Here is a 71,274-nt window from a genome sequence, read left to right as displayed (position 1 = left end):
ATGGAGGAATATTGACACGTTTTTTGTGGACTTTTATGGACCTTTCTGCCTCGGGCGCCATAGACCTCCATTATTTGAATGTCAGCAGACAGCAAGAAGCCTCCCAGATCTCCAGATGCATTTGAGATATCAAAAAAGTACTCCAGAGTGTTGTTCAGCATGGGGGTGAGTAGAAAATGAAGGCTAATCATGTTTTGGGTGTACTATTCCTTTAAGTCTAACAGCTAATTCTTGGCATTAGTGCTCTGTAGCACCAACCTGAAGGTAAAAGTCTGAAAAGCGTCTGAGCAGGATGTGTACAGAAATGTTGGTTGCACTTTCTTCTGTTCTATGTTTGTACAGGTTATGGATAGAGAAAGGTCAGCCTAGATGATCCTCTAATTGTTTGTTGTAGCCTTTCAACCTGTCATGTTTTGCAGATGAGCCACAGAACACAGAGCTGCATGTGAAGAAAACAAGTGATGCTTGTGCAAGAGCTTGTGTTTCCTGCAACTTGAGAAATGAAACTTGTTTCAGGAATCCATTGTCCTTCATCCATGTCTCTCGCTGGCCATTAGAGAACCAAAGAGATTAGAAGAAAGATCAGGGATGCAGACTTAACCTCCATCTGTGTGGATCTAATTTTGATATTACCTGATTTTAAAGGGGAAGTTTGTATCTATGTTTTTGTCTTTGACACTTTTAATTAAAATTTGTTTTATGATGCTTCTGTCAAATCCCAGATACTTCTTCTTGTAACAGTTGTAATATAGCTCTATTCTGTTCTATTCTCTATCTCTATCAACTACATCAGTTCTTTCTAAAAAGGTGGAGTTACAGGAAGTAATCCGTTTCACATAGTTTCTAATGAGACACACCTTGTTATTTAGAAGTAACATTTGCAGTTAGGTAACCAAGATGCAGCCAGAAAGTCCACATTATCTCGTTCTGTTTACACGATCATGTCTGCAGGAGTCAGGTTATGTGCAGCCAACATTGTTTTTAAATCACAGGAGCAGGAAAACACTTGCAGTGGCAATCAGGAAGGACAGCTATCTGCCTCTATTTGGGAAACCGTGAGAGAGGAACATTTACACAATAACAGACGCAGTATGATGACATTTCTTGTCTGCCTACCCCAAAACATGACAGTAACAAGGGCCAATCGGGGCTCAGGGGACTGTGTTTTTTTCTACTTTCCTCAATTGCACTCATGTGGGTATGATGTGGGGTTAATGCCTTGCTCTGTATAACATAAGGCAGTTTTTGTTTCTTTCCTGTTGTACCCAGGGGGGATTTTAACCTGACTCCGCCAGATGGATTTGCTCCGCATATCCATCTGGAAACCTTCCGTTGAAGTAACTTTGGGAAGGGGCGAAAATACTGGTTAGCTGATTGGCCTATGTTGGTGATAGACGGGCCAAATAAACCAATCAGATCAACGAAGCATATGACGTACTAACAGAGTGATGACGAAGAGGAGCCAATTGATAGATCAAACTCTTGCCGAAACCAGTCGGGAGAAGAGCAAAAACATCTTTTCCTCTGAGAAAAGCCTCCAGAGCAGTGTTTTGCTCTTCTTTCAGTGAAGAAATACTCTGTAATTCCGATAAAACTTGCTCGATAGCCACGCTAACGCTAGTTTCATCGGCTGAAGCCGCCATGTTCTTTAGACTGAACTGTCGCGCTTCTCGTTGCGTCACACCTCAACCCGCCTCAAAGCCAACGCTGATTGGACGTTCGTTTGGTGAACGGCTCCAAATTTTCTTCAACGGAGAGTCTCCAGACTGATTAGTGAGTGAAACCTTGAAAGCTTGTGAGATCAGGATGGTCTCACGAGGCTAGGGGGATTTACCATTAGGCAATACTTGGCAGTTGCCTTGGGTCCCCATATACGGTAACTCTGTTTACACGTATGATTAATACAACTATTCCATCTTTGTGCTCATTAATTAGGTTTTTGATAAAAATCCTTTCGCTAAAACACCATCAGAACGCTTATAATATTAGGTGTGTCTCATCCTCATTCCTTTTTGGAAACACAAGAATGAGAAAAAAATCTTTCATTCCTTTAGAGACAGCATGAAAAGTCAGCTGAGGACAAAACATAGAGAGGAAAACAAGAAGAAAAGGGACAAGAAGAGAGGGACAAAACCTAGAACAGATAATGGATGTCTATTCTATTAACATTTCTATAATGGGTCTGTTTGATGTGTTGTCTTCTCAAGTCAGAGGGCCCCATGCCTGTCTTTGCCTAGGGCCCCAAATTTCCTAAATACACCCCTGATTGTAGTGAGGTCCTTTTTTTTTAACCCTCTGAATAAAGCTAGATTTATTTGTCACCCAGCCTGGAGCAGCAGATGTTTAGGGCCATGCTGGCCTTAAAGGTCATCAGATAACATTTTTGCTACATAGTCAGAATCAAGATCATTAGTAATAGATCTATAAAGTTCTGCAATTGTATGAATCATTTTCAGATGTTAAATTTCATTCCAAATGTGTAGCTAAGCACGTTGGCTTTGAGCAGCAGCAAAAAAGATAGATGCAATCCAAGTCTAGTTTAGGATTCCTGAGTTTCAGTGCCTTTCTGTCAATGTTAGGTTGATCTAGCTGCTGAGGTTACAACAGAGGCAGCTTTGTACCCAACTTCAGTCTTATGACCACATTTGCTAAATAAGCACTATTTACTTCCTGTGTTGAAGTTGACCTCTACTGCTGGAACAGGCTGTGGGTTAGCAACATCAGAGAGGAAGGAACTTGTGTGGGCGGGTACTTGGAGCTGCTAACTGCTCAGAGAGGGATCCACTTTTGTATTTTTACCATCAAAGTAAAGTCCATTTGAGACGGTGAGGTCCGCACATTTTTCACACTGCCATTTGGTTAGCGGTCAGGTTTAGGACTGAGGTGCAATCAAGTTTGGGTTCAGGTTTTACAGTGTTGTGGTATTAGGTCGGTTAGGGTTTGAGATTGGCGAAATAAATAAAAGTTGTATGGAAGTCAAAGCAAAGTCCTCATAAAGATCATAACATGTGGATGTCTGTGTGGCGTGGCCCAATGCAGCAGGCAAAAGGCACAGCCTTCTCAGCCAATGAGGAAGTCAGTGCCCTACCGTCTCAGCCAATCAGAACAGACCTGGAGGTGAGTCAACAAGGGGAAATACCTGAAAGCTTTGACACACACTCAGCTCTCTCCTCGTGACTCAACAGGTCTGAACGAGCACCATGATGTTTATTCATAGGAAAACCAACAGCGCTAATTACACAGAGAGCCTCGAAAGGCTGGATCTTTTCAGCAAAAATCCCTAAAAGACATGATTGCTTTAAAATGGTTTCTTTTTCTCCAGTGTTAAAGAAATGAGTCTGGTAAAGTAGTTCAATGAGAATACAAATAAAATATAATAAAACTTCCTATCAGTAAATCAGGTTAGCGTTTATAAACCTTAAGTATTGAAGGAACGTAGAAAAGGATCAAATTGTGACAATTGAGAAAATGAAAAAGAGAGATCATATCTCGCCTATCCTGGCTTCTCTTCATTGGCTTCCTGTTAAATCCAGAATAGAATTTAAAATCCTCCTTCTCACATATAAAGCCCCAAATGGCCAAGCTCCATCTGATATCAGAGATCTGATTGTTCCTTATGTTCCTAACAGAGCACTTCGCTCTCAATCTGCAGGTTTACTAGTGGTTCCTAGAATTTCTAAAAAATAGAATGGCATAGGGACCCCTTTTCATCATTCTGCTTCATTCTATCTCTATTTTTACACTCTGCAGAATCTGTTAGTTCAATCTCTAACATTCTGCTCTCTCTGCTTTTTCTCATAGTAGCTTCATCTGGTCTGTTCCTGTTTGGCTGTGACTCCATCCTGGAGAGAAATATCAGCTGTGCTGCTGCCATCAACACCTTTGTTTCTAGATGTTGGAGCTTGGCCTGTTTTTCAGTGTAGTCCTGTTTCTCTGACTGTGACTAACTGGATGTGCTCTCTTCATCCTCTGACATGGGAGCTGGCTCGGAGCTCGTCTGCCTGGCTGTGTGTTTCCTGGACAGGGACGCATTTTACAGTTGCCTTTTGTATCTATGCTTCTTTTTCTATGTCTGCTGCTGTCTCCTTGAAACCCAGTCGGCCTCAGCAGATGGCCGCTCACACTGAGCCTGGTTCTGCTGGAGGTTTCTTCCTGTTCAAAGGGAGTTTTTCCTCTCCACTGTCGCTACAAGCATGCTTAGTGTGAGGGATTGCTGAAGAGTCAATGAGTCGATGCAATCAGCTGGTTTCCCTTAGATAGAAAACTTTGGATCAATCTGACTGGATGATCTGGTGAACTGGAAAGTGACTAGAGATGACATGTTGTGAATTGGCGCTATAGAAATAAACTGAATTGAATCGACACAATCAGTAGGCTAGGTGTCCAAACCAAAGTCAAATCAAAAGTTGAAGTTTTTTATTTGTATCTTAAACCCTCTCATGCATGAATTATGATAAACTCAGTCAGGATCCTTTTTACTGGCTTTATACATCCTTAGGAATGTAAAACAAGGTTTTATTCTATAAAGAAATATTTATCTCTCCTCTCATGTGCACTTTATGCATTTTGTACTGTAAAAACTCAATATACTCATAAAGTAGCTGAATAGATACATATAATTTATAGATAATTTAGTTTTACAGTTGTAATGTGGTATTCTGTTGTAATGGTGGTTCCTCTATTTCGGTAGAAACAGAAAAAGTTGAAGTGATTGGTCTTTTTCTTTGTGTGTCAGCCATCTTGATTTCACTTATTTCTTTTTTCCCATTACAATGTTCAATAAAAGAGATTTTTCTGTATGGGATAATGCAATAGATTCCACTACTATATGCATAACTGCCTACAGCTGAAGGAATATACACTCACCGGCCACTTTATTAGGTACCCCATGCTAGTAACGGGTTGGACCCCCTTTTGCCTTCAGAACTGCCTCAATTCTTGGTGGCATAGATTCAACAAGGTGCTGGAAGCATTCCTCAGGGAGTTTGGTCCATATTGACATGATGGCATCACACAGTTGCCGCAGATTTGTCGGCTGCACATCCATGATGCAAATCTCCCGTTCCACCACATCCCAAAGATGCTCTATTGGATTGAGATCTGGTGACTGTGGAGGCCATTTGAGTACAGTGAACTCATTGTCATGTTCAAGAAACCAGTCTGAGATGATTCCAGCTTTATGACATGGCGCATTATCCTGCTGAAAGTAGCCATCAGAAGTTGGGTACATTGTGGTCATAAAGGGATGGACATGGTCAGCAACAATACTCAGGTAGGCTGTGGCGTTGCAACGATGCTCAATTGGTACCAAGGGGCCCAGAGAGTGCCAAGAAAATATTCCCCACACCATGACACCACCACCACCAGCCTGAACCGTTGATACAAGGCAGGATGGATCCATGCTTTCATGTTGTAGACGCCAAATTCTGACCCTACCATCCGAATGTCGCAGCAGAAATCGAGACTCATCAGACCAGGCAACGTTTTTCCAATCTTCTATTGTCCAATTTCCATGAGCTTGTGCAAATTGTAGCCTCAGTTTCCTGTTCTTAGCTGAAAGGAGTGGCACCCGGTGTGGTCTTCTGCTGCTGTAGCCCATCTGCCTCAAAGTTCCACGTACTGTGTGTTCAGAGATGCCCTTCTATCAGCTCGAACCAGTCTGGCCATTCTCCTCTGACCTCTGGCATCAACAAGGCATTTCCGCCCACAGAACTGCCGCTCACTGGATGTTTTTTCTTTTTCGGACCATTCTCTGTAAACCCTAGAGATGGTTGTGCGTGAAAATCCCAGTAGATCAGCAGTTTCTGAAATACTCAGACCAGCCCTTCTGGCACCAACAATCATGCCACGTTCAAAGTCACTCAAATCACCTTTCTTCCCCATACTGATGCTCGGTTTGAACTGCAGGAGATTGTCTTGACCATGTCTACATGCCTAAATGCACTGAGTTGCCGCCATGTGATTGGCTGCTTAGAAATTAAGTGTTAACGAGCAGTTGGACAGGTGTACCTAATAAAGTGGCCGGTGAGTGTATATATAAAACACTTTTAAACAGCTGTACTGTAGTGATGCATTATGAGTAGAAATGTATTTTGGACACAAGTATCAGCTTCCCTGTTTACATCTCAGTCCCGATAAATAAAATAGTAAGACAATAAAAGACAATAAGGGATCGTCAATAAGTGTCTGTTCAGCACCGACCGTTTAAATGGAAAAATGTACTAAACAGTGCAAATCATAATTTCTTGGTGGCAACTTCATCCTTTAAATCAATTTTCTGTCATTAAGAAAATGATTTTCTATGAGTTTCCTCACTCAGTGAATTAAGTTTCCTTATTAAACACCAAATAACCTGAATAATTTAGCGTAGAATGGCCGGGATGTACGACAGGGCTTAGCGAGATTATAACTCGAAAAACTCACAAAGAAGGAGGGAAAATGAAAGACTTTGGTGCTCAGGCCTCGGTGGTTAACATTAACAACGAAATTTATTTTGATTATAATGAGGAGCTGCTAAATGAGAATAGAGATGAAGTCCTGTGTGCCTGAAACTGGTGTTGGAATGAAGATGGACGCCAGATGGAACAAGGTGCACATTCGTATGAATCTCCATGATGAGCAAGCATAGAGCAACAGTGGAGTGAAAAAACTCCCCAAGGGGAAAAAAATCTCTGGCAGAACCAGGCTCAACATGGTGGCTTTCTGCCTGGGGATGAAGCAGTAGGAGTCCAAGGTATTACTTCAACAAGAGCAACCAGCAGCACAGAGGAGGAGCCAGATGGAGCTTCCAAGGATGGTGGAGAATCAGTCCGACATGATCCAACTCAGATGCTTGTTGATGGCAGGTTGTGCTGCTGAGATGACCCAGAGAGGAACCTGTTCCTCTCTGGGTCATTTCAGAACCAGAAACTGTTCCTCTCCTGGTTCTGAACAGACCAAGATAGGAACAGTTTCTGGTTCTGAAATGACCCACAAAGGAACCTTTTCCTCTCTTTTGATTTAAAAGTTTTTTAGGCCGAACTCTGGATGCTGATTGGATGATGAGCAGGTGTGGTCGATAGATAAACAATTACTTCACAAATGAATGTGCCTCTGATTGCATGAGGGTAACCAATCAGTTGATCTTCAACCTAGGCTTCATTTTGATGTGTAGTGTTTTAAACGTAATGAACGCCTCAATCCATCTAAATAATTTCCTTCCCTTTCTGACACACATCCAAAGATCCTTATAGTCTGCAGCCCTCACGTTAAATTTGATTCACTGTTTACTCTGGTAGCTCTCAGACATACTTCAACAGATTGAGCACCAGCAGCTCTCTCGTTGGTTGTGACACCAACCTTTATGGCCTACAGCATCATTAGACCGCAACCGTGTCACTGTTCCTCCAGTGGACCTTTTCTGATAGAGAATGACCTCCGTGGAGCAGGAAAACTCAACAATAGCTGCAGCCCACACCTCTAACCTCTAAATATCCACCTCATTTTGGGAAATTCTGGTCTATTTTGCATATCCAAATCGGAAAGCAAATAACTTAGGAACTGTGAGCCCAAATTACATGTGTGATACATGTGTGAGTATGTATGTTGAAAATAATAGGTATTTTTTGAACAGCAGTTATAAAGACATGCTTGCTTGTTGTGGTACATGTTGACATGCTACTATACTTGTGTTAATTGTGCTTTTGTGCTCACTGTGTTGAATTGTGGAGAATCTAACCTTTCCAGCGATGTCTAACATCTATATTGGTAAACATTTTACAGTGTAATTTTCATGCATTCTTAGTTATTATTTGTAAATGCTTTAAAACGGTTCGCCGGTGGGTTTGATTAGAAAATCTCTTAGTTCTGCCAACATGTCCCACAAACAAACAATAAACAACATGAGGAGAAAAAAAACTTGTAAGTGGTCATGTTATGCTGATTTGCAGTAACAGAGAAAAATGTGTCTAAACTGCACAAATGACTGAAAATGTTTTCTTTCTTGGCTTTTTTTGTTGAAGAATATGTCCATAAATTACTTTTAAAATCCACCATTTTAAAATCTCATATCATATCAGTAATGATCAAGCTAAATAGCTACAACAGTATTTTGTTTAGATCCACTTACTGAATGTGTGGAGTAATCAACTAATCATAAGATATTTGTCCAGATCTGCTCTTTTTTTCTGCTTGTTTTTCAATCTTGGAGTATGAGGCACAGAAAGCAAACTCTCGTCAGAGACCGGCTGTGAGATAAACACTCGACTTATCTGTTGCTCTCAGCCATGCGAGAACGTCAGCAACAGAGTCAGGATCAGACTTGCAAAAAAACAAAAATAATGAAAAACAAGGGTGAGGCCTGCTGACTGTGTGCAGGACTACTGCCAGTTTAATCAAAGCTCAGATTGTTTTAGGACCATTTAAACCACGTTTTTCATGGTTAAAATTGCCGCTGATGGTGTTTGGATGTGTGTCATTGCCCACGTCTGCTATCAGGAACCCACATTTCTGTCTGCTTCTAGAAGTTCTATTAATTTTCAAATCAGTTTTAGCATGTTTAAAGAGCAACTAAACCATGGATAAATGTTATAAACAGACATTGAACCTTAAGAGTGCTGTCTTTATTTGCTCTTCAAATTTTGAATATTTGTCTAAATTCTGTAAATTTGACTCTAAACTCTTGATTTAATCTCTGCAGGTTGAAATGTAGTTACAGCATGTTGGATTTTTTTATAATGGTTATAAATGTACAGTTTGTTAAACGTGTTTGTCATGGATATTCATCAGGAATTTGGTATATTGTATTTGTAGTCACACATCTGGTCTGTTCCTGTTTGGCTGTGACTCCATCCTGGAGAGAAATATCAGCTGTGCTGCTTCCATCAACGCCTGTTTCTAGATGTTGGAGATCGGCCTGTTTTCCAGTGTAGTCCTGTTTCTCTGTGTGACTAACTGGATGTGCTCTCTTTTAGGCTCTGACATGGGAGCTGGCTTGGAGCTCGTCTGCCTGGCTGTGTGTTTCCTGGATGGCGCCGCTTTTGTAGCAGTTGCTTTTTCTCTCTGCTTCTGTCTCCTTGAACCCCAGTGGGCCTCAGCAGATGGCCGCTCACACTGAGCCTGGTTCTGCTGGAGGTTTCTTCCTGTTCAAAGGGAGTTTTTCCTCTCCACTGTCGCTACAAGCATGCTTTATGTGAGGGATTGCTGAAGAGTCAATGAGTCGATGCAATCAACTGGTTTTCCTTAGAAATTATCATCTTGACTGGATGATCTGGTGAACTATAAAGTGCCTTGAGATGACTTGTGTTGTGAATTGGTGCTTATAGAAATAAACTGAATTAAATTGAAACTGAATTCAAGAGATTTAACCTGACATTAATAAGCATATACAAGAGAAAATGTATAGTCTCTACATGCTGGAACAATGGCAGTTTTAAAAAATGATAAACATTTAAAAAGTATACCTTTTTCTTGAGTGAATGTGACCTCATTCCATCTGCTCACGGATGGGAGATGTTTCATGTCATGGAGTATGAATAGGTTTGACAATTTCACATAGGCGTATTTACTGGTAAACATAGAAATCATTTTCCTTGATGTTTATGGTATTCGTGTTATTCTGTAAACTATGGGGTCATGCCTGAAGTGCAGCTTTGACACGCGACAAATGAAGCCTTAGGCTAATTTTCCCTCCATTCGTTCTCACTACTGGGTAACCATGAACATAACTACATTCTAATTATTTTTATTCCTACACCTAAAATAAATTAAGGAAACATTTTTTGCTGCATTATTTCCAAACTGAGTGTGTGTTTGATGTGCTTTTTAAAACTTTAGGATTAAATTTTAGCAAATTGGTGTATACCGTAATTTTCGGACTATAACCGCGACTTTTTCCCCCCATTTTCCAACAATGCAGCTTATCTATAGCTGGACTTTTACAGCTAACGGCCACTAGGGTAATACCTAAATCTACGGATTTTACCATCCACCATGTTGAGGTCACATTTCCTTTAACACACAAGTACAATAGTCGCGTGTGCGGGAATGCGGAGGTCCTCCAGATGCAGACTTCTACCGCGAGTGGTACGAGACAGAACAACAGCTAGAAAGACGGACATTAAACATAAAAAATGTCCGGTGCGGCTTGTATATGTACATATCATGCATTTTAGCTTCTGCGGCTTATATTCAGGTGCAGCTTATAGTCAGAAAATTACGGTAATATCCTTTAAGTTTTCTCAAAATGTCTTTATTCTCTTAGCAGGAAGTTCAGACCTAAATTGTTATGATAAATAATCATGCTGCACAGGAGTGTGTCGTTGACTCACAGCATTGGGAGAAACTAGAATAAGTATTTATTTAGTGATTTTGAACAGCTTAAATAACATCAAAAAGCTCCAATAGTTGCTGGAGAAAGAATAAACACTCGCTTTTTTCCCTTCTCTTTTCTTTATTTATCAAAAAAATTACCCATAGGGTTCCATACAAAAATAACTCATGTACAGACAAGGCATTACAAGTATAAAAAAAACTGATTTTGGGCCCTGAAAGTTCAGAAGTCAAACAAGCAGAGATCAGATGTTACGGTGAAATGCCGTCTTAGATAACTGCACATTAAGGTGCTGAAGAAGAAAGAAATCTGAACATGTTTTTGCTGCTCTGATCACTTTTGGCAACTTTGCAGTGATGAGTGGAAATCAGATATACTTTAACAGAGTGGATTCTTCCCCTGGAAAAATTCCTGCTTTTCATATGAAACAAACACAAACAAGTCAATTCAGCAGTAGTGGTACAAAACAAAGAAAAGTGACTCAAGTTAAGGAATAAATGATACTCTTAAAACACTGGTATCTATGGAAATAAGAACGCCGTTTTAGGTTCTTTTACACCCGGTTAAGATCTGCTCAGTAATGAACAGATCTGTGACCTCCTATGATTTCTATCTAAAACCCAGGATTTGATTGGAATGATTCATGATTAAAGGTGTTTCAGCAGGCTGGGATCAAACACGTCTGATACGTAATCAGAGTCTAAGGGAGGGACAGCCCTCGCAGAAACGTCCTGCGCCGCAGAATCTGCGTACTCAGGTCTGGCATTTCAGCACCAGACGGAAGACTTTGGATCAGCATAGGTGATGAAGCGTTTGAAAGGCTATAATTCTTTTCTTTCTTTACATCTCTGGCTTTACATCCGCCATCCCATCTTCTCCGATGTGAGCACCTCACTCTTTTTTAAGTGCCTTACAAGAAGAGTCCATGAGAGCTTTAATAAAGCTCTAGAATTCCCATAGATGAGCTTCAGCAGACAGGCAGCATGCGTGGATTCCCGTTGCACTCCTCATCCGCCTGGAACAAGAAAGTAAAAACAATCAGAAAGAAGTATTGTTTAAATTTGCTGTAGCTGCATTTAGCCTCAGCAAAGCAACCGAGGCGACCTGTCTGAGACGCCTACCTCGGAATATGCCGGAGGCGACGGGAACTGGAAGGCCGACGAGGTCATGAAGATGGGACTGTCATCGCAGTCGACGTCGTCCAGCAGCGGCGTGAGGGGCTGGTCAAGGCGGCAGTCTTTGGTGATGTCACAGTAGCTGGGAGGCTGAGAGGACATCCTGAGGGACACCCAACTCTGAGACGCGTTGCTGAATGAACCCTCTTGGCTACTAACGCTGCTGCTACGGCTACCGAGACCAGCGGTCCCGATAACCAGAGGCAGCTCCAGGATCAGCTTCTCACTACCAGGAATGTGGACATAAATCTGCCAAATGAACGAGAAATACTCAGATTAGGAAAATTCTCCCCCAAAAACAACAACAAAAAATCTTTAGAGCCATTTAGTCGGATGCAGCAGACCTACCATGAGCGCATACTCCACACGAATGATGTTGCAGCCGAGAATGGATGGTTTGATCTTTGGCACTCTGATGGTCTTTCCCTGCCAGGCATCGCACATGCCTGAGATAATGTGGTTCCCACGCACGGCGGACAGCTTCTGTCGGAAGACTTTGGTGCGGCCGTTGGCCTGGTAGATGTGTTTGGCAATAATGGCAGCCTTGGGTACCACAATCCTGGAGCAAGTGTTCTCAAACTTTGCATTGATACAGATGTCTTCGCCTTCGCAGAATCCACGCCGGTCGATTTTTGCATTCAGCGACACCTGGCCGTCAGGGATGAACATGATGGTGACCTTCTTCTCCTTAGTGCCGCCTGCAGGGGACTGATGACAAACAAAAATAAGCACTACTTGTTATTTTTCATACCTGGCCTAAATTTCAAAGTGCAAGTAAATAAAAGCAGACATCCAGGCTCGTAAAACAGTTGTAAAGAGTTAGAATATGACATAAAACATGTTAACAGCTAGGAGTGTTACGCAATAAGAGGGGTGATGAGTTTTGAGTCTAATTTTACGGGTAAAGACTCTCAGGCTGACCTTACTGTGAACTACAGAAGCCTTCAGGCGTTCACTGGAATAAAAAAACCCTCCTGCTTCCCTAATAATAAATAAATCTAAGCTCTAACAAAAAACAGATTGGATGACTGCTCTACGGAGCTATAATTTCTGCACAAACGGAATCGCGGAAGTGGCAAATTACGCGGAATGTAGTGTAAACGCCGAATTTCTACATTTGAAATGAAATTCTTGTTTTTGAGTTGGAGAAGAACGTACGTCGGGGGGGAAACGCACACCGGGGGGCGCAAATCTGGATGACACAACCCCTCCTGCTCCATCATTTCCGCTCACCCTCCCCCATAAAAACATTGAAAAAATGGCGAAGCGGCTCTCCACAGCTACGCTTTCTGCGAAAATGTTAAGAAACGCAACGCTAAGCCCCGAGTACAGAGCTTACTCGTACTTTTACGTGTCAGGTCAACTATTGTTTTGCAAGTTTTGTCAAAATTCCATTGATTGGAGGCACAAAAATACATACAGAAAACTGAATTTTAAAAAATTTAAACGGAAAAAATTTAATTTGGGAAAAAATAAAACAGATTTTATAGGGCCCTACTGCTCTTCCAAAGTTTATGTGTACAGCTTAACAGAACCATCCTTTCCTAGAATCACAGATTTCCAGAGCCTCAACTGTGGACCTCATAATATACTAGGAAATCAGAAGGTTTAGATGAATATTTATGAGGCACACAGATTAAATCCAGACACATGTTGGTTTATAAAGTGACAAATTATATTTAACAAGACGTGTTCTAATTATTCAGACACATTTCTACCAGACTCTGGCAGAAATTCTACGGTGTGGAACTTAAGTAGCCCAGAAAACACATAAAAAATGTGAAGTTATGAGCTTAAATGATTCTTCTGAATGTACCCAGAACATACAGACATAAGGTTAACAGGATGTGTATAAGTGGACTTTTCTTTTTTAGACCAACTTCCCTTGTCTGGTTAACTAATGGCTAACTAACTAACTGTGAGCTCACCAGCAGGTCAGGTGTGTTGACATCCAGAGGTTCCTCCACCTCGAAGCACTTCTTGCACTCCAGGGTGGGCTGCTGTGGCCTCTCCATCAGGGCCTTCACATAATAGTGAACATAACCGAACTTCCCCTTGTATGAAGACACCAGCTGCCTGTGAGCAGAGACATGAGTGTGAAACCGAAAGTACAGCCTGTGAAATGACTCGTTAGAGACTAGAGGGACAGATTCACACAGATCCAGGTAGAGACTCTCACCCTTGCTGAGGAAGATCAATTCCAAACTTGTACTCGTATTTGTTACCAGGTCGTAAGACAACGGATCCGTCCGAGTCTATAAAGCCAAGTAGAAGAAGTTTAGTTTTATTACCAGGTGTTAATGATTGACAGCATCCCCTCTTATGGAGGGTGGGGCTATGATTCAGGTTAACTCTCTGCATTAAACAGCAGAGCTAAAAAGCCTGGATGTTAATATAAAATGTGATGAATGTGTCCGAACCTGTAGGCTGCTCGGTGAGCTGGAGCAGCTCCTCATGGCGGAGGTACTCCGCCTCCTGGCGGCACCGCTGCTTGCCCTTAGCGTACTCCACCTTAGCGCAGCCCAGCGCCAGCACCTTCATGGCAGACACCCGGGTCACCTCGCTCACCTCCACCTCTATGCGGCCACACAGCCTCTCCCCGCCGCAGTAAAAAGACTTGCCTGAATCCGCAAAAGTAATCTGGAAGGTTTTAACCCTTTTGGCCATGGCTACCATGGCTGCGGTGTGATGCTGTCACGGGCGAACAGTTAACTTGTAGCCGTTAAAATGCTGCGTTCAGAGCAGAACACCCGATAGCAGCACCTTTCACTTCCGTTTACTGTAAACAAAGGCGGCCCGGAGCTTTTATACGGCCCTCCCCAGCTGAGCATGTGCAGCCTGTATGGACGACATGGCTCACCGCGTGATCAGCGCTCCTATTGGTCGAAAATCTTTGTTTGCCTCATTTTTAGCCAATCAGCGCGCGATGCCGACGCGTGGACAGTGCATGCTCGTGAGAACACGGGGCGTGCTCAGCAGATGTCTGGAGAGCACCGAGTAGGAGGAGGAAGACCGAAAGTACATTTGTAGTAAACACCTTAGAGGCTGGAAAACCTTCCGCACTGAGTCACTAGTACCACATCTCTTCCACTTTTACATTTAACTGGTTGAGATGGAAATATTGGTAATTAAAAAAAAGTTTTTTGTTACCAAACCTTTTGGTTAAAAGGTGTATCAGAATGTTAATAATTGACCGTATGTTATTTATACAAATATACTATTAAAAACCATAACAGTATATTTATGAATTATTTCCCTGTGTGTAGTTCTGTTAACCTTCATATTGGGAACTTCTCCAATGTTCTTACCCAGGGGGGGATTTACCATTAGGCAATACCTGGCAGTTGCTTAGGGCCCCAAGTTCCTGGGGGCCCCATAAAACTCTGTTTATATCTGTAGTTAATACAAGTATTCCTTATTTGTGCACATTAATTATGTTTTTAATAAAAATCCTTTCTAAAATGCCATCAGAACGCTGATAATATTAAGTGTGTTGCAGGGTACGGGGGGGTTATTTGCAACAGTGAGGCAGCAAACCTTCCATCTATCCATTTTCCTTCATTCTTATCCCAGTTGGGGTCACGAGGGGTGCTGGTGTCCATCTCCAGCTGTCAGTGGGTGAGAGGCGGGGTCCATCCTGGATAGGTCACCAATCCATCGCAGGGCAGCACAGAGACAAACAGGACAAACAAGTATTCACACACTCACACCTAAGGGGATTTTAGAGAAGCAAATTAACCTAACATTCATGTTTTTGGACTGTGGGAGGAAGCAGGAGTACCCGGAGAGAACCCATGCATGCTCAGGGAGAACATGCCGGGAATTGAACCCTGAAACCTTGCTGCAATGCAGCAGCTCTACCCACTGCCCCACTGAGCAGCCCCTGCAGCAAACCATTTGAAAACAAACCATGCAAAGAGCAGTGTTGCCAACTTAGCGCTTTAGTCGCTATATTTAGCCACTTTTCAGACCCCTCTAGAACTTTGATTTCTAAAAAGCTCCTAGCTCCAAATCTAGCGACTTTTTTCTGCTACTGGAGACTTTGGAGACAACATCTAAAAGCAGCGAACTCTGCTCTCCAGAGCGAGTAGATTGGTAACCCCGCCTCCTGCTCTCCTCTATCTTGTCTGCTGGGTTATTTACTTTGGCCTTTTTGGAAACACAGGAAGGAGCAATCAGCTAAGTGAGCTTAGTGCTTGGAAAAAATCTTTCATTCCTTTAGAGACAGCATGAAAAGTCAGCTGAGTACAAAACATAGAGAGGAAAACAAGAAGAAAAGGGACAAGAAGAGAGGGACACAACCTAGAACAGATAATGGATGTCTATTCTATTAACATTTCTATATCTGTAGAATGGGGCTGTTTTATGAGTTGATTTCCGAATTCAGAGGGCCCCCTGCCTGTCTTTGCCTGGGGCCCCTAATTACCTAAATCTGAGGTGTAATTTGACTTCTTGTCTGGTCTTTATGTAGCCGGTGCTGTATAGTATGGTGCTGCACACTGTTCCTCTTTCCCATATATAGAAGACACTGTGTTAGCCAAACAGGTAATGAGTGTTTACATTTAAAGCAGGCAGATCACTCAGGAGATCAGATACCCGGCGGATGATTCCAGCAGAGGTATGTTTAACATTGAGTATGAGGTGGGTTTAGAATTATTGCTGATTCCTCCTCCTGATTAGAGAGCGACGCTGTTAACTGGTTTCACTTTACAGAAGGTAAAGGCTAGTGATGGGTTAATGAGTGTTTCAACACATTGCCTAACTGTATTGATACTGCGTTGATACTGTCTCGCAGAATACTGACACCTGCTGGACTTTTAAAGCAGGGGCGGAGCTAGATGGTGGGCCAGGAGTGGCCATGGCCACCCATAGCCAATCATTGGCCACCGTGGCCACCCCTACCATTTTTACCCTCTAATACAGATGGTGGCAAGAGTAATACTCTCAAGTGGAATACTCAAAATATTACAAATATTCATATATTATAAATTGCAAAATCACTGTAGTTAATTATGCACATCAATATACTAACATTAAAGATTATAAATACAGAATACATGCTCTTTCCAGAACTAGATTTTGTCTTATAGGGTAAATAAAAAATATGTGTTTCTGCAAGTCCTCTAGGAGTCTTCAGTGAAATCATAGATAACTATTTTAAATAAATAATCAATTGATGTAGATATTAGTACTTGTAAATGTCAATTTTATGCAGAATGATTATTGATAAAAGTGGTTAGATGATGACAATGGAAAAGATGTTTCAAACCTGAAACTATTTTATCCACTAGACCTCTTATATAGAAAGCATGGGTGTTTAAATGTGTACATCTATTTGTTTTGAAAGGCTGTAGGAAAGGATAGTTTGTCTTTATTTGGTAAAATATGGATGTTTTGCTCGTTAATTTTCCTGTTGAAACAGTGTAGATTGACTATGAGGTTCTGGCGCCGATCCACTATCGGCCACCCCTCCGTCTACATTGGTTATTGCCTGGCCATCCTTATAAAAAGGTTCTGGCTACACCTCTGATTTAAAGACATTACAGACAGCTTATTAGACAGACTAACTGAATTGATTTTATAACCTAGTAAACTGATATAACTTAAGTTATTGTAGGTTATATTGTATTATTTCATATCTATGTTTATATAATTCTCATATCTATGAAAGCAGGCAACTATATCATTTTGCTTCATTCTATCTATATCCACTCTGCAGAATCTGTTAGTTTCATCTCTAACGTTTTGCTCTCTCTGCTTTTTCTCATAGAAGCTTCGCCTCATCTGTTCCTGTTTGGCTTTGACACCATCCTGTGAGATGGTGCCATCAACACCTTTGCTTCTAGATGTTGGAGCTTGGCCTGTTTTCCAGTGTAGTCCTGTTTCTCTGACTGTGACTAACTGGATGTGCTCTCTTCATCCTCTGACATGGGAGCTGGCTCGGAGCTCGTCTGCCTGGCTGTGTGTTTCCTGGACGGGGCCGCCTGTGGAGCTGGTTGACAGTTGTCTTTTGTATCTATGCTTCTTTTTCTATGTCTGCTTCTGTCTCCTTGAACCCCAGTGGGCCTCAGCAGATGGCCGCTCACACTGAGCCTGGTTCTGCTGGAGGTTTCTTCCTGTTCAAAGGGAGTTTTTCCTCTCCACTGTCGCTACAAGCATGCTTAGTGTGAGGGATTGCTGAAGAGTCAATGAGTCGATCCAATAAACAGCTTTCCTTAGATAGAAAACTTTGAATCAATGTGATTGTATGATCAGGTGAACTGGAAAGTGAGAGAACATGTGTTGTTAATTGGCGCCATATAAATAAACTGAATTGAAATGAAATGTTTAAATTGAAAATATCCTCAATATTTTTAGATGTAGCCAATAAATAATGCAAACATATTTAGGGGAAAATGTGAATGAGGATGCTTGTGGACTGGGATTTTAAATCGTAATTTTAAAACGTACAGTAAAAACAGTAAATAAACTAAATTTGAAATTAATTTTAATTCAGATAAGTTGAGTGATAACTGAGAGGAAAAATAATGACACAAGGAGAAAATTAAAATAAAAACTTAATTCCTTTTAGGTTGCTCCAAAGTTATTGAAAATTTTAATAATAAATCACAAAAGATGACACATTTTTTTAGCAGATGCATCATGTTGACAGAAACGTTTTTAAACAGAGTTAATGAGTCAGTCGGTCAGAAAAAACTCCTGTATCGGTCACATGACTTTCTGGAAGCAGTGTTTTGCTGTATGGGCTCCATGCATGCACCCATGCATCGGGGTTATTCACTAGTAAAGGCAGTTCCTCATTACCTGGCTGCTGAAGGTGCTCAGCTAACATGATCTCTCTTTTGGGTATAGGTTGGCCTGCTACTGTTTCAGTTTCAGTCCCAGATTTTGTTTTTGTTTAGAATTTCTTTTGTTTGGATAGTTATTAGTGGTCAAAAGCATTTTCTGGATGTTTTTTTTATTTTTATTTTTTAATTCATCCTCCCCAAACAGTCTAACTTAATTGGGGTTTAGCTATGTCTTTCAGCTATAAGGTTTCCAGGACCAGCATAGACTCCTACATTTAATTTTTGTACAGTAAAATAAACTGATGATCCTTGTCCAAAGGAACTTGTGCCTTCAATAAACTATATTTAATTTGCAACAATGCCTCTGATAATTCCTCAAACTTATCAGTAAGAGGATTTAAGGCTCTCCACACATACCAGAAACTATACCCTCAGTCACATTTAATTAAGCTTGTTCATTACAACAGAAGCTCCCCTTGCAATCTTTGGGACAGTTTTGGTTAACTTCACCGTGCATTTATTGTCACAATAGTTTTATGGTGGTTGGTCCACGGAATTAAAGGGGAGGTGTTAATAATATGTTGAAGCACTCTGATTAAAAAGCCAATTTCCATTAAAAATCTTGGGTTTCATTTAACCTAAGAATCCTGGGGAATTTCTCAGCCTTCTGTTCTTTGGAAGTTCCTGAGCAGAGCTGCACTACACATTTCATCCAGCAGGTGGCAGAAATAACATCAGCAGCTAGATTTTTCAAATCCTGAAAAATCATTTTTCATTTCTTTTGCCGTTCATGCTTTGATGTTGTTGTTGATACTGACCTTTAATACATATCTAAGTAGTTATTTAACCATTTATGCACAATTGTATATATTGCACTCATTAATCAGTACTTTGTACTTTTAAAGGAGTTTACAAAAGCTGAAGTTTAAATTCAAATTACATTTGTGTTTACTGTGTTGTGTTTACGTGTTACTGAGGAAAATAAAAACATGCAGTGCCAGTAATCTGATCGCAGCCCTTGTGGTGGGCAGGGGAAGAAATATTTTTTTACTTACAGATAAAGTGATCCCTTTAGCTGTTATGCAGATTAAACTAAACATCCAACATGTGCAGATCATTTAAGGGAGATAAAAAAAGAGAGAGATTTAGAGTTTAGAGAGCTATAATGCAATTTTTTAAATAATATTTTACTTTTTGTTAAAGATGTTTCTGCATGTAATCTAAAAGGTCAAAATTGGAAAGATGCACATTTGGATGTGTAAAGACATCAATCCAGTTTATGACCCAGATTATAATTATGTTCAATAATATTCTTAAATAATTGTAATTATCAGTTCTATCTGGCACTGGAGATCATTTGTAATGACTGAAGCTGAAAACAAAAATTTCTTTTACTTTTATTCTATTTATTGCGCTTTTTCCTCCTCTTTATAGCCCTGACCACTGTACAGAATTGACTTGGTGCTATGTCATAACAATCCTCTGGGTTTTTTTATTCATATATACTATATAGATTAATAACAGTCTGTTTACATCTTTTAAAAGCCAAATATTTTTTGCTGTTGTTTCAAATGTAGATGATAAGCTTTAGAACTATGGAGTTGATTTACTACCTTCTTTCCAGAGGGTACCTTGCCTTCCTCAGCACAAAACGTTTAAACCAGTTTTGTACATTTTATTTGTATTATTAACCTGTATCTTGCAAGAGATATTGCTTTAAAATTTCATCATTTATCTACAATATAGAACCACAAAACCAACAAATACTTTGGAATAGCATAAATATTTCTAAAGTCAAATGAATTTTGCCAGTTATTCCTGATTTCCACTTGATAATAATCCTCATATAATGCTATTTATACAGCCTGAGACACTTTATATAATCAAACCAATCAACCATTAAGATTGCTTATAGTTTTTCATCCAAGGATGCTTTGAGTTAATGAGCATCCAGTCGCCCTTCATATATATATATATATATATATATATATATATATATATATATATATATATACAAATATATAAAGTTTGGGGTCACCCAAACAATTTTGTGTTTTCCTTAAAAGTCACACTTATTCACCACCATACATTGTGAAATGAATAGAAAATAGAGTAAAAAACTTGACGAGGTTAGAAATAATGATTTGTATTTGAAATAAGATTTTTTTTACATTAAACTTTGCTTTCGTCAAAGAATCCTCCATTTGCAGCAATCACAGCATTGTGATAATCACAATCAAATTATGATTGAAATAAAAAATACAGTAGGTTGAAAAGGCAGAGTATCCATCCATCCATCCATCCATCCATCCATCCATCCATCCATCCATCCATCCATCCATCCATCCATCCATCCATCCATCCAGATTTCTTCCTTTCTCCATATAGGCTGTCATTTGATCGTTCACGTTCTCCATAGTTCTCCTCTGGTTCAAGCACAGGGCGACTGTTGCGCGCCTTTAGCGATCATGCGCGTTTCCTGACGCTTGCGCGGTGAATCGCACCGCCTGCGCTGTGCGGAGATGCAGGGGAAACCGTATCTGATGGGGAAACGCAGCTCGATGTAACACCGGTATTTCCATGTGGAAAACGCTGTTTTGCTGCTGGAGTCCTCCTCACTCTCCATCTCTCTGTGTGTGCTGTGCGTTAACACCCACCAGCAGAAACACCCACCTACCCAAGTGACAGACGGAATCTCACTATACATCAGCCAGTCTCATCCTCCCCTCTCTCATGACAAGGCGCGCACGAGTCCTATCATGAAAAAAGGTTCATTGTGCGACCTGAGTAACGCGCAGTAACGGGGTGTCTGCAATGATAACTGCGTTATAGTTACAGTCAAAGTAATTAGTTAGATTACTCGTTACTAAAACAAGGTAACGGCGTTAGTAACGCCGTTACTTTCAATGCCGTTAGTCCCATCACTGACCATACGGTCAAGCTGCTCCCACAGCAGCTCAATGGGGTTCAGATCTGGTGACTGCGCTGGCCACTCCATTACCCATAGAATACCAGCTGCCTGCTTCTGCTCTAAATAGTTCTTGCACAATTTGGAGGTGTGTTTAGGGTCATTGTCCTGTTGTAGGATGAAATTGGCTCCAATCAAGCGCTGTCCACTGGGTATGGCATGGCGTTGCAAAATGGAGTGATAGCCTTCCTTATTCAGAATCCCTTTTACCCTGTACAAATTTCCCACCTTACCAGCACCAAAGCAACCCCAGACCATCACATTACCTCCACCATGCTTAACAGATGGCGTCAGGCATTCTTCCAGCATCTTTTCATTTGTTCTGCGTCTCACAAACGTTCTTCTTTGTGATCCAAACACCTCAAACTCAGATTAATCCGTCCACAACACTTTTTTCCAGTCCGTTTCTCAAACTAGAGACTCTAATGTACTTATCTTCTTGCTCAGTTGTGCAACGCGGCCTCCCACTTCTTTTCCTACTCTGGTTAGAGCCTGCACTGCAAAAAATAGAAATCTCAATAAGTTATTTTTTCTTAAAATAAGTGTGTTTTTCCTTGATTTGAGGAGGTAAGTAAGACACTTTGCCAATGGAACAAGACAATTTCCTCTTAAAATAAGAAAAAACTATTTTATCGTCTTATTTCAAGTAAATATTATCTAACTATCTTATTTTAAGAGTAAAAATACTCATTCCATTGGCAAATCATCTTATTTACCTGCTCAAATTAAGGCTAAACATACTTAATTTAAGCCATTTTTTACTTATTTCTGGATTGTTTTTGCAGTGTGTTAGTGCTGTCCTCTGAAGGGAGCAGTACTCACCGTTGTAGGAAATCTTCAATTTCTTAGCAATTTCTCGCATGGAATAGCCTTCATTTCTAAGAACAAGAATAGACTGTCGAGTTTCAGATGAAAGTTCTCTTTTTCTGTCCATTTTGGGCGTTTAATTGACCCCAGAAATGTGATGCTCCAGAAACTCAATCTGCTTAAAGGAAGGTCAGTTTTGTAGCTTCTGTAACGAGCTAAACTGTTTTCAGATGTGTGAACATGATTGCACAAGGGTTTTCTAATCATCAATTAGCCTTCTGAGCCAATGAGCAAACAAATTGTACCATTAGAACACTGGAGTGATAGTTGCTGGAAATGGGCCTCTATACACCTATGTAGATATTGCACCAAAAACCAGACATTTGCAGCTAGAATGGTCATTTACCACATTAGCAATGTATAAAGTGTATTTCTTTAAAGTTCAGACTAGTTTAAAGTTATCTTCATTAAAAAGTACAGTGCTTTTCCTTCAAAAATAAAAATAAAAATAAAACTTTTGAACATTTGAACGGTAGTGTATATATATATATATATATATATATATATATATATATATATATATATATATATATATATATATATATATATATATATATATATACACTAAAAAAATAAAGTAGAGAAACTAAAGTAAGTTTAAAGTTTAAAAAGTACTATTTTCCCTATATGTGGCCTTAAATCTGTATTTTCCTTTTGAAAACGATTCTGTCCATTGAGTCTATTTTTAGGTAGACTCACCAACAGCTCCAGCAGTTTTCCAGCTGCTCCCACTGTAATCCCTGTAATTTGAGACGCATGTCCAGCATAGTGTTGTTGCTGCTACAGGAGGTGGTTTTGGATTTCACACAGTCCCTGTGAACTTTCACCTACATCTAGCAGCTGTTTTTTAGTGAGTTTCTGTCCCTGTAATTAATTCATTTTCAAGACAACTGTGATTAAGCAATATCTGACTGTAAGGGTTGAACAATTCCTTAAAAAGTTTACATTTAAAATCCCCAGAAGTCTGGTTTTTTCACAGTGTTCTACGTGGTTACACTTGTTAGCACCGTTGCCTTGTAAAAAGAAGGTAATATCTTCCCTCACGAAGCTTTCAGGTTCTTGCTGTGTGTGAGGAGGTTGTTGTTGGTACACTATATTGCCAAAAGTATTTGCTCACCCATCCAAATTATTGGAATCAGGTGTTCCAATCACTTCCATGGCCACAGGTGTATAAATTCAAGCACCTAGGCATGCAGACTGTTTTTACAAACATTTGTGAAAGAATGGGTCGCTCTCAGGAGCTCAGTGAATTCCAGCGTGGAACTGTGATAGGATGCCACCTGTGCAACAAATCCAGTCGTGAAATTTCCTCGCTCCTAAATATTCCACAGTCAACTGTCAGCTGTATTATAAGAAAATGGAAGTGTTTGGGAACGACAGCAACTCAGCCACGAAGTGGTAGGCCACGTAAACTGACGGAGCGGGGTCAGCGGATGCTGACGCGCATAGTGCGAAGAGGTCGCCAACTTTCTGCAGAGTCAATCACTACAGACCTCCAAACTTCATGTGGCCTTCAGATTAGCTCAAGAACAGTGCGCAGAGAGCTTCATGGAATGGGTTTCCATGGTCGAGCAGCTGCATCCAAGCCATACATCACCAAGTGCAATGCAAAGCGTCGGATGCGGTGGTGTAAAGCACGCCGCCACTGGACTCTAGAGCAGTGGAGACGCGTTCTCTGGAGTGACGAATCGCGCTTCTCCATCTGGCAATCTGATGGACGGGTCTGGGTTTGGCGGTTGCCAGGAGAACGGTACTTGTCTGACTGCATTGTGCCAAGTGTAAAGTTTGGTGGAGGGGGGATTATGGTGTGAGGTTGTTTTTCAGGAGCTGGGCTTGGCCCCTTAGTTCCAGTGAAAGGAACTCTGAATGCTTCAGCATACCAAGACATTTTGGACAATTCCATGCTCCCAACTTTGTGGGAACAGTTTGGAGCTGGCCCCTTCCTCTTCCAACATGACTGTGCACCAGTGCACAAAGCAAGGTCCATAAAGACATGGATGACAGAGTCTGGTGTGGATGAACTTGACTGGCCTGCACAGAGTCCTGACCTCAACCCGATAGAACACCTTTGGGATGAATTAGAGCGGAGACTGAGAGCCAGGCCTTCTCGTCCAACATCAGTGTGCGACCTCACAAATGCGCTTCTGGAAGAATGGTCAAAAATTCCCATAAACACACTCCTAAACCTTGTGGACAGCCTTCCCAGAAGAGTTGAAGCTGTTCTAGCTGCAAAGGGTGGACCGACGTCATATTGAACCCTATGGATTAGGAACGGGATGTCACTTAAGCTCATATGTGAGTCAAGGCAGGTGAGCAAATACTTTTGGCAATATAGTGTATTTCGGCTAGCTCCCACAGCCATAAAATCTGCATGTCAGATATATATTTCCCTTTGGATTAAATGTTTGTGTCAAATGTTGATCTTATAAAAATGGGAAAAGCCGGTGTAATGTTAAATAAATGCCCCTGACTGTTTGAAGGTCCCACTTAACCTTACTCTGCTCCTTAGTCTGTATCATATTGTTAGGCTTAGCAATTCGTCTCTTTAGCTTCCCACAGGTTTCAATTCGGTCTCTGCTTTTTTTTTTTTCAGGTTTATTTTTCCCTTTAACTATTGAGTCGTTGGTTCTTGGGTTTGGCCCCCTGGCTCAGCATAGAAATGACTGAAAAGGGATTTTAATCTGACACCTGAAACCTCTAGCTAAAGTAAAAAAGGGTTAGATTAGATTCAACTTTATTGTCATTACACAGGTACAGGTACAAGGCAACGAAATGCAGTTTAGGTTTAACCAGAAGTACAATAGCAGCAAGTGCAGGATAAATAATGGTTCTATAAATAAAGGACATGGGTTTCTACTGAATGAGTACAGAGATGAATACCATTATAAATAATGAATATAATATATAGATCACTAGTGATATGAACTAATTTACAGCTGGATATGTACCGAATATAATAATAATATAATAATAAAGTAAAAAAGGGTTGTTAGGAGTTGTGCAACTGTAATATGTTTATTGCCCACCCCATTAGGGGTCGTAATTATGCTATTTACCTGAGCTATCTCTATAGTTATGCTGCTATAGGCTTAGACTGCTGGAGCACATAGGGACCCCTATTTCATCATTCTGTTTAATTCTATCTCTATTCTCCGAATCTGCAGGATCTGTTAGTTCAATCTCTAACGTTCTGCTCTCTCTGCTTTTTCTCATAGTAGCTTCATCTGGTCTGTTCCTGTGCTGCTGCCATTAACACCTTTGTTTATAGATGTTAGAGATCGACCTCTTTTTCAGTGTAGTCCTGTTTCTCTGACTGTGACTGGCTGGATGTGCTCTCTTCATCCTCTGACATCATCCTTGAACCCCAGTCAGCCTCAGCAGATGGCCGCTCACACTGAGCCTGGTTCTGCTGGAGATGTCTTCCTGTTAAAAGGGAGTTTTTTCTCTCCACTGTCGCTACAAGCATGCTTAGTGTGAGGGATTGCTGAAGGGTCAATGCAATAAACTGGTTTTCCTTAGATAGAAAACTTTGAATCAATCTGACTGGATGATCTGGTGAACTGAAGAGTGCCTTGAGTTGACTTGCGTTGTGAATTGGCGCTATAGAAATGAGCTGAATTGAATTGAAACTGAAATCAAGAGAGATTTAACCTGACATTAATAAGCATAAGAAAATGCAAACAAAAACATATACTTAGATCGACTATAGTCTCTCCATGCTGGAACAATGGCAGTTTTAAAAAAATGATAAACATTTAAGTGAAGGTGTGAATCAAGTTTAAATCATAGTCAAACTGATAATTCTGCACAAATATGGAATAAATTCACCACAAATTCCATTCAAAATATAAGAGTTTATTAACCAAAATCGTTCAACTCCAAGTCAAACATATTTTTGTTAAAAACTCTTGACTGAAAACTAGTGAAACTCAACTAACCTAAGCTACTCTATACAAAGGAAAAACATGGTTCAAAACCATAATCAATGAGGTTGTGCAATGATATCCCTGTTTAGCATGGATGCTAGGTTTGAGAACCAAAGTTTATCTTGAAGGATTTGGCCAAGTTATGTTTTATTAAATGATTTTCTAGATTCTTTACCTTCTGAGCTAGACATTAGCAGACATGAGGATTCCGATTAAGTGACTTTTGGTCATAATTTGGTAGTCAAAATATGAGCATATGAGAAAACACATGACAGAATGTTACATTTGTGTTTAAACCCTTGCTGAAATAAAGCTTGTTTTAGCTTTATAATCAACATCCAATGTGTTACCATGTGATCTCTTTTTGTCATTTTGTACACACAGGGTGTATACAAAACAAAACTTTGTTTTGTGCAGCTCTCATGACATTTCCATTTCTTAAAGTGCAGCGCTGATAAAATGTAAACATGGTGATCAAATGTAAACATAGACTGAGATATGATTTACAGTTCTTCAAACATTCAATGCTTTTTTCCCATTTTATTTAACATTTAGCAGTCTGATTGCAGTGGGGAAGAAGTTTTTTTTTTCGGAACCTGTTGGACCTGCATTGAGTGCTTCACAGCATTCAATGCAGGCACCCCCTCCCACAGCATGCTGTGGGAGGGGGTGAGGGGTCATTGATGATGTCACGGGCTCGGGACACGCATCACTGGGATGAAATGTCTTTAATGGTGGGAAGAGGAGCCCCCATGATCCTCTCTGCTGTTCTCACCTTCTTCCAGTCTGAGGCGCTGCAGCCTCCACACCATACAGTGAGACAGCTGCTCAGAACGCTCTCTATGGTGCTTCTGGAGAAGGTGGAGAGGATGGCTGGGGGCAGGTGGGCTCTCCTCGCAGGCGCGCTGGAAGCTGTTTCAAGCGAGGGGGGCTGATGGCTGGGTTGGAAAACACATGACGTCATTATGTTGAGGGCTGTGGCTGACGTTATTGTAGGCCTACATTTGTTGCCAAAAACTGCCATTTAAAATGCATCGGAACAAAGCATGAACATTTTAAACTTTATATCTTCTCTTTTAATAATTTAAAATTGATCGTCTGCCTGGCTGTGTGTTTCCTGGACGGGGCCGCCTTTTACAGCTGCTTTTTATGTCTCTGCTTCCGTCTCCTTGAACCCCAGTGGGCCTCAGCAGATGGCCGCTCACACTGAGCCTGGTTCTGCTGGAGGTTTCTTCCTGTTAAAAGGGAGTTTTTCCTCTCCACTGTCGCTACAAGCATGCTTAGTGTGAGGGATTGTATTTGAGTCAATGAGTCGATGCAATCAACTGGTTTTCCTTAGATAGAAAACTTTGTATCAATTTGACTGGATGATCTGGTTGAACTGTAAAGTGCTTTGAGATGACATGTGTTGTGAATTGGTGCTATATAAATAAACTGAATTAAATTGAATTGAAAACAAACAACAGCTTGCAATCAACAGGAACAGGAATACTTGAATGAAACATGGCCTAAATATAGCCTAAACTGAGCATTGAACATCTTGAAAGTCCATTCGACTATGGATATGGGGAATGATTTCATATCTGAAACAAAAAACAAAATAATAATTTCATATTTTATCACTTAATAGCTTAATACAGACATAATATTTAGTGATATGCAGCCTTATTCTAGCGTATAGGGGAATTAAAACCATTTCTCACCTCGAAATAGTCAGAAATACGTTTCTGCTGCCTATTGCTACCCATGCCTAAACGAATGTGAGGTGGCGGAAGCACTTCAGGGGGAGTAGCCTAGTTTTTTTTATGAAATATTAAAATAATGAATCATTAGTTTATATCTTATACACAGCCCATCATTTTAATCCCATATCAAACACAGTCTTTTAAAAAATAAATACATAAATAATTTCATGTTTTTAAGTACAATATTATGTTACCCCACAGCCCCCACCATGGGGGGCTGATGCTATGACGAGGGAGGCTGCAGCCCCCATAGCACCACCCTTCCCGTGCCACTGTCTCCTCGTCCTCCCCAGGGACCTTCTGTGCCCTTTTGACCAGTGAGGTGGTGTTTCCAGTCCAGTTGAGGGTGTCTGTGATGTGCACCCACAGGAATGTGGTGCTGTTGACCACCTCTACAGCTGAGCTGTTGATGAGCAGTGGAGCGTGGTTAGGCCGGTTCTTCTTGAAGTCAACACTTTGTCTTTACTCAACAGTAAACACAAGAATTTATCAATTAATCATTAAGGAAACAAAAGATTTTAGCTGGAAACTCTCCCTGACTTGTGCCAGACCTCTACCTCTGTGCATATCTGTTTTGGAAAGCAGACAGACACACATCAGGGGAGGAGTTCTTCTCCACTGTCTTCACATCTGAAAGGAGGATTGTTGCAAACAGTCTGATTAGCAGCTAGCCATTAAGACTTTAGCCTCTGGTCAGTCTGGAGTTTCTGGTCCATGGTGGCTCCTCTTCCAATGTGAACCTCTCAGATCCTGTGTGTTTTTTTTTCTGTCCTCAAGCACAGCGGGGGGCAAAGGCACCTCTCTAGGAGTTTCTTGTGAAACTGTCCTGGGCTAGGGGGCTGCAGAAGCTTGAGTGAGAGTTGTAGAGCAGCCCATCTGGAGCGAAACCGCTTCCTCCCAACCCAATGACCTGGTTCAATATTGGTCCCTAATGTCCAAAATAACTACCATGGTTTATGGCCCAACAAGACATACCTTCATTGTTCAATTGTGTGAAGACCTTTAAATCAGTTCTGCTCTGAATTCCTGATTAATTTTCATAGTTGTGCATTTTAGGTAATAACTGCAAATCTAATAATGTTTGGTCAGATGAGCAACACTGTGCTAAAAGGGTCTGAGATTAGAAAGGAAAATAACGCCCTCTAGTGGTGAAGAAGTATGCTTGCAAAAAATCTCAAATTAACCAAACCAAAGGGGGAAAAAACAATAAAGGTTTTTTATATTATAGCAAAGCTAAAGTAAGAAATACAATGCAGAAAACCATTTTATTTTTAAATGCAGCTGGTTTGCAATAACACTTATTACGTTTTTTTTTGTTGTTGCAAATTTGAGTTTAACACTGACACCCATAGAAGCCCTTATTTCAGGTTTAGAATCACAAGAATAAAAAGAAAGGAAAACATAAGTTTAAGTTTGACTTCATTCTTTATCACTTGAAAAAGCAGAAATGTTAGAAAACTATTTTAGTAAACTAGCGTCAGCTCTGGTTTGCAACTTCAGTGCTCATTCATCTATTTAACATAAACCACTGCCGTTTATTTCTAAACAAACCAAACTTTGTTAAATATTTTCTTCAATAAGAGAGAAGCAAACATTGTGTTCAGCAGTTATCATGAAATCAAAGACAAAATTAAAATATGTAAAAAATTCTATCACATTTATAAAAACCTTTGAAAGTTCTAACATGGAGATTAAATTCAAGACTTATGACGATTTAGGAGGAAACCAAACGGCTTCTGTCAGAGCAGACTTTCAAATCCAACTTTAGTTTCCACAATTTAATTGACTTTACAGAACTGACTGGTAGTAATTAATTCATCTATAGCCCTTAAAATGTCGACATATAGCACTGATCCATAGTAGTAGTTTATTCTAGTATCTCATTACCATCGAATAAAAAATAATGTTAATGGTAACAGTGGGAAGAAAACATTTTAGAGAAACTTCACCATACTTAACAGATTTTATTTAAAACAAACCTTTAGCTTCAGGGGGAATATAAATGTTTCACAATAAAGTTTTCTTGAAATATAAAATAAGAAAGAAAAATTAAGCTCTATGTTTAAACCAATTATTCCAACAATGTTTATCAATGAATGTGCTAAAGTCAAAGAACCTGCTTCAAGGGTCTGAGCAGATAAACGGTAAAATTATTTCCAAAATAATAAAAAGTTTTCACAGGGCTGACATCTCCTGGATCACAGACCAGGAACTTTATAAATCTGAGACAGTCGTGACTTTAAAAGAAAAAGATGCTGCCGAAGATGGATGGAGTTCTGTAGACATCAGGACTACACCACAATGAAAAGGTTCTTTCAACAGGCGGCTCTCTCAGAGTTTGATGGCGATCTGGTTCCTCCATCAGCGCCGCCATCGAACACTAAACTACCCCCCCCCGACTTGAAGCTAAGCAGCCCCCTCAGTCCGTCACTCCATGCTCTCTGGGTCTGCCTGAGCCATGTAGGCATCCAGCTCTGCGTCCAGGTGACCTTTGGTCTTTGACATGTAAGCATCCAGCTGGTTGTCCAGCTGTTCACGAGTTACTGCTGGCCGACCGCTTCCTCTGCCCCGTCCACGACCGCGGCCTCCTCTACCGGCAAACCCCCCTCGACCACGAAGTCCACCACGACCTGCATGAAGACAGCACCAGAAATATCGTTTACAGGATATCTCTTAACAAAAGGAAACAAAGGAGGTGAAAATAAAACCCATGCCTCTAGCTACTCCTCCTCGACCTCCTCCTCTCATCATCATCCCTCCTCGTCCAGCAGGTCCTCCACGGTAGCGGCCTCCTCTACGCATCGGCAGGCGGTTTGCCATCCCGCGGCCTCGCATCGGTCCGCCTGCAAGCATTCGCTTCCCTGAATTTTGAAGAGTATAACATCTTAGTAAAGAAAAAGATGAGCTAGTTAAACCAGCAGAGAATGTTTGGACACGCACCCCTCAGGGACAAACCCCCTCGAAGGATTCCTCCTCTGACTCCTCTGAATCCTCCTCTGGTCATTCCCCGCATGCCGCCTCGGCTCCCGGCAGGTCCTCCACGCATTAGTGCCCCGACAGGCCGGCCCAGCCTGGCTTGGATGCTGCCTTTACCCAGGCGCTGCTTTAGGCTCTGACACGATTAAAGCAAATGCAGTTTAACAATTAATACACTAAAATAAGGAACACTGGGGAAAAAATGTCAACCTGGAAGAACTGATCATTATACATAATAAATTACATAAAAAATAACACATAGTTCACATAAATGTTAAAGTGGCAAGATAAGTCAAAAACGTATTTGTATTAGGGCCGAAACGATTTTTTAAAAATCTGAATCGCCATTATTTTCAACCAATATTGCGATTTTCTAAATAGACCTGTTCTCCATCTCAGTGGGAGCTACACAAGCCCCCCCCGTGGAATATTGTGTCGGGTGTGTGATCATCCCCATGCATGAAGCATGAAGCTGGTGCTGAACTGGAAAGCTGCTTTAGTGACAGACTGCTGCACCTTAAATGCACCAGGGAGCGTTATCACAGATCCTTCCTCCCAGCAGCTGGAAGACTCTAGAACCACCACTGCTCCCAATAACCTCAATCAGTTGATCCATTCATGCTGATCTTAGTCGCTTGAATAACAGCTGTTATTTTACACATCTCTGGTGTTGCTGCTATTTTCCCAAACCCACAACTGTAAAAATATCGAAAGCTGGATATCAATTGTTTATTCTTCAGATGACTGCACACTATTTATATTTGTAAACACTGTACAGTACAATATTTTATCTGTTTATTTTTTAACTCTGCCACTTGTTTTTTTTATTCACTTTAAGATCCACATTTGTGTGAGCAATTTTGCTGTAACACCACAATGGGGACAAAAACAGGATTTTCTATTCTGTTCTATTCTATTCTCCCCATAGACTCTCAATAAGCGCCTAATGTCGCGACCTCGTCCGACAATGTTCTCTCTGATCGGATCTGAAATTGGATTCGGTGCGTTCTGGGATTTAGGCTACAGATTTTTGTTCTTTGGACTTTTTTTACCCTTTATGATTCTCTGCTTTCCTTCTCCATTCCTTTATTTTCAGACAGAAATCCAGTTTTAAAATTTGGGCAGATTTTAGTTTTATTGACATGGGAGCTTCCTTTAATGCTGTCATCTTGGTCCACATCCCATCAGAAGTCTAAACAGCAGAATTAAGTGATAGCCAGAATTTTTCTCCATCTTCATTTAGTATCACTAACTTAAAAACTTGGGCTAAACATCATTGCAACGAATGTTAATTTCTGCATTTATTCAAGCTTAAAAATATTTATTCAGGTTTAAGCTTTATTTAGTAAAGGGGTTATATTATTATACATTTCCCAGGCCGTGCATGCCACGCCACATTACGTACCATACTTGCTTATTGTGCAAAGTTCACTTTAACCAAATCTGGCAGTTTTATAATATGCGTTGACAATTCCTGCATCTCTCCCGCCATTTGGTGTCATCCTGGACAGAACTCTCAATTGTCTTATTCTCTTTCCACATCCATCACATAGCCTGGTTAACTTTCATTGTTGCAACATCAAACAAGTTATTCTATCACACTTTTCAGTCCACATACTTAAATTTACCATTTTAACTCCCTTCCCTCCCCGTCTTGTAGAACCCCCCCCATAAAGACAGATGCTTACATCATTACATTGTCTACTTCAAACCTGCACATTATCTCCACTGTCTCATTTAAAATGAATTCATCCTATATGAACATATGAGACCAACCACAATCATGTCCTTTCATAAATGACTTCCATCTCAATCTAAGGGAATAAAAGTTCAAACTATTTGCATTTATATTTTTAATCAATTTATTCACTATCATGTTTATCCAAGAACACAGACAATCTACACCACTGAAATACTGAAGTGATTTAAAACAAGTTTTCGTGTCAAAATGCTCAAATGGATTTTTTTCAGCTATTTGGCACTGAAGCACCCCCCCCCCCCCCACTTACAACAATCTTATTAACTTTGACAATACTGCAGACCTCCATTCATGCCAATAAAACTGGTCACTACCCGATCCGTACCATCTGTTTATTTGCACATCTGCAAGCAGATATTCATCCAGGTCTAAAAGTACTTATTTCTGTCCTTTAAGAATAAAGAATGCTAATAAACACATTTAAAAGAAGTGTATGACTTTTCTGAGACAATTTGATGCTTTTTACATTTTCTGCATTAAACTGTTAAACATACACACTTGTTCTTCCATGTGCAGGGTTCCTACAGCATGAGGCAAGTTAAATTCAAGACTTTTTAAGACTTTTTAATGCCGCTTGAAATAAAAATTTAAGACCAAATTCACAAGAAAAACCTGCTTGTGGCAACTTAACCCAAAGGTTTATTTTAACATAAACCACTGCACTAATGGTTCAAATTTCAAAAAGCTTCCCATACAGGAAGAAAGCTAAAAACACACAAATGACAGATATATTTGAACAATTATTTAACTGAATTCACAAACTTTGTTTTATCAGGGAACAAAACAAATCAGTTTTAAAGCCACAACATAACCAGTGCTAAGTCTTTTTTGCAGCTATTTTTCTTTGTATGGTTTTCTTAGTATGTTTGATTTGGTGATAAGTGGAGGCGTTGCAGAGACAAGGGTGGAACTAAACTGAGAAATACCGGCTGTTTCTCTCTAACTCCATTTTGACGCTTTGTGTTTCGTGCTTCGCATGTGCGACTCCACTGCCTTAATTCCCATCGTTCTGAGCTTGAATGACTTCTTGCACTAAATCCACTGAGCCTCATGTATGTTCCCTGGTTTTAGCCATGGAGGAAACTCTTGGCTGGAGACAATTTTCGTTACATTTACACTTGCTCAAATTTTCCAGACAAAAAGTTAATGGAGCATCTCTCAAATGTCCCGGCCGCAACAACGCTTTATTGGTTCCGCTATCGGGACGGAACCAATAATGGCGAGCTGTTTTTTTTTTTTTTTTTTTTTTTTTTTTTTATAAAAAAAAAAAAAAAAAACAATGGTCAATTTTAACGTTTTATTTAGATTACAAAAATAAATCGTAAAAAAAATAATCCTATTTATGATGTTTTAAAAATTAAGACCTATGAAAGACTAATTTAAGACATTTTAATACCAACTAAGGCCTTAGTTTTGTTTTGAAGAATTCAATGCCTTTTAAGACTTTTTAAGGACCCGCGGGAACCCTGCATGTAGTGAGGACCATGTGTTACTCCCATTGATTGTCAGTCATTTTCAACCCTTTCTATGCCCTAACCCTAAAACTAACATCTAACCCTAACCATTACCAATGCATACCTCACCCTCACCCTAACCAATTCACACCTTAGCCCTAAACCTAACTATTAGCAAAATAGCATGTGAGGACCAGCAAAATGTCCTCACTTTGCAAAAACTGGTCAATTTGAAGCCGGGTACCCAGAGAGAACTCATGCATGCACAGGGAGAACATGCAAACTCCACGCAGAAAGACCCCAAGCAAGGAATCGTACCCAGAACTTTCTTGCCGCAATTCTTGGAGCAGCGCTTTTGCAGAGCAGGAATACTTCAATTGTTCAATTCAGATTCTTTATATAGCGGCAATTCACAACACATCATCTAAAGGCACTTTATAGAGATAATGCAACCAGATCATCCAGTCAAACTGATTCAAAGTTTTCTAAGGAAAACCAGCTGATGGCGTCGACTCATTGACTCGATTCCTCACACTAAGCATGCTTATAGCGACGAGCATAAATGCATTTATTTTCTCAAGAAATACATTATTAACCTTTCATTTATTATAGTTTAGTACGCTTACTATCTTTAGTGAGGGAAAAATGTTATTTAGGTATTTTATTATAAAGTAAAATCGAGGGCGACCCGTTTGAATATCTGCTAGCACAAACAAGCAGATGGTATGGATGGTTCTACTGCTACGGATTGGCTGGTGACAAAGGGGATCAGATGGAAATTAAAAAAGCACCTATAAAATCAGCCTGAGCTCGCACATTACTCTCCTTCCTGTTAAAACTTAATAGCGAATCATGAAGAGATTCTTGGAAGGTCACCCACATTTATACAATCATTAATTATGACAAGCTGAACATTACATAGCCACAAGTGGAAATACAACTTTAATGATGAGAGACGAGCAGAAACATGCTAGATTTTAGGGATTTCCTGATCCAATATTAGCCAAACTATTATCATCTCCTTCTGTTACAGCATCTGTAACTCACTGGTTGATTTAATCTTTTCTTTGTTGACTTTTGTTCCCATTTTTAGTAATATTACTTGATCAAGCATTTCTTACATTCTACAATATAAAGTAAGTAATAAAAGCTGGTATGATTTCTGCCAATTGGTATCATATCTGAAATTAAAAGGTTTTAACGGGACACGCCTACTAGATTTACTCATAAAAATCATTTACAGTTATCAAATTTTAAAGACTCCACAGCTGCTTTTAAACCTATTTGATAGCTATCTTAATATATGATGAATCATCTCAATAAAAAGTCATATAAACTCAAGTAGCTTAAAGAAATTTAAGCTAATTAAGTTTTTTTTTTTTTTAATAGTATGTGTTATATTTAATATAATATGTATTAAGCTAAGGCAATAATAGAAAGGCAGTAAACAAGGCAATAATAATTTGCTAAAAAAAAGAAAAAAAAAACCTCTACAAGAAAATACGTGTGGATATAAACAAATATATGCAAAGAGGCGACTTGAGATTATTATAATGTCGGGGGATGAAGTCATAAATACAACAAATTCCTAACAAAAAATAATACTAAAAATGACAACTGGCATTACATTGCTTATGTAGTAAATCAATAACAGATGTTCAAAAAATAAAGTTTAAACAATATAAACAAATGAAAGAGATATTTAACCTAACTTTAATTAAGCAAAGCTATAAACAAAGAACATCTCTTCCTGTTAATTGGCTCCACTTTCACCAAAACTTCATAAAGAATTTTTGTCAATATTGGGATCGATACAGATTATAATATCAGACTTGTTAGTTTCTATTGTGAACTTTTACAGTAATAATGATGAACCTGAGTCAATATAAGAAACATAAACCCTTTAGGTGGCCAACATAACTATCAGGGTCCACTAAGTTGGGGGCAGCGCCCCCTACTGCTTCAATCTCCTATCTACAACCTGGAGCTAATAAAGTTTGTTCACTCAAAACTCGAAGAATAAAATTAATTGAACCTGAGAAATATAATATTTCTAAAAACCAAAAATATTTGAAAACTGGTAAAAACTGGTAGGGTTGACGTATTTAAAAGCTCTTCAATATGCTGATGTATGCCATTGGTTTGGTAAAATAACATAATTCACTGATTGAAGCCTATTTGATTAAAATACGCAGATCTTAGAGAGAAAAATCTAATCTTGACAGGTTTACACAGCATTTTAGTAAATATTGCTGATTTCCATCTCTCTCAAATTAAACCAGTAGAACCGCCACAGTAAAAACTGAAATACAAAATAAAGTTTTGATATATTTTTAGGGTGTGAATAAAGGTTAGTTAAACTCAAATAGGGTTTATTAAAATCCCACTCCATTCAAAAATCAGGTTCGTGTTTCTCAGCAGCAGCTCGCCGACAGGGCGGGCAGCCGTCCCTCCGCCTCCGACGGAAGGAGCTGGAGTCCCAGATCACCTTCTAAAATCTACCACTGGGTGAAGGTTAAACGCATAACTCAGTCAAATATGTTTCAGACGTTTTGAGCCAAGAATTTAGGTCAGTTAAACTAAAAAAATCTACATCATTTCATACCAATCCCACATTTTATTATTATTATTTTTTTAAATAACAGTTTTTCATTTCTTGTTCCAACTGTTTGAGTTCTTCAAGGACTAAATAAACAAAATATCTGATTCAGTCATCAAGGTCAAAGTCATTCCAAAAAAGGAAAAAAAAAATCCTCTGGATGTCGTTTCCAAACGTCTTCAAACTTGAAAACGAAGTCCAGTGGATTGTTTTTTTTTAACTAATTTGGAGTTCTTAAAGCTGCTTTTACTGAGGTTATACCTTCTACACCAGAGTTATTTAATAATTCCCCAGGCGAGGGGTAAGCGAGCCAAAACGTTCAAAGAGCCACACTGGACCAAAAAAAAACAAAACCAAAAAAAAAAAAAGATTTGTCTGGAGCCACAGAAATTTATAAGGCTCATACATGATATGCATTCATGATTGAATTTCCATGCAGGGCATCCTGGAGAAAATGACACCATGTGACTAATCTGCTGTACGCTATCTGGAGCTTTGAGTATAACTTCTATTGAAGTATTAATCTATTATGATTTCTTGCATCGTTGGAACTGCAGAAAAACAATAAAGAATTCAGATTTTTTGTGTTACTTTTATCTTGAGGGTAAAAAAAAAAAATCCTTAAATGTGCATAATAGGACTGCTGTAATTTCAAACCTCCACATGAAACAAAATGCAGTCCACAGTAAAAATACAATCCCCTTTCCCCCCCTGATTGGGGCAACAGTGCAACGAAACGCAGCCTGCAACAGCGGCCTTTTGATAAAGTAGGTAGGATGGAAATAAAAAATAAGCCAATATAATTGAATTGCAGTGAACCCACCGGTTTGTTTAAAACAGCCGTCTGCCTGTTTTCTCTTTCATAAGTTATAAAATTATCAAGAGAAATGTTTCTTTAAACTGACTTGATTCCAGAGCATAATAAGGACGTATTAATCCTCCTTTTTCAACCTTGTATAGTATTGCTTATTCTCGTTTTATAAAGAATAAGGTGATCTAAGAAGGCTCTGGCTTCAGACCTGCACTGCCAGGATGGGGAGTTTATTCCAGACGTTTTATTCAAAGCCTTCTGGAAAAGACTGTAGCTCTTATGTGCTGTCGTTCACAGATTTTTTTTTTTTTTTTTACAAAGAGATTGCTCATTTAAACATCCCTTTTCCCTTCTTAAAGACCAAGAAAATCGTGTTTCCATTTTTTTGGGGCGATTTTCTTTCACTTCGGTAAAAGTTAAAAACTGCACGTCACGCTGTGAAATCTGCGGTTTTTGAAGATAAAAACACTTCCTAGAATATAAAGTAGAGATTTGAAAGTTAATTTAGTCTACTGTTTTTTTCTCCAGAAGTTATTTATTCTGATCATGTATCTACGTATTATTCACTGTGAGAACACAAAGCTAAGTTCAGACCCTTTAGTGGCAAATCTATATGGTCCAACAGCAAAGGGAAGAACAGCACAAACAATAGTAACAGAATAAAGAATATATAACATAATACGTGTAAACACACATTAGATACCTCTTTATAAAAGAACTGTGATAATTTTTTTTGTTTGATATTTTCTTGCATTTTAAACCTTATCCAGTTGAAATGGATTTAAACATATAGTAGTGCTGCAGGATTAATGCAATCGTAATTTCGATGCTGTGTAATCGCAGGAAAGACTGCGATTTTATAACACTGTGTAGACAGTGTGCGCAGCTACAGGTAAAGCCACATGACTACCCGGCTTTCAGCAGAGGAGAGCAGCAAACATCGCAGCGGTGAAACAAGCTCAGTTGGTAGTGAATTAAAAAAAGATGATACCATTGAACTAACCACGCCAGTCACTTCTGATCTATCAAGCAGAAACTACTCTGTTTACATTCTATAAACATGGAGCAGCTCTGGTGAGAGGATTCAGACAGATAAAAGCACATCGACTACACCCTGGCTTCCATGAATGTTGCTCTCCATTGTTTACTTTCCTGATTACTTCCGCATTGGTGACATCATCAATGCTAACCCAGTATGAAGGCGTCACCAGATGCCCAGCTGCGGGGAGACAGAGGCCACAGAGCTGCCAGGGAGGGGTTAGACTAAATAAACAGTATTTTTACTGTTACCATCGTTCATGACGGTAACCAGGGCAAATTTTCACATGTCAGTAAATTCAGCATTTAAGTCGGTAAATAATTCTACCATTTTGTCTGTGTGCACTGGTGGCTGGTGTTTCCTTCCCCTTTAAGACTCTGCAGCATTGGGGGAATTAAAGGGATAGTACACCCAAAACATGATTAGCCTTCATTTTCTACTCACCCCCATGCTGAACAACACTCTGGAGTACTTTTTTGATATCTCAAATGCATCTGGAGATCTGGGAGGCTTCTTGCTGTCTGCTGACATTCAAATAATGGAGGTCTATGGCGCCCTAGGCAGAAAGGTCCATAAAAGTCCACAAAAAACGTGTCAATATTCCTCCATACTGCTCGTCCAATGTATTCCAAGTGTCCTGAGTGGGTAGCGTCCAGAATTTACTCGAAACGAAGTCATTTAGAATGTTTTTAGAGCATAAACAGTAGTGTATGGGATTTCATAAAAGCGCGTTCACAAGTCTACGGAAACCGCGGCAGACCAAACCAGATGAAAGTGCGCATTCAGCTCGGCAAAGAACTCATGCTCTTCCTCAACACTGAAGTCCTCAGACATTTTTCTTTCGTTGTTTCTTTCTTTGCACAGGTAAACAGCACATTTCTTCTTCTACGCTTGCATTATCGGCAGAGCAGACGCTGAATGCGCACTTTCATCTGGTTTGGTCTGCCGCGGTTTCCGTAGACTCGTGAACGCGCTTTCAGGAAATCCTATACACTACTGTTTATGCTCTAAAAACATTCTAAATGACTTCGTTTCGAGTAAATTCTGGATGTTACCCACTCAGGACACTTGGAATACATTGGACGAGCAGTATGGAGGAATATTGACACGTTTTTTGTGGACTTTTATGGACCTTTCTGTCTCGGGCGCCATAGACCTCCATTATTTGAATGTCAGCAGACAGCAAGAAGCCTCCCGGATCTCCAGATGCATTTGAGATATCAAAAAAGTACTCCAGAGTGTTGTTCAGCATGGGGGTGAGTAGAAAATGAAGGCTAATCATGTTTTAGGTGTACTATTCCTTTAAGTGACTCCACCCATCCCGTCAGAAGCGTAGAAAGCTGGATGAGCCCATCAAAGAAGCGTCTAACAGCTGCAAACCAAATTACATCAGTTAATCCTGTGTAGCTGAGCAAGAGCAGAGACGAAGCTGAGTGCACAGAGAAAAAGTGTAGAGCGCATTGTCAGATTTGAGCGCGTGGCAGATCGGTTTTAAGTGAAGGTGTGCAGGTTTAAACGATGCATTTTTCTCATTGCACACTCAGTTGGGTGGCACCAAAATTACGCCATAGATGTCGAGCAAAAGAACACGAACTGCAAAGTTTGTCTGAAAACTGTTGGAACTACCAGAAATGACACCTACAGCACAGCCACGCTGTTAAACTCAAAGATGTGCAAAAAGCTCCATTACATTTGTGCAAAGACATTTGCAAGAGAGGAAACACTTTTCTCCCGCTCAATGAGACATTGTTGAATGTTTAAACTTGAATGGGTTCAAGACGATAATATTTAATTGAAAGCAATATGTAATTTGATTTATTGAATAAGTAAATTAGAAATAGATCAGTTGCATTTCCTGCACTTGCCTTTATTTCTGATAGATCTTATCTTTATTGAGGTAAAGCTGCAGAACTTATCTTTATATTTATTTGAGGCCCAGCCCTAGCTTAGACGCAGCTTTTTTGCCGGTTGGAGCAACATTCAGATTCTTAGCGGCTAAAGTCATGTTTGAAAAACGCGCTTTAATGCGGAATTCAATGCGGGAACTGGGAAAAAGGCTAAAAAGAGGAGCCCTGTGAGCTACGCCAAGTTACCAAAACTACACACAAAGCTGGCAAAGTCATAAAGGCAGTGGAGCTTAATGAGTGACAAATATTCCAGTGTTTTGGCTATTGGTAACTTCATTATTATTTTCTACAGACCTTTACTTATCCACCGTTTGCTTTATTTGTTCATTTTAACCATCTGTATCGTTAACTCGCCTTATATGATCAAACTGAGCTTGCATCAGCGCTACATAGCACAGCACTTCATGTAGAACTTCTGTAGTATGTAAAATCATCCACGGACTCAATGAAAAACAAACTATTTTAGATTTAAATTTCATCCTCAATCCTCATCAATCACCCTCCCACTCCCACAGGAGGTGAAGGGAGAGGTTCAGTTGTGTCTTTGAGTCTTCTCTTTCAGAGATAATGCTGTAAGATGTAAGGCTCGAACCCACAGGGCTGCTGGAACATGCAGGAAGCCCGTGGACCCCTTTTCCCATAGCTGGAAGAGAAGCTTTTAAATCTCTGCGTTGTCCTCGATATTCAAGCACGCAGACTCCTAACACCATTCCTTTTTAAAATCATAATTGCAAAGTAGTCCACCATCATCACAATCACACATTTTCATCAAATCTAATATATAGATTGTTAAACACATGACTAAACAAACGTATTTCTATCAAGACCCAGGAAATAAACAATTTTTCAGGTATAATAGCTTTTATTTTACTTTGAAAGTCTTGAAATAAACTTCCTGTCCTGACGGCACAGGTCTGCAGCGAGACTCTCTTGCTGTAATTTGATTGGTTTACATTGAATCAAAGTATCATGGCTTCGCTATTATCTGCTGGTGTCACTTCCTTTAGGTTCAAATGAGCATTACAGAAACCTGATTTAGTAACCATAACTTTACCAGCATGTTTCAAGCCTTGAGAAAGAGCAGTTCTCAGACTTTACGATCCGGAACGGTTTTAAGAATCTGTTAGTTTATACACCAATGGCAGGACTATTCCTGACAGAAAAGGATGTGTAAAGAATTTGATGTTTGACCTTACCTGCTTGTGATTTAGAGCTGCTTGGACTGAGGGGCGGTTCTCCATCTGCTGGGCCAGCCGGCGATTGCGGGCACTAGCCAAATGCTGCTGTTGCATCGTGGCTCGAATGCTTACCGCAGTAGGCTGCTTGTTCTTCAGCATGTTAGTGAAGCTTTAGAGGTGGGAGGGAAGAAGAGGGAGGAAATAAAAGATGGGGGTGGGATATAAAGAGCAGGAGGAGGAAGCAGGGTTCCATATCAACTCATTTCTCACATTGTAGATGTGGTCAAAAAGGCAGTCAAGGCTCTTTTCTGCTTCAGTAGGTGCCACTTCTGTTCTCTGTCAATTGTTTGACATCGCTAACTCATTCATGTTTAGGATAAGCGTTTTAAATTCATAGAGGACAGATGAAGTAGAAAGAAAGACATGTGAATCGAAAGAGAGAGGAGAGATAGAGGTTTTAGAAAGTGAGTAATAATTTGCCACTTACAGGCCTCCCGCTGAGTGTCAGGAATCTCACCAAGCTGCAGCAGAGGCCCTGGACATTAGCTTGGACTCAGCCACTTACAGCATGGACCGTGACTTGTACAGTGACCAGCATCGGGCAGGGAAGGTAGAAGGGAAATGGGATACAGAGGTTGATTCGGTCACGTCCGGGCTTGGACTGAGTCTTACGGAGAGTAGAGAGAAAAACAGCGACAGAGAGAAGAGCAGAAGCTTGGTTACCACTGGGCCGAGAGAGAAAAACCTGAACGAAGGGCATAAGAAGCTGCGGCATTTTTCTGCCGTGCTGAGCTTTCCTGCCCATCTTAGAAGATGTATACTTGGTGCATACAGTGCTACAGAAACATGGCGCCCATCGTGGCTGTTTTAGAACAGTGATGTGCTCCAGCACAGGCTTAATAACAGCTTACCCTTTGTCTACATGTATGCACTGCTTACTCATCACATTCAGCCCTGATTGAACTCTTAGGTCCAGGATGACTTTGCTATTTATTTCAGCCAATGTGTAAGAAAGTATCGACATGCAGAACAGTGTTGTGTGAGCAGTGCACACATTGGGAATGATGAGAACAGCATCCATTTGGGTTCAGTACCCCTCAGCAGCCTCTTGAAGAGATTAAAAATCTTAACAAGCCAAGTCGGTCTTTGCCTCTGATGACTAATTGCTGACAGGGTGCATGGTGCCTCACCGCTCATTGAGAGACACTTTGGTGGTGCTTTTCAGCACTACTTTTTGGGATGCAGCAGCACTCATTTTAAGAGATTTGATTGTAGATTCCTGGGAACAAGAGAATAAAAAAAGCATGTGTTAGTCTTTAAGATTTACGATAGTCTAGACTAAGAAAGCAGGAATATCACATACAGTTAACATAGGTTTATGATTCCAAGGACCTATTTACTAATAAAAAATAATAATAAAAAATCATTTAAAAACTGTGCTAATATGGAATTGGGTCTCTGGCCTCATTAGTAGGAGTGTGTTTGCAATGAATATAAAGGAACAATAAGCTGTGGGTCAGAAAAAAGATGCAATACTGATGATAAGAAGAGAAGAGTTGTTTTTTTTTTGTTTTCTTTCGTTTATTAAGTGTAAAGGATTTAGTTTCGCCTGGTTTAATTTAATTTAAAAAATCTTTAAGGAACCTTTTGCTATCTGATTACTAATCAATTAATTGAAAAAATAATAGACAGATTAATCAATTTGCGAAATAATCGTTAGCTGCAGCCCTAATTACTGGGGGAAAGGATTGCGAAACAATGAATGTCACAATAGGAGGTCACGATATTATAGTATTTCTATATGTGCCGATATTTTACCCAGCTGTCAAAATTAAATGTAAACGTAAAAAAGCAAGTGTCTAATATGTTCATCAGAATCCATGTTGTTTGGCCATTGAGTTGGTCCACGTCTTCCACTGTAACTGCATCAAACTACAGATATGGCGCCGCATCGCACAGCCGACACAGCCCTATCTACCAGAATGGCTCTGCAGAGGGTAGGCTTGTCCCGATCCAATCCACGTATCGGATCGGGACGCCAATATTGGCAAAAAAATGCGTATCGGCAAAGCATGTAAAATGCCGATCCAGTTTTTTTTTTTTTTTAAATCCGGTCCGTATTTTCCAGTTCGCCGATTGAAACGATCCATTCCACTATTTTGGGCCAGTGTTCCCCTGTTTTGCATTTTTATTAAAACTTACAGTAATACTTGCACCTTTAACTGTTTACGGTTTTACTGCTCACTGTGCAATTTCAGATTGCTATTCATAATTTTGTCCAGTTTGTGTTTATCTCTTAATAAAAAGGTAAGTTTGTTGTTACCAAGCATTGTGATTTATTCAATCTCACCTAATTTAGCTGGCTAGATGTTATCAAGAGTACTAAAACCCTTTTCAACATGAGTCTTACAACTAAGGCTAAATACTTTAACTTAAACTTAAATACATGCTCGGATAGGCTGGTATCGGCCAGTATCGGTATCGGATCGGAAGTCCAAAAACCTGGATCGGGACATCTCTAGCAGAGGGAACCATTTTCCATCATTGTTTTACATACATTTTCTTTTGATTGATATTCAGAACTGAAAGATCGATATTATATCAGGCAGCCGAAAAATTACAATATATTGTCAAATTGATCCCCCCCACCCCTAATATATCCAAACCATTCCTATTTGTTAAGAACTTAGAAACAGCCATAGTGCTGTACAAAAGAAGTAAAAACATAAAACAGTACAGATAAAAAACGAAACGGCTAAAACGTGTAAAATAACGTTCACACAATCAAATAAATAAAAGAAATTTGAAAGTGTGACATCAGGGCTGCAACTAAAGATTATTTTGCAAATAGATAAATCAACTGGTTAATCTTCCAATTAATTGATAATCGGTTAGCCAAAGACTTTTTACAAAATTAAATCAGGATAAACTCAAACATGTACATATACACTATATTGCCAAAAGTATTTGCTCACCCATCCAAATTATTGGAATCAGGTGTTCCAATCACTTCCATGGCCACAGGTGTATAAATTCAAGCACCTAGGCATGCAGACTGTTTTTACAAACATTTGTGAAAGAATGGGTCGCTCTCAGGAGCTCAGTGAATTCCAGCGTGGAACTGTGATAGGATGCCACCTGTGCAACAAATCCAGTCGTGAAATTTCCTCGCTCCTAAATATTCCACAGTCAACTGTCAGCTGTATTATAAGAAAATGGAAGTGTTTGGGAACGACAGCAACTCAGCCACGAAGAGGTAGGCCACGTAAACTGACGGAGCGGGGTCAGCGGATGCTGACGCGCATAGTGCGAAGAGGTCGCCAACTTTCTGCAGAGTCAATCACTACAGACCTCCAAACTTCATGTGGCCTTCAGATTAGCTCAAGAACAGTGCGCAGAGAGCTTCATGGAATGGGTTTCCATGGTCGAGCAGCTGCATCCAAGCCATACATCACCAAGTGCAATGCAAAGCGTCGGATGCGGTGGTGTAAAGCACGCCGCCACTGGACTCTAGAGCAGTGGAGACGCGTTCTCTGGAGTGACGAATCGCGCTTCTCCATCTGGCAATCTGATGGACGGGTCTGGGTTTGGCGGTTGCCAGGAGAACGGTACTTGTCTGACTGCATTGTGCCAAGTGTAAAGTTTGGTGGAGGGGGGATTATGGTGTGGGGTTGTTTTTCAGGAGCTGGGCTTGGCCCCTTAGTTCCAGTGAAAGGAACTCTGAATGCTTCAGCATACCAAGACATTTTGGACAATTCCATGCTCCCAACTTTGTGGGAACAGTTTGGAGCTGGCCCCTTCCTCTTCCAACATGACTGTGCACCAGTGCACAAAGCAAGGTCCATAAAGACATGGATGACAGAGTCTGGTGTGGATGAACTTGACTGGCCTGCACAGAGTCCTGACCTCAACCCGATAGAACACCTTTGGGATGAATTAGAGCGGAGACTGAGAGCCAGGCCTTCTCCTCCAACATCAGTGTGCGACCTCACAAATGCGCTTCTGGAAGAATGGTCAAAAATTCCCATAAACACACTCCTAAACCTTGTGGACAGCCTTCCCAGAAGAGTTGAAGCTGTTCTAGCTGCAAAGGGTGGACCGACGTCATATTGAACCCTATGGATTAGGAACGGGATGTCACTTAAGCTCATATGTGAGTCAAGGCAGGTGAGCAAATACTTTTGGCAATATAGTGTATATATATATATTTTGTTTTTTTTTTGTTTTTTTTCCTTTCTTCCAATTTTGGTATAATTGCCACCTAACAGAGCTAAAAGCATGTTTTAGAGTCTCTATACTCCAATTAACAGCTGATTACTACATTTGTTGATAATTATTTTATTAATTTATTAATTGTTTTAGTCCTAAATTTATATATATATATATATATATATATATATACACACACATGTGTTGTGCTAAACTATTTTAAAATATCCCAGTGCTATGTCAGACCTTGATATTAATTAAGACTATTTTTGGCATCATCACTGTGCCACATGGGGGTGGAAGACAGGTCCTGCAAACAGCCCTCCTTTAGCACCTTTTGCTGTTCGCTCAGGAAAAAAACTAATCAGTAACAAAATCAAAAACCAAATCAAAACCAAATGAACAGCATCTTTCCCAAAGCAGTGAAGAGAATCCCCTCCATGCTGTCAGAGACTAAACCCCCCACTGCTGAAAATCAAAGAAACCTTCAGCTAATTTCAGACAAAGCTGCACTTTATATAAATACTACTTTTCATGTTTAACATTTAGCATTCTCCTTCATGCGCACTTGTTTTAAATGATGTCTGCTTTATATGTGTGCATCTGAGGTCAGTATGAGGAACATTTTGTGGACATAATGAGAATAAAAACCTGCTCCAGTTGCTGCTGCTCAGAGTGGCCTGACCATTTAGGGGACAACAACTTTTTCATTTGTTTTCCTTGGTAACAAAAAGCTACATTCAATACCTGCATTTTCCGTCCACCTGTGTTTTCTCTCACTAATATTTTAAATGTGCATTTTTTCCCCAGTTAAAAACATTTTTGATTATCTATATATTTTAGGTTTTTTCAGCTCCTACTGGAAGTTTCACCCAGACTCCAGGCTGCCTCTCTGGGCCTGTTCAGTAGAGTCAACCCGTTAACGACCGAACCGGGACTTTTCTAAAGAAAACGGACTATTTTTTTCTTTAGCAAATACTTTCTACTATAAATGTTAAATTTATTCTGAACTTGTGGAACAAATTTAGTATCTCTGGGTACTCGTTGGGATTTCCATGCTTCAATGTTTTAAACAATTTTTTAAATCGATGAATGAAATTAAAAGTAATGAAATACTATTTTCATTATTTCAGCAATAGCACAGTGTTTAGTTTTATACTTACTGTTGATGCTGGTTCTGTGGAGAAAGGACTGAGATCTGGGGCGGTTAGCTTTAGCAGCTAGCTCCTCCTGCTAGCCCTCCTTTGGGTGTCCTTCTGATTTTCAGTTTGAAAGAAAGAATGAAAGAATCTTTTCCCTTTCAGTTGGCAAAGAAAGTAAAAACGGAATTGAATAACCTGTGAGCTAACGAAAAAAAAAAAACAACCACCCCTAAATAATCCCGTCCCGTTTGCGTCCAGCCACCTATGTGGCTAAAATGGTGCTGCTCGGAGAGCTCGGGGAGGAAAATGGTGAGAATGTTGTGTTCAATGTCAGCAGTAAATTGGAAACCCCAAAGATTCAAGTCAGTCCCGATCTCACTTCGGACGTTTTAATCCGTCTGTTAACAAAACATCTCGTAACCAGGTTTATGTGTGTTATTATATTCATAACATCAAAAAACATATGCTTGTTAAAATGTTATGGAGGTTAAAATGCATTTAATTTGTCAGATATTAAACAATTATTGAGATTTAGGCCAAAAAAAATAAATAAATAAATATAATATAGCATTGCTCATAAAGCGATAATTTAATGTGTGGACGTTGGTTCTAATAAGGCTGACGCCTTAATTTTGAAGGCATTTAATTTCAGTTCATATGTGAACCTTGAAACTTTAATTCCCGAACTGTCTTCGAACGTAGCATTGGCAATCCTCTTAGTAGGGTCACAGTCACGTGGTTTCCTGTCTGTGTTTTTTTGTTTTTTTCCTGCTTCCTCAGCGGAATGGCTGCCGTCGGAGTGGTTGAATCTTCCGCCGGTTCCGATCCTGTAGGAGAAGGACTGTTGGAGCTGTTGACACCAGCGGTCCAGCAGCTGGATGTGCACGTGCACTCGGTCAGGTAAACTAGATCATGGCTCAGAACCTGAACAGCTGAACTGGCTCATTGTCACGTGATATTCCCATTTCAAAAACAACCCCTCAGCTCTGCAGTGCATCATTAGACCTTTTATTTCCTTACCTAATTATTTTATTTATTTATTTTTTTTTTGCAGAGAAAGTCAGGTGGAATTAAGAGAGCATATAGACAACCTGGCCACAGGTAATCTCTTTGTGTTTGTTTTCATAAAAAAATATTAATATTTATATTGTTTAGAAAAAATGAAACATTGCTGTGTAATGATTGTATTTTGTGTGTTTTACAGAGTTAATAAGGATAAATGAACACCAGAAGGTTGTATTAGACCTGGATCCTTATGTGAAGAAACTACTTAATGCAAGACGTAGAGTAGTGCTGGTCAACAATATTCTACAAAATGCTCAGGTTAGTATCCAGACTTTGCCTTCGACTTCCTTTAACCTCACCCACACACAACAAAGAGGATCAACAGGGATGATTAAAACCATAATAAACCAATGATTATCAAAACCAGGCACCACAATTGTTACCTGCTCTGCTTTGAACAATTAACTTGAAGGAGCCAATTAACTGACAGCCATGATGGTGAACTTAGGGGTGAATCTGGAGTACCCATAGAGAACCTGTGCATGGAACCTGCATGGAGAAAGACAATGCTGGGATTAGAAACCTTTACTTATTGCTGAAAGCGGTGTCATTTTTGACAGCCATCTTTGATTTAGCCATATTCAGGACGAAGACTATTATTAGTTTTAGTTACATTTAGTCATTACGATATTTGGTACTTTTAGTCGGTTTTAGGCAACTATAATCTAAGGTTTTAGTCAGTTTTATGTTGCAAAAACATTTTAACCTTTACACTTTACAATATTAACTAGATTCTTTACCAGACTTACAGCTCTAGCCTAGATACTACAATAGCTGGGTATAGAATGCTGCTGTGCAGTTTATCATTGCTGTTGGGCGGAAAATTGATTTATAGAATTCAAATAAAGTTTTTTTTATGAATTAATGCCCTATTTTATAAAAAAAAAAAGTCTCACAAAAGCTGTGAAAATAGCAGATCTAGTTCAACACATCATATTGGTTAATATAGCAAAAAGACAAGCGGACAAAATGTACAATAAAGGAATCATTTTAAACATACAACCTTTCCATCCCGCAAATACTTCCTGATCTACTATAAATTATGCGTTACACATTGAACAACACAATGTTCATTGCTCCAAAAAAGTAAAGAACAAAAACTCTCTTCTTTCAATGAGCTGGTGAAGATTCTCAGTCATCAAGGTCAGAGTCATTCAATAAAATAAAAAAATAAAAAACATGCTCTGGACTTTGTTTCCAAGTTTGAAGATGTTTCTCTTCCCATCCAGGAAGCTTTTTCAATTCAAAATGTCAGAAAGAGCGTTGAGTTCCAGGCTTTATACAATAGCTTAGAAAACATGCTAATTGTTTGTTCCACCACATTTAAATAAAAAAAAGCTGAAAAAGCACCAAAGTCCAGTGGATTTTTTTTTTTTTACTTTTTTGGAACATCTGCTTTGGCAATTTTTGCTTTATTTCTTCAATTTACCTCTTGATTACTGCTGGTCAGTACGGAAGAGGATTAGGGCCACTGCAAAAAAAAAAAAGTTAACTGATTTTTAAATTTTATTTCAGTTTAACATATTTTTCTCAGAATTCTGAGATTAAAGTCAGAATTCTGACTTTTTTCCTATGTTAAACTGAAATAAAATGTAAAAATCAGTGAACTTTTTTTTTTTCAGTGGCCCTAATCCTCTTCCATAGGTCAGGGGTCAAAGTAGATTTAAATTCACAGGGTTATGATATAATAAAAAATACACAGAGAACCTCCATAATTACCTTGTGATTTCATGGCAATCCAGACCTAAACTGAATGAATATGCTAACTAGGAAACAGAGGAAATGTTTTAATGACAATACAATTAAAGATTTAGATTATATTTAAATAGATAGAAACGGGAAAAATGAGAGAGAAATATACAAAGATCGATGTACTTTTTTTCCTGGCTCTTTAGCCAAAAATAAACAGAATGCAATGAAATATTTTATTTGGATATAACCTTTGGTAGAAATGAAAGAATAAGAAATAAAATCTTAATAGTTTTACAAAGGGATTTTAAAAGGGAATTATCAGCCACATAGTTTATTAAGCAGCGAGAGCAGGTAGAGCCAGACTGCTGAGAGCGAACCATCAAAGCGCAGACTCTGAGCTAAGCTGCACATTCAAGCATTTCTGCAGAAGCTCAGCTGGAAAATCAGAGTTTGCAGAACCGGATGATTCTGGGTCATTTTCCCCCCTGCTGCTGCTGCCATGGTCCATCTGTGCTCATGCAGAATGTGCAGCGCTGCGCGGCGGGTGGGCTGTGTTGTCAAACAGGGCGCAGCAGCGCGGCTAATGCTGCTTAGCTTGTCTAACAGATTACAGCACAATGCTGCGTTTTAAATCTCTGACCCACTTCTTCTTTTCGTTCTCAAGTATCCATGTTTAGCTCGTCAGTTTTATTGTTCTGTTCAGTTTATCGTCATGAAAAAAAAGGAGCTTCAACGAAATAATCTCATCACTGTTGATAAAAACAACACTGGCTTGAAGGCAACATTGCAGCCCCTGTTGCGCCTCAGGTCTATTACACAGATCTATGCAACTGTGGACCACAGACTGTTTGCACTGAGGTTTTAATAGGTGTTTCCACCAGTTCATCACAAAGGATGATAAAAGTGACAGAGTAAATAAGCGCAAAATGAGTACCGTAAATTCCAGACTATAGAGCGCACCTGATTACAAGCCGCACGCTCTAATTTTAGAAAGAAAATAAATTTTGTACTTCTATAAGCCGCACTGGATTTTAAGCCGCAGGTTTCCCACGTTGTATGAGATATTTACAAATAAAGATATTACACGTGAGCATTTTTTTTAACGTTTGATTTAATCTATATGATAAAACAAACAAATATGGTACATATTATGAATGCTTTTTTTTTTTAAACTACCTGTAACACATTTAAATATACGTACACTATATTGCCAAAAGTATTTGCTCACCTGCCTTGACTCACATATGAGCTTAAGTGACATCCCGTTCCTAATCCATAGGGTTCAATATGACGTCGGTCCACCCTTTGCAGCTAGAACAGCTTCAACTCTTCTGGGAAGGCTGTCCACAAGGTTTAGGAGTGTGTTTATGGGAATTTTTGACCATTCTTCCAGAAGCGCATTTGTGAGGTCGCACACTGATGTTGGACGAGAAGGCCTGGCTCTCAGTCTCCGCTCTAATTCATCCCAAAGGTGTTCTATCGGGTTGAGGTCAGGACTCTGTGCAGGCCAGTCAAGTTCATCCACACCAGACTCTGTCATCCATGTCTTTATGGACCTTGCTTTGTGCACTGGTGCACAGTCATGTTGGAAGAGGAAGGGGCCAGCTCCAAACTGTTCCCACAAAGTTGGGAGCATGGAATTGTCCAAAATGTCTTGGTATGCTGAAGCATTCAGAGTTCCTTTCACTGGAACTAAGGGGCCAAGCCCAGCTCCTGAAAAACAACCTCACACCATAATCCCCCCTCCACCAAACTTTACACTTGGCACAATGCAGTCAGACAAGTACCGTTCTCCTGGCAACCGCCAAACCCAGACCCGTCCATCAGATTGCCAGATGGAGAAGCGCGATTCGTCACTCCAGAGAACGCGTCTCCACTGCTCTAGAGTCCAGTGGCGGCGTGCTTTACACCACCGCATCCGACGCTTTGCATTGCACTTGGTGATGTATGGCTTGGATGCAGCTGCTCGACCATGGAAACCCATTCCATGAAGCTCTCTGCGCACTGTTCTTGAGCTAATCTGAAGGCCACATGAAGTTTGGAGGTCTGTAGTGATTGACTCTGCAGAAAGTTGGCGACCTCTTCGCACTATGCGCGTCAGCATCCGCTGACCCCGCTCCGTCAGTTTACGTGGCCTACCACTTCGTGGCTGAGTTGCTGTCGTTCCCAAACACTTCCATTTTCTTATAATACAGCTGACAGTTGACTGTGGAATATTTAGGAGCGAGGAAATTTCACGACTGGATTTGTTGCACAGGTGGCATCCTATCACAGTTCCACGCTGGAATTCACTGAGCTCCTGAGAGCGACCCATTCTTTCACAAATGTTTGTAAAAACAGTCTGCATGCCTAGGTGCTTGAATTTATACACCTGTGGCCATGGAAGTGATTGGAACACCTGATTCCAATAATTTGGATGGGTGAGCAAATACTTTTGGCAATATAGTGTATGTGTCGGTAACACGCAAATAACGCTGCATATACCGGTACTTTTAATTGAACAATGCACAGAACATTGCAGCCGACCAGGAAAAGTCATTAATCGCTTTCTTCTTCCTCCTGCGAACTAAAACCCTCAAAGTCCTCTTCCTCGGTGTCTGAATGGAACAGCTTCAGGATGCCGTCACTGACTTCAGTCTCATCCTTGTCGCTGTCACCTGAGCACTCGCGCTCCTCTTCATCCCGCTGCAGCCCAGCCTTCCCAAACCCACCGTTGATGCTGGATGTTTTCACGCGGCGCCATGAAAAAAACATGTATTAGCCGCTTATAGTCTGGAATTTACGGTTAGTTACAATAATACTGTGAAAAAGATTTTTTTTTTAAATGAACATACTCTGCTCCTTTGTTGCTCCCAAATTACATTTAATGCATTTTGTTGGTTGGCTTTAATTTGCTTACCGTTATTCATAGACGACAGTGGCGTCGGTGCAGGAGTTTGCCCTGCAGTCAGAGGGTTCTTTACGAGCTCCTGCTATTCAGTGTCGTTGTGTCCTTGGGCAAGACACTTCACCTGCATTGCCTGCTGATGGTGGTCAGAGGGCCCGGTGGGGCCATTGTACGGCCGTCCTGCTTCTGTCAGTGAGCCCCAGGGCAGCTGTAGTTTTGCCACCATCAGTGTGCGAGTGTGTGCCTGAATGGGTGAATGAATGTAGTGTAAAGTAAAATTAAAGCTACGTGAGTAGAGACCATTTAACATTTGGTAAATGGCATGTACTTATATAGCGCCTTTTTTCAAGTCAGGTAACTTGACCAAAGCGCTTTACACTACATTCATTCACCAATTCACGCACACACTCACACTTTTATATAGGGATGCACGATATAATCGGCCCCCTATCGGTATCGGCCTTAAAACTAAATATCGGACATCGGCCACCCCACCGATATTTAACCCGATATTTGATCAGCTTCTGAGTTTCTAAAGTCTAAAAAAAAAAAAAAAAAAAAACTACTTCTTCTTCTTCCTCAAAAACTTCTTTTTTACAGACTTAAAAACTTCTATAGACGAGGGAAAAAATATTGATACATTAAAATATCCCAATATCTTCCTATGCTGATATATTGCCATTTAAAAACACCATATCAATCTCTTTTACTAATGAAATATTGCTATATGTCATCGTTATGCTACGAAATCCCCCGAAAATTCACGAAATTTTGGCATATTTTTATATGTTGATATATTGACGCGGTATCGATCTATTTTACTAACAAAATCTCACAAGAATTTGCAAAATATCACGAGAGTTTGTAACAGAACGATGAAATTTGAAAGTAAAATAGATCGATACCGCGTTTTTAAAAATCAATTTGATATCAGCATATGAAAATATATTTGAGTATATTATTTTTCAAAGTGTCAGAAATGGATAACAAAACTGCTATTTTCAATGACTACTTATCTTTGTCCAGCTTTAACATCGGTATCGATATCGGTTATCGGCTACATGAGTTTTAAAATATCGGCATATCGGATATCGGCCAAAATCCCAATATCGTGCATCCCAACTTTTATATTATTATATAAAAATATTGACTTCTTAATCTTTAACTGACAATCTGGGCAACATAAATTCTAAATTTGAAGCACAATTATTAAATAATATCACCAAACTACATGGATTTTCCTTACTCCTGAATTGAGAAGCCTTTGAGGTAAACAGTTGAACATTTCAAAAACAAAACAAAAAAAATTATTTTCTTTTTTTCTAAGCATTTCTGATCATCCTGAACACCTATACTAGATAGCCCAATCATAGCTGTTGTTTTCACCAATCAAACTACACTCCTACCTTTGTGATGAATTTCTTTTAGTGTTAGAATCTGTTTACAGTGTATTAAAATATCGAAGCTAAACAATAAATGTTTGCAGGAACGCCTGAGGAGGCTAAACCACAATGTGGCCAAAGAGACGGCTCGGAGGAAGACCATGCTTGAAGCATCAGGGGTTTTCACTCCCCGCTCACCCAGTAGACCATGAGCCTTTTCCCTGCGGACTCCAGTGGGGCGCCATTACCTCTGGATTGTTCAGATTTGTGTTTACTCCTAAACTTTGTCCATGTCTTGCATTGCTTTTAAAATGTGCACATTTGAAATCAACCTTGATATGATCCATAGCAGTTATTTAAAAGCCTTAATATTTCTCATAATATTTTAAAAATGGTTCCTATTATGGTGTCATTATTTCTTCCAATAGATGAAAATATATTTGCGATGGCTGTAAGGTTTGGTGCATTTTGATCATGATGAAACTTTGTTCTGTATGATTTAGATTTGATCAGACTTTTGGAGTTTTTATGGCAATATTGAGTTTAATTAACCTGTATGGTTTCTATTGTAACGTTTTTTTTCACAGTGGATAGAATTATGAACTTTAAACAGATTACTTAAAATCATCATCATATAAAATGCATGAAATGAATTAAATTCTACTATTGCTATAAGGTCATCAATAAAAAGGCAGTTAAGCTGTATTTATAATATATGCTGAACTAAATGGAAATGTTTGAAAGGTTAAATATACTGAAAATTAGCGGTTTTATCTGTAGTCTGTTACCATCTAAACTACAATAAAGAAAACTAACTGAGAAATGTGAACATATCGACTCTTTAACAGCCCGATGATCACAAGCAGAAGTTTCTATGAGCGATAATCCACCTTGGTACACAGAATCCATTAAGGTTTAAATAACCTGGTGTTTTAGATTGGGAAACATTAAGAATAGTGAAATGAAAAGGTTAAAGTGCTGCTTTAAGGCTGCTCTGAAATTCTTGATAATTTTACCGATACGATATTTCTTTAGCAGATGCATCATGTTGGCATATGTTTATAAAAACAGTTTGAGTGAGTGAGTCAGTTAGAAACGTGAAACTACTCGTGCACCGATGCAGTGTTTTGCTATCTGCCATCACTACTAATCACATTCTTTATTTAACTGGTAAGAAAAATGCTGATAAATGTGAGGGATGTGGAGGGAAAGAAAAGGAGTCTGAAAGGATTGTTGGGAATGAAAGGAAGCATAAAGGACATTTATTCAGTAAGGAAAGCATTATTTGTTTTTCTTCATAATACAAAATAAAAAGAACATTGGGCATGTGAGTCTATGGTGGCTATGTGCACCTTAAAGTTGCTTGCCATCCGCCATAATAGAAAAGAAGAATACAGACAGTTGGCGGACAAAAATAATATTTTTGAGTTTAACATTAAAAAAAGTAAAAATGAGATAAATAATATTTGTACAATGTATGTCAAGAAGAAATGGCAAGAACAACGAGAAAGGAGGGAATGCTAGGCTTTATTATAGTATTTATTTATTTATTTTCCGGGGTCCTGTCTGGCAATGTGGCAATAAGAATAATTATCTTGATGCCAAAAAGTGGAGCAGTATGGCTATCACCATAGTGTTCTGCTTGATTCATGCAAATAAATTGCTTTATTATAATTATGCGGGGAGTAATACAGGTTATATGGACACTGCAATGTAAGTAGAACAGGAAAAACAAAAAACAGAAAAAAGGAGAAAAGATGAAAGAAGGAGATAAAAGGGAGATAATGATAAAACATTTTCAGTCTGCTTCATCTTCTGCAAAGAGATGAAAAAAGAACAGCACAACCAACAGACATGGTAGGAGACATACAATAAATTAACACCTAGATACTACCGCTGAAGTAGTATTATTTAATCTGACATGTACTCTGTGTTACCTGAAGATAAGAATATGGGCTTTCTGTGTGGAAGTTAATCTCTGAGTACCTGGAAACATTATTATAGTATTTAAAAAAGGATTGGAAAATCAAGCAGTTGTAATAGAATAAAAGAAGAAGATTTTATATTAAAAATAAGATTCGGACATAAAGGATTAAATTGTACTCTTAAAATGATTAATAAGCATAAGCCCATGGTGTTGTAATTATTGTGAAAAATTAAAAAGAGTCAAATTTTTTTAGAATGTAATAAATATGCTCAGGAAAGAGGGGTGTTATGTAGGGAGTTAGGTAGGTACAAAAATAAATCCTCCTGTCTGGAAGGTGGCGGTAATGCGCCTATAAGCTGTTTGCCAACCGCCTTAAAAAATAAAAATAATGATTTTTCTTTTTTCTGGGGATGAACCTTGTTTAACTCCTTATCAGTTGGTGGCGCTAATGCGCTTTTAACTAGTTTGCCAACCACCATAAAACCTTCCAAGAAGAAGAAAAAAAAAAAAAAGAAGAAGAAGACAGACGGCTGCGACCCTGATATCAGGGCTAACAGAGAGAGCCCCTCCAGCAGTCCTGCCTTTGTCAACATTTAGCTAAGGAGGCCGGAAAGCAGACAGGATGGACTCCTGGGTTCGGTTCAACTCCCAGAGTCAGGCCAAGGAGAAAGTTTTCAGGTAACAGTTGATAGCCGCTAGGCTGCTGCAGTCTATGTTCAGCTGTTCTATGTTTAGAAGTTCTATGGTTCTGCTTGTTCTATGGTTCTGCTAGTTCTATGTTCAGCTTTTATATGGTATTGCTAGTTCTATTTTCAGCTGTTCTATGTTTAGAAGTTCTATGGTTCTGCTAGTTCTATGTTCAGCTGTTCTATGTTTAGAAGTTCTATGGTTCTGCTAGTTCTATGTCCAGCTTTTATATGGTTCTGCTATTTCTATTTTCAGCTGTTCTATGGTTCTGCCAGTTCTATTTTCAGCTGTTCTATGTTTAGAAGTTCTATGGTTCTGCTAGTTCTATGTTCAGCTGTTCTATGTTTAGAAGTTCTATGGTTCTGCTAGTTCTATGTTCAGCTGTTCTATGTTTAGAAGTTCTATGGTTCTGCTAGTTCTATGTTCAGCTGTTCTATGTTTAGAAGTTCTATGGTTCTGTTAGTTCTATTTTCAGCTGTTCTATGGTTCTGCTAGTTCTATGTCCAGCTGTTCTATGGTTCTGCTAGTTCTATGTCCAGCTGTTCTATGTCCAGCTGTTCTATGTCCAGCTGTTCTATGGTTCTGCTAGTTCTATCTCCAGCTGTTCTATGTCCAGCTGTTCTATGTCCAGCTGTTCTATGTCCAGCTGTTCTATGGTTCTGCTAGTTCTATGTCCAGCTGTTCTATGTCCAGCTGTTCTATGTCCAGCTGTTCTATGTCCAGCTGTTCTATGGTTCTGCTAGTTCTATGTCCAGCTGTTCTGTGGTTCTGCTAGTTCTATGTCCAGCTGTTCTATGTCCAGCTGTTCTATGTCCAGCTGTTCTATATCCAGCTGTTCTGTGGTTCTGCTAGTTCTATGTCCAGCTGTTCTATGGTTCTGCTAGTTCTATGTCCAGCTGTTCTATGTCCAGCTGTTCTATGTCCAGCTGTTCTGTGGTTCTGCTAGTTCTATGTCCAGCTGTTCTATGTCCAGCTGTTCTATGTCCAGCTGTTCTGTGGTTCTGCTAGTTCTATGTCCAGCTGTTCTATGTCCAGCTGTTCTATGTCCAGCTGTTCTATGGTTCTGCTAGTTCTATGTCCAGCTGTTCTATGGTTCTGCTAGTTCTATGTCCAGCTGTTCTATGTCCAGCTGTTCTATGTCCAGCTGTTCTATGTCCAGCTGTTCTGTGGTTCTGCTAGTTCTATGTCCAGCTGTTCTATGTCCAGCTGTTCTATGTCCAGCTGTTCTGTGGTTCTGCTAGTTCTATGTCCAGCTGTTCTATGTCCAGCTGTTCTATGTCCAGCTGTTCTATGTCCAGCTGTTCTGTGGTTCTGCTAGTTCTATGTCCAGCTGTTCTATGGTTCTGCTAGTTCTATGTCCAGCTGTTCTATGTCCAGCTGTTCTATGTCCAGCTGTTCTGTGGTTCTGCTAGTTCTATGTCCAGCTGTTCTATGTCCAGCTGTTCTATGTCCAGCTGTTCTGTGGTTCTGCTAGTTCTATGTCCAGCTGTTCTATGTCCAGCTGTTCTATGTCCAGCTGTTCTGTGGTTCTGCTAGTTCTATGTCCAGCTGTTCTATGTCCAGCTGTTCTATGTCCAGCTGTTCTATGTCCAGCTGTTCTATGGTTCTGCTAGTTCTATGTCCAGCTGTTCTATGGTTCTGCTAGTTCTATGTCCAGCTGTTCTATGTCCAGCTGTTCTATGTCCAGCTGTTCTATGTCCAGCTGTTCTGTGGTTCTGCTAGTTTTCTACTGAGACCCAGCTTCTCTTGGTTTCCAGAGCTGCTCAGTACTCCTGCATGCTGTTGGGCTCCACTCTGACCAAAAGCAGGGCTGCCTCTGACCTCCAAAGGATAGTCAGTGACCTGGAAGCTCACATGAGCCTCACTAGAAAGCGTAAGTGAAGCAATCCAGGGAGATTTCTTCCTAGAAGTCTGTCACTGATGTGCCTGATGTCCTACAGTGCTGCGTCTGGGGAACTCCGTAGAGGCTCTGCAGGCGGCTAAGAGAGCCATCCACCTTTCTGACGGTGTGCTGAGGCTCTGCATCACCATCGCCCACCTCAACAGGGCAATGTACTTCGCCTGTGACAATGTGCTGTGGGCAGGAAAAACAGGCATCATCTCCAAACTGGATCATCACAAATGGAGTCAGAGGTCTTTCAGGCAAGTCCCATTTATTATTACCTGTGCTTTAACGTTTACGGTGGATTCTTCAGGTGCGCTGTCATAAGGTGTTTAGAATGTCTGTGCTCTCAATGACTTTAAAATAAACCCCCCCATTAAATAATGAAACTTTCTGAAGGCATCAAAACTATGAATTAACACGTGGAATTATATACTTAACAAGAAAATGTGAATCAGCTGAAAATATGTCTGATATTCTAGGTTCTTCAAAGTAGCCACCTTTAGCTTTCATTACTGCTTCGCTCACTCTTGGCATTCTATTGATGAGCTTCCAGAGATGCTTAGCACTTGTCGGCCATTTAGCCTTCACTCTGCGGTCCAGCTCCCCCCAAACCATCTGGACTGGGTTCAGGTCCGGTGATTGTGGAGGGCAGGTCATCTGCTGCAGCAACTGAACCCAACCTGGTGACGGCGTCGGGTTCAGTTGCTCCGTCCCCCGCTGGCTCCCTGCCCCCTTCCATCAGGGACCAGCCCCGGAGCTGACGGCTCAGCTCAAAAGCCGGTGTGTTTTAACTACATGCTGCACTGTAGTCGACTAAAATCCTGGAAGATTCTGAAATTCTCCCCCGGACATTTTTTTAGGTAGGAAAAGTAGGACATGTCCGGGAAAAAAAGGACGTCTGGTCGCCCTACCATACCAACAATTCGATGTTTCAGTGAGTGAGTGCTTGTTGCTATGATGCATCTTTGCTCAGCAGCTTCACTCGTTGTAAACCAACCAATCAGTGCACAGCTCATCTAAATATTCCTGATCATACCATAAAAGGAAGAAAACCTGTGGTTTCATTCTAGGGCTTTTAACCAGGCTGCATTAGGGCTCATAGAACGGCTAAGATGCCATTTTCAGCCCAACCAATGTTACACACCCTATTAGAGACCTGAAGGACCAGACACCCTATAGAATCATTCTATCACCCCTTTAAGGCTGCACTGAAGGATTGTCTATTTATTCACCTCCATGGATCGTGGTGGACTTAAAGCAGGTTGTGACCAATGCCAGGGACAGTCAGGCGATAAATACATCCATCTGCCGACACCTCATACAGCTGGTCTCTCATATTTAGCAGATTCTGTGAAGACTTACCAGTCTGCAGATTGAAAACGGTTGTGGATGAGAGCGGCTACATCCCTGGGACACACAGTGACTGTTTTCTAGCTGGCATAGTCCGTCTTATCAGCTGTCGATATGCTAGTTTACACACATTAATCACAATTGACTGACAGCATATTATAACAGTAAAAACATGATCTTGTTATAAAAGGTTCCTCTCATTGATTCTTTCATATTGGTAGACAATCTGAACCAACATGCCACTATGTCTCCCCTTCTAAATGCAACAGAACATCATAGGGCCGGATCTATCAAAGGTTTGCGTGTATATAAACGTGAGCTATTTCACTGCGCACGCTAAAAAATGTACAAACTGATCTATCAACAGCGTGCTAAAAGGATTTGGTCTTTAAAACGTCCTAAATAGCGCCTCTTATCCATTTAATACTTTTTCTGCAATGAATATGCAATATGGGGCGTTTACACGCAAAAGTGCGTCTTGTGGGAGGAGAACATGTAAATATATTAATTTAGCACTCGCAAAGTGATTTATCAAACCTGAAAGCAATTTTGCTAACGGTATCTGACTCTATATTTAACACGTTTCAAAAGAAGGTGCAAATGGTCTGTATGCGTAATTGCGCACACATGGCAGCGGTTATTGTCGCAAGAAGGAGACATGGAAATGAAGCAAGGAGACGCAGAGAACGCATTTTTTCACTCCGTGTGAATATTTTTGGAATGAACGAGGAAACGATCATCAAAACATAGTTTATGCAGCATTGCCATTTTGGAGCTGTTGGTGGAACTCCGAATGGATTTGGAGCCAGCCACAAGGAGGACCCACGCAATACCAGATATCACTAAACTCCTTGCAACGTTGCACTTTTTTGCATCTGGGTCATTCCAGCGTACGGTTGCAGCGAGAGCTGGGATCTCCCAATCTCGTTTTTCAGAAGTGCTGTCCGAAGTGCTGTCCGACGGGGTCGGGGTTCTCCCCCTGCGCCTGTGGAGCAACGTGCCAAATGCTGTGGGTATACGTACGCGCAGCACACATATTCAGCCACATACCACCTTAGGGAATAAAGGTTGCCAAAGTTTTTTCTATATATATATATATATATATATATATATATATATATATATATATATATATATATATATATATATATATATATATATATATAATTTTTTGTTTTGTTGGGGGTCACTGTAAGATTTACATTTCTTAATGCACTAGTTTGTACAAACTACTTTGCCGCAAACCACAAAACGCGCAAAACCATCATTTAAATAGGGCGTCTCCAACAGTTTTGCGCCTGCCACCAGTTACACAATCACTCTTGTTAAATCACCCGCAAACCATGGTTCAGCCCCTCGTGCAAAATTCCAGTTTGCGAGCGCAAATTACTGCACGCAAAATTGGATCTTGATAAATCCGGCCCATAGAATGCAAATCTGCTTGAAAGCTGCTTAAACTGAAAAGTTGTTTTTCTGCAGCTGTTTGCAGTTAATATATAGCCTTAGCTTTTGGTCTGTGGGACTTACGTTCTTATAGGATTGATAAATAATAATAAAAATGTGTCTTCCACTTGACAGGTATTACCTATTTGCTCTGATCCTCAATGTCACTCGAAATGTGTATGAGGTCTGCCTTCTCCTGGACGGCGAGGATCGCTGCAGAAGCACCAAATCCTCCAGTCCCAGCGATGTCCTTCCTGATGACCGCCTCTCATCGTCATCGGCCGTTCCAGCCACTTCTCCTCCTGCTCTGATGTTTGCACGGCTTTGCAGACTTATGGGTCAAGTGGGAGCTGTCCTGTACAACAACCCGCCTCTCCTATTGGACCTGCTGAAGAACAGCTGTGATATTTTCATTCCGCTGGACAAGCTGGGGCTTTATCGGACAGGCCCCGCCTTTGTGGGGACTTGTGGGTTGCTTTCATCTGTCCTCTCCATCGTCACCATGCTCCACCCATGGCTGAAACTGAAACCATAAACCCTGATGAACAGAAAACGGGTTCTGCTGTTACAGTGGCATACTATGGTATGATAGCCCACCTTAGGTTGGATAGAACCAAATATAAATCCCATCACTGCATCCATCAGAGGGTAATTACCTAAAAAATGGCGCTAAAACTGTGAGCACATTCTTATACAGATTCATATGGTTATTTTTTATTTTATTTTACATTTTCTTTAACTCTAGACCAAAAATTTAACAGATATGTAAAATTTCTTCCCAAACTGTACCGCCCTGTCCATGCACAGAGAGAGGATTGCAATCTGGAGTTTTGGTTATTGATCCCTATGGAGAGAAAGTAACTTGTTCTTAATAAAGATCCGTTTGTTTGGTTAAAAGGTGTATTTTAAGAAGAAACATGGACTGCAAAGGAAAATCTATTCATTGAATATATTTCATTTTTGGCTCAACACTGTTTAGTGCACAAGTTGATTTTAAAATGAGGCATTAAATAAAGGGATTTGAAAGTAATGTTAACTTTAATGTGTTGTAACGGCCTCTTATGCTGATATTACAGGAACTAGGGGCCGGGATGTGGCCATTTTGGATTTCTGTTTAGTTTTATTTTGTAGACAGAATGTTTTTAATTTAGTTTGAAACCAAGTTTGTGTGAGGACAGGAGGCAGTAAAAGATTTTTTAACTTAACTTTAACTTTAACCAACATTTTCCTGAAGGCCGTGAGTGGCACCAGGTGGCGTTTCATATACGCACGTCTGACTTAGAAAGATATGTCCTTTATTTACAGCAAAAAAATCAAATCTTTTATGAAAGCTGCAACAGCAGATTAATTAACTTTCATTTTTATTTAAGTTGCAAGATGTTTTTGGTTGTATTATTTCTGTCTTGTATTTTTTGCTGGAAATAAACATATTTTTCTAAATCAGAGGTGTGTATATGAAACACCATCTGTTGCCGATTTTGTGGAAATGTAACTATGCATCTGATTGCTTGTTGTTGGGGTTTAACAAGTTGCTGAATTATCATCCTTACAAGGTTCACTGTCCATTCATGTTTATTAAAAAATGCAATGATGAAAACTTTAGTGGTACTCAAACTCTTCCTGTTCCTTAGAGGTAATTTCTTCAGGTTAGTCCTTCCAAAGAAAAACTACAGATGGTTCAGAGTAAAAAAAAAAAAAAAACTTAAAAAAAGAACTGTTATGTAACATCTTATGGTCATAAAAAGTTTTTTAATATTTTTCTTTTAGATGCAAGTAATGATCAGATTGTTGGGTAATTTCTCAGTGAAACAGGCTAAACTTTCTCTTAGGCTTCAAACAAGATGTTTTATCAATAAAAAAAAAACATTCCTATCAACAACACATTTAGGCTGTAGTTAAAGAGCCTTGACGAATGGGCAATTTATGGAATATTGGAACTGAAAAAGTTTTTCAGAATGTTTATTTTAATTAAATAGAATTTTGGGAAAATCTCAAACTTCTGAATCATGGAAATAAACTACTGGGTTTTAATAAAACTTGCAAAGCTGTATATGATGTCTGTTTCATCTACTTTATAAAGGTTAGACCAGATTGTAGCTTAAAGAGTCATGAGCATCAAGTATTGGTCCAGGTTCCAGGTATTAGACCTGCACAGCAAGTCTGAAGTCATTGGTTATGATAATAATTATTTTTGCTCGTAGATCAACATGTTTAGAGTCAACATGAATATTGCTCTTTACACATTAGTACCGCAGAAACTCACCTCCCTGGTCGTTTAAGAAAAATCAAACTTCCGGCTTGAAAATCCCAACATTTCATATACGTCTACAGAAAAACCAACAACCTTAGATGAAAAGACAAATGGAGTTATTTTGCTTATGAGACGGATGAATATGAAAAGCTGGATTTTGAAAACGAAGCTACGTGTGCTAGCACTACAACGGTTTTAAAACATCACCTAACAACTCTCTGCAATATAGACACTGGAAATATGCCATTTTGCAAACTTTCTTTTAGTGCCTTAACAACGTACCGAATTGGATTTTGTGTCCGATCTGAGAGAAAATCGTGTCAGATTAGGTTGTAGCGTTTAGCGCTCATTGATGGAGATAATTACACCATAGACCCCGTATCATCGGGTGGGAGGCGTGCCGACAGGGCGGTCCTCTTAGGTCAGACCAGGCTGCTGTCAGAGACCATATGTGTCAATTGATATCCTACTTTAGACACTCTGACTCCGGTCAACGCTTAAAGGTACACTATGCAACCGGTGTTGATTTTCCAGCGAGGCTCCCCCCAGAGGGCGAAAGTAAAAGTGCACTGTCGTAAATATGCACAGCTGTTCTCCTGGTTTCTCCGTCAAGCCAGGCGCGGTTGTTTTGAGCTTAGCAGACAGGCGAACACAACGAATGACTAACACAGTGAAAGTATGAACATGCACACAGAGAGAGAGAAACCATTCCAATGTTACTTACAATCGCATCAGCAGAAACGCGAGGTCCGCGTCAGCCTTGCAGCCTTCTTTTTCTTTTAGCTCTCGCCATTCTGAAAAAGTTTGCCCGAGGTTCACCCGTGTACGACTCCTCTCTCTGTCCGGAGCCCTTTTCCTCTTTCTTCCCTGCCACGACATGGGCTTTCGCTGTTTTCACGCTGGTTCCGCCATGATAACTGCACAAAGATCGCCACTGTGCTAGCAACGAGCATGCTTTTAACCAGGGGCGTGTAGCAGTTCTCGCCGTAAAGCAAGACCGACTCTCGCGAGACTTCTGAGCCTGTGGGTGCGGGCCGAGGGCTCCTGCAATTGCAAGTGCGGTATTTCCCCCACAGACCACCAGGGCGGCCGAGAATACCTTTGTTCGACCTGAAATGACTCATTTAATCATCCAAAACGTTATGGAACACATTAATTAACTGAAAAATGTTGCATAGTGTGCCTTTAACCCAGCGATGTCTAAAGGTGGTCCTTGAGGGTCGCTGGCCTGCGGGTTTTAGGTTTCCCTGCTTCAGCACAGCTGATTTCCATTGATAGTTGATTAACAGGCTTTTGCTGACTTGCAATCATCAGAATCAGCTGTGTTGAATCTGAGAAATCTCTAAAACCTGCAGGACAGCGGCTCTGGAGGACCGACTATGGACATGCCTGTCCTAACTGATCTCCAGATAAATTGTCCAACTGAAATGGAGAATGTTTCGCAGGCTACACTGGGCAAACTGATTGATCTGAATTTCTGTTTTAATACATAATTTAAATTTTTTATTGATAGTTAGCAAACTTCCAGAGCTTCCTCTCAGGATGTCTAACTTTATTTCTAAGAATTTGCTCCTTGTTTACTGCTGCTCAGGGGTCAGAGCAGATTTAAATTCATAGGGGTTTTGCCATAAAAAATATAGAACCTGCATAATTGCCTTATAATGCCATGGCAATCTAGACCTAAATTTAATGAATATTTTAACTAAAATTTTGAAATATTCAAATAGAAACAAGAACTATGAGAGACAAATATTTAAATACCTATGTACCTTTTCATCTGGGTCTTTATACAAAAAAATAAACGGTATGCAATGAAATATTTTCTTTGGATATAATTTATGGATTCCTTTTTGTAGAAATTAAAGAAGGTTTTATATAACCTCTTATGAGCTGGAAGAAAACAAATCTTGATAGTGAGACAAAAGGATGGCAGGGGATGATCAGCCGCATGAAGTTCATTAAGTAGCAAGGACAGGAACTGCCATACTGCTGAGAGAGAACCATCAGTGTGGAGCACGCACAAATATGCATCTCTGCACAAGCACAGCTGGAAGAGCAGAGTTTGTCAAGAGTTGAGAACACAGTACCGGACCATTCCAGGTCATTTTCTCACCTGCCGCTCCAGCCATGGTCCATCTGAGGTCATTTAGAATGTGCACCGCTGCACGCCATGACCTGTTTGGTCATGCCGCCCAAATGCACCAGCATGACTCATTTTAAACTTCTGACAGACCACCCGCTAACTGTTTATTTTAGTGTCGTCCCAACGAAAACTCACACTCATGACTTGTCATCATCAAAGATCCATATTTAGCCTGTCGGTTTTCATGAAGTTTTTGTTGACGAAAACGACACTGCTTCCTTACATTCATGCTCTCCATTGTTTACCATTTTGACTTCTGTCGCACTGGTGGCTTCATCAATCCAAACCCAGCGTGATGGCGTCACCAGACATGCAGCCATGGGGACAGAGAGCATGCATCACGCCAGCAGGGGTTAGACACGGAGCCAAATGCCGATTGTTCGCGGGTTGACCCGGTATTTTCAGTGATAAAAAGGCTTGATCAACACTTGTTCACTGGTTTAGGATGGTTTTGATTTAGGTTACCTGCCTTCATTGCACAGTTTGTACCCACAATCTTCTCCAAGCTGTTCATGCGTTCTTTTTTATTTACATGCCTGGGTGGTGTAACCTAAGAACTCGAAACCAGGGGCGGAGAAGGGGGTGGGTAAAGGTGGCCATGGCCATCCTTAGCCAATCATTGGCCATCACTGTGGCTACTCCATCCAACGATTTGTTGTTTTCTTGGATGTAACTCCTGAACAAGCAGTTCCCCTCTAAAACAATGTGGCAGCATTGACAGGGTACCTGAGGGGGTTTATAGGCTCGTCAGATAGCGTTCCCCCCCTCTTTAACATGGGGGGAACGCTATCTGATGGGGTTTATAGGCCCGTCAGATAGCGTTCCCCCCTGATGTCATTTCAATGAGTTGCAATAAATGCTAAACTCTCTGCAGGTTCTTGTCTTTGTCGTCCGCTCTATTCAGCTGGCTTTGGAAACACACGGCGAGAAGGTGGGGGCTGGGTGGTGAGGGTTATGGGGGCGAGAAACGCAAAAGTAACACAATAGTTACTTTTACTAGTAACTAGTAACTTTTATTGTGGAGTAACTCAGTTAGTAACTTAGTTACTTTTTGGGAGAAGTAACTGGTAACTATAACTAATTACTTTTTCAAAGTAATGTTCCCAACACTGGTGGTGCAAGTCTATGGGTGCATTTCTAGAAAGCGTATAGATTTAAAAAACCAGATCACTTTCCCTCTGATTTGCAGTCGATCATTGAAGGGCACAGAGAGGAACAGATCACTTTGAGCAGTGGTTGCTGGCCAATAGGGCGCTGCCCCACTCACCAGATGACCTTGATTAAGACATTTAAAAAAGAACAAAAATGTAATTCTAAAATTAAAATATTTTGGTATATGGTAATATATTTTTTAGATGTACAAGATAAATATTTAATCTTTAATGACGAGTAAAGCTGTTTCGTTCGTCATCGTATTGGTGACGTATGACCTCCCTGTCCTGCAAAAGTCTTTGGCCATAGACTGGTTAAAAGTTGTCCATGTGCAGCAACTCCTCTGCAATGCAAAGATAGAACCATCCTGAGGCGCAGCTCTCCTGTGTCCAGAGCTAAAACAACTTTATTTGCACACCACGTCACAGTCGTCTGTTAGAAAGTTTATAGAGTTATTTAACGAAAAGCTTGGTAAACTGCATTCAGCTAGGCTAATGCTTTATTCTGCTTTCGATGCCTCCTTTTTCAAACATTATCATCTGACTCAGCATGGATTAAGACAGGTAGAACTGATTTAAAGCACAGATATTTTTTAATGTATTTTTTTTTTACATTTATGTAAATATACTGGTGTGAGATACCTTGGTATGTTTTTTTTAACATTTGAAAAGCAAAGACAAATAAAAAAGGGTATGACTGAACTTCATTTGAATGGCACAATTACTGATGACCCCAAAATGATTGCCAACTTATGTTAAACCTTTTATAAATTGTAGTGACTATTTGTACACAACTAAAATAAAAAAACTGAAGATGTGATCAAAGCAAAAGTTGAATTCAACTCAAATATCCACTTGATGCAGCATGGATCTTGGCGTTCCAAAAAAATCAAAAAGGGTCAAAATCCAGTTCTTTGCTTACTTTATTCTCCGTACAAACAGCTAACAAGCTTCACAGAATCCTTCTATTGCTCTCACTCTGATTCCTGTAATTGTTATGTTATTGACTGCCACCTTATCGTGGTGGAGAGGTTTGAGTGTCCCAATGATCCTGGGAGCTATGCTGTCTGGGGCTTTATGCCCCTGGTAGGGTCACCCAAGGCAGACAGGTCCTAGGTGAGGAACCAGACAAAGCGCAGCCCAAAGACCCTTATGATGAGTACAATAATTGGATCCAGCGTTCCCTCGCCCGGACGCGGGTCACCGGGGCCCCACTCTGGAGCCAGGCCTGGAGGGGGGGCACGATGGCGAGCGCCTGGTGGCCGGGCTTTTACCCATGGGGCCCGGCCGGGCTCAGCCCGAAGAGGAAACATGGGTCCCCCCTTACATTGGCCCACCACCCGTGAGAGGGGCCATAGGGGTCGGGTGCAATGTGTGTTGGGTGGCGGCCGGGGGAGGGGACCCTGGCGGTCCGATCCTCGGCTGCAGAAGCTGGCTCTTGGGACGTGGAATGTCACCTCGCTGGTGGGGAAGGAGCCGGAGCTAGTGTGTGAGGCTGAGAGGTTCCGGCTAGAAATAGTCGGTCTCACCTCAACGCATGGTTCTGGTTCTGGAACCAGTCTCCTTGAGAGGGGCTGGACATACTTCCACTCTGGAGTTGCCCACGTTGAGAGGCGCCGGACAGGAGTGGGCATACTTGTTGCCCCCCATCTCGGCGCCTGTACGTTGGGGTTTACCCCGGTGAACGAGAGGGTAGCCTCCCTCCGCCTACGGGTGGGGGGACGGGTTCTGACTGTTGTCTGTGCTTACGGGCCGAACAACAGTTCAGATTACCCACCCTTCTTGGAGTCCTTAGAGGGGGTACTGGAGGGTGCCCCTCCTGGGGACTCTCTTGTTCTGCTGGGAGACTTCAACGCTCACGTGGGCAATGACAGTGAGACCTGGAGGGGCGTGGTTGGGAGGAATGGCCGCCCTGATCTGAACTCGAGTGGTGTTCTGTTGTTGGACTTCTGTGCTCGTCATGGATTGTCCATAACGAACACCATGTTCAAGCATAAGGGTGTCCATATGTGCACATGGCACCAGGACACCCTAGGCCGCAGTTCGATGATCGACTTTGTCATCGTTTCATCGGACTTGTGGCCGTATGTCTTGGACACTCGGGTGAAGAGAGGTGCTGAGCTTTCCACTGACCACTACCTGGTGGTGAGTTGGCTCCGGTGGTGGGGGAGGATGCCGGTCAGACCTGGCAGGCCCAAACGTGTTGTGAGGGTCTGCTGGGAACGTCTGGCGGAGTCCCCTGTTAGGCGGAGCTTTAACTCCCATCTCCGGCAGAACTTCGAACACATCCCGGGGGAGGTGGGGGACATTGAGTCCGAGTGGACCATGTTCCGTTCCTCCATTGTCGAGGCGGCTTATCTGAGCTGCGGCCGCAAGGTTGTCGGTGCCTGTCGTGGCGGCAACCCTCGAACCCGTTGGTGGACACCTCCGGTGAGGGATGCTGTCAGGTTGAAGAAGGAGGCCTATCGGGCCTTTTTGGCCTGTGGGACTCCGGAATCAGCTGATGGGTACCGGCGGGCGAAGCGGCATGCGGCTCGGATGGTTGCTGAGGCAAAAACTCGGGTGTGGGAGGAGTTTGGAGAGGCCATGGAGAAAGACTTCCGCACAGCTCCGAAGCGATTCTGGTCCGCCATCCGGCGTCTCAGGAGGGGGAAGCGGTGCAGCACCAACACTGTTTATAGTGGGGATGGTGTGCTGCTGACCTCGACTCGGGACGTTGTGGGTCGGTGGGCGGAATACTTCGAAGACCTCCTCAATCCCACCAACATGTCTTCCATTGAGGAAGCTGGGCCTGGGGACTTTGGGCTGGGCTCTCCAATCTCTGTGGGCGAGGTCGCCGAGGTGGTTAAAAAGCTCCTCGGTGGCAGGGCCCCGGGGGTGGATGAGATCCGCCCGGAGTTCCTCAAGGTCCTGGATGTTGTGGGGTTGTGTTGGCTGACACGACTCTTCAACATTGCATGGACATCGGGGGCAGTCCCCCTGGATTGGCAGACTGGGGTGGTGGTCCCCCTATTCAAAAAGGGGGACCGGAGGGTGTGCTCCAATTACAGGGGAGTCGCACTCTTAAGCCTCCCCGGCAAGGTCTATTCGGGGGTGCTGGAGAGGAGGGTCCGTCAGATAGTCGAACCTCGGATTCAGGAAGAGCAGTGTGGTTTCCGTCCTGGTCGTGGAACGCTGGACCAGCTCTACACCCTCAGCAGGGTCCTGGAGGGTGCATGGGAGTTCGCCCAACCAGTCTACATGTGCTTTGTGGACTTGGAGAAGGCGTTCGACCGTGTCCCTCGGGGGGCCCTGTGGGGGGTTCTCCGGGAGTACGGGGTACCGGGCCCTTTGATACGGGCTGTCAGGTCCCTGTATGACCGGTGTCAGAGTCTGGTCCGCATTGCCGGCAGTAAGTCGGGCTCGTTTCCAGTGAGAGTTGGACTCCGCCAGGGCTGCCCTTTGTCACCGATTCTGTTCATTACCTTCATGGACAGAATTTCTAGGCGCAGCCAAGGTGTTGAGGGGATCCGTTTTGGTGGCCTTAGGATTGCGTCTCTGCTTTTTGCAGATTATGTGGTCCTGTTGGCTTTATCAAGTCGTGATCTGCAGCTCTCGCTGGATCGGTTCGCAGCCGAGTGTGAAGCGGCCGGGATGGGGATCAGTGCCTCCAAATCCGAGGCCATGGTCTTGAGCCGGAAAAGGGTAGAGTGCCTTCTCCGGGTCAGGGGGGGTGTCCTGCCCCAAGTGGAGGAGTTTAAGTATCTTGGGATCTTGTTCACGAATGAGGGAAGAAGGGAGCGGGAGATCGACAGGCGGATTGGTGCAGCGTCTGCCGTGAAGCGGGCACTGTACCAGTCCGTCGTGGTGAAGAGAGAGCTGAGTCAAAAAGCGAAGCTCTCGATTTACCGGTCGATCTACGTTCCTACCCTCATCTAGGGTCATGAACTCTGGGTCATGACCGAAAGAACGAGATCGCGGATACAAGCGGCCGAAATGGGTTTCCTCCGTAGGGTGGCTGGGCTCTCCCTTAGAGATAGGGTGAGAAGCTCGGTCATCCGGGAGGGACTCGGAGTAGAGCCGCTGCTCCTCCACGTCGAGAGGAGCCAGTTGAGGTGGCTTGGGCATCTGTTTAGGATGCCTCCTGGACGCCTCCCTGGTGAGGTGTTCCGGGCACGTCCCACCGGGGGGAGGCCCCGGGGAAGACCCAGGACACGCTGGAGAGACTATGTTTCTCGGCTGGCCTGAGAACGCCTTGGGGTTCCTCCTGAAGAGCTGGAAGAAGTGGCTGGGGAGAGGGAAGTCTGGGCCTCCCTTCTTAAGCTGCTGCCCCCGCGACCCGACCCCGGATAAGCGGAGGAAGATGGATGGATGGATGGATGGATGGATGGATGGATGGATGGATGGATGGATGGATTGACTGACAGACTGAAAAGTGGGAACTGAAAACTGGTAAAAACAAAAAACATGAGACCACCGACATGCATTATGAGCTTCCTAAGTCCTACCTATTTATACTGTGAAACACCAACATCCCAAGCTTAAATTAATTAATTAAATGAATCACTAAACAAATAACC

At 40.9% G+C, this 71,274-nt stretch overlaps 4 protein-coding genes across 4 annotated transcripts; 2 read left to right on the top strand and 2 right to left on the bottom strand.

Annotated features, from left to right (window-relative positions):
* Positions 1–10,409: 10,409 nt before the first annotated feature.
* Positions 10,410–14,277, bottom strand: txnipa (thioredoxin interacting protein a). The gene is made up of 6 exons (XM_038304045.1): positions 13,905–14,277; positions 13,664–13,739; positions 13,413–13,560; positions 11,833–12,192; positions 11,431–11,733; positions 10,410–11,324 (listed from the first exon to the last, which is right to left on the bottom strand). The coding sequence occupies exons 1-6, from the start codon at positions 14,158–14,160 to the stop codon at positions 11,277–11,279; spliced, it is 1,191 nt and encodes a 396-aa protein (XP_038159973.1). The 5' UTR covers positions 14,161–14,277; the 3' UTR covers positions 10,410–11,276.
* Positions 14,278–29,722: 15,445 nt separating this feature from the next.
* On the bottom strand, positions 29,723–47,141 carry chtopa (chromatin target of PRMT1a). Its single transcript, XM_038304043.1, has 6 exons — positions 46,874–47,141; positions 42,692–42,780; positions 41,520–41,670; positions 30,719–30,890; positions 30,493–30,639; positions 29,723–30,408 (listed from the first exon to the last, which is right to left on the bottom strand). Exons 2-6 carry the CDS (start codon positions 42,754–42,756, stop codon positions 30,206–30,208), a joined length of 738 nt encoding a protein of 245 aa, XP_038159971.1. The 5' UTR covers positions 42,757–42,780; positions 46,874–47,141; the 3' UTR covers positions 29,723–30,205.
* Positions 47,142–47,590: 449 nt separating this feature from the next.
* snapin (SNAP associated protein) lies at positions 47,591–54,181 on the top strand. The gene is made up of 4 exons (XM_038304036.1): positions 47,591–47,752; positions 47,907–47,953; positions 48,057–48,175; positions 53,983–54,181. Exons 1-4 carry the CDS (start codon positions 47,637–47,639, stop codon positions 54,088–54,090), a joined length of 390 nt encoding a protein of 129 aa, XP_038159964.1. The 5' UTR covers positions 47,591–47,636; the 3' UTR covers positions 54,091–54,181.
* A 2,123-nt stretch (positions 54,182–56,304) lies between these two features.
* pex11b (peroxisomal biogenesis factor 11 beta) lies at positions 56,305–63,099 on the top strand. The gene is made up of 4 exons (XM_038304049.1): positions 56,305–56,483; positions 58,250–58,365; positions 58,433–58,634; positions 61,306–63,099. Exons 1-4 carry the CDS (start codon positions 56,428–56,430, stop codon positions 61,703–61,705), a joined length of 774 nt encoding a protein of 257 aa, XP_038159977.1. The 5' UTR covers positions 56,305–56,427; the 3' UTR covers positions 61,706–63,099.
* The last annotated feature ends 8,175 nt before the right edge of the window (positions 63,100–71,274 follow it).

This window comes from Cyprinodon tularosa, unplaced genomic scaffold, assembly GCF_016077235.1.
Source record: "Cyprinodon tularosa strain WSP-4 unplaced genomic scaffold, ASM1607723v1 ctg524, whole genome shotgun sequence".
Classification (NCBI taxonomy): domain Eukaryota; kingdom Metazoa; phylum Chordata; class Actinopteri; order Cyprinodontiformes; family Cyprinodontidae; genus Cyprinodon; species Cyprinodon tularosa.
Note: the sequence above shows the minus strand (reverse complement) of the source record. Positions and strands in the feature narration are given on the sequence as shown.

Excerpts from the sequence above, each read along its gene's own strand:
- txnipa (XM_038304045.1), bottom strand. The coding sequence starts at position 14,160 with ATGGTAGCCATGGCCAAAAGGGTTAAAACCTTCCAGATTACTTTTGCG. Across the intron at positions 11,734-11,832 it reads GTGTGGAGTATGCGCTCATG|ATTTATGTCCACATTCCTGG; the intron begins GTAGGTCTGCTG and ends TTCATTTGGCAG. Across the intron at positions 11,325-11,430 it reads CGCCTCCGGCATATTCCGAG|GCGGATGAGGAGTGCAACGG; the intron begins GTAGGCGTCTCA and ends TTCTTGTTCCAG.
- chtopa (XM_038304043.1), bottom strand. The coding sequence starts at position 42,756 with ATGAGTGCTGCTGCATCCCAAAAAGTAGTGCTGAAAAGCACCACCAAA. Across the intron at positions 30,891-41,519 it reads CAGCTCTAAATCACAAGCAG|AGCCTAAAGCAGCGCCTGGG; the intron begins GTAAGGTCAAAC and ends TAATCGTGTCAG. Across the intron at positions 30,640-30,718 it reads AGGGGGTTTGTCCCTGAGGG|GGAAGCGAATGCTTGCAGGC; the intron begins GTGCGTGTCCAA and ends TTCAAAATTCAG.
- snapin (XM_038304036.1), top strand. The coding sequence starts at position 47,637 with ATGGCTGCCGTCGGAGTGGTTGAATCTTCCGCCGGTTCCGATCCTGTA. Across the intron at positions 47,753-47,906 it reads GTGCACGTGCACTCGGTCAG|AGAAAGTCAGGTGGAATTAA; the intron begins GTAAACTAGATC and ends TTTTTTTTGCAG. Across the intron at positions 47,954-48,056 it reads TATAGACAACCTGGCCACAG|AGTTAATAAGGATAAATGAA; the intron begins GTAATCTCTTTG and ends TGTGTTTTACAG.
- pex11b (XM_038304049.1), top strand. The coding sequence starts at position 56,428 with ATGGACTCCTGGGTTCGGTTCAACTCCCAGAGTCAGGCCAAGGAGAAA. Across the intron at positions 56,484-58,249 it reads GCCAAGGAGAAAGTTTTCAG|AGCTGCTCAGTACTCCTGCA; the intron begins GTAACAGTTGAT and ends CTTGGTTTCCAG. Across the intron at positions 58,635-61,305 it reads TGGAGTCAGAGGTCTTTCAG|GTATTACCTATTTGCTCTGA; the intron begins GCAAGTCCCATT and ends TCCACTTGACAG.